This window comes from Magnolia sinica, chromosome 16 (assembly GCF_029962835.1).
Source record: "Magnolia sinica isolate HGM2019 chromosome 16, MsV1, whole genome shotgun sequence".
NCBI classification, from domain to species: Eukaryota; Viridiplantae; Streptophyta; class Magnoliopsida; order Magnoliales; family Magnoliaceae; genus Magnolia; species Magnolia sinica.
Genome location: NC_080588.1, coordinates 31325413 through 31397501, shown reverse-complemented (window position 1 = coordinate 31397501; position 72089 = coordinate 31325413). Strand labels below are relative to the sequence as shown.

The following is a 72089-nucleotide window of genomic DNA, read 5'->3' as shown; positions in this document are numbered from 1 at the left end:
TGGGGCCTACATGAGTGGCCCACCCCAAGCTTAGTACACCCCAATGTCGGTTCACACTTTACTGTTAGCCACACCATGCCCACGGCTACACGTCCAGCGTCCAGAGACGCTGGACGGTGTGGAATAACACAGGTACCATGGTGGGTCCCACATGCACATGGCCCACCATGCATATACATATTAATATAATATTAATATAATACTATTATAATATAAATATAATGTGTTATATATACTATATAGACAGTGGATCTCTCCTAAAATGCGGTGGCCCACACCGTCTGATGGATGGAGTACATTTAACACATTTCGGTGGGGCCCACAACATTCTAGGGGAAGGATAAGGGGGGAGAGAGAGAGAGAGAGAGAGAGAGAGAGAGAGAGAACAAGGGAGACGGTGATGGAGAGGAGGGACCCCGCCACTATGGGCCCTCCATTGATACAACACATACATCAAAATGGGTCCCATTAACAAGTGGGCCCTCAAATCATGAAATCAACGGTAGAAACTCAAAGATCACCTACCTCTAGGCCTTCTCCTTGCTCCCTTAAGCTCCTAAGCTCCTTGCCTTCAACTTTGATGGAGGTTGATGGGGTTTTGATGGTGGGGATGAGAGATGAGAGGGTGGGCCACACTTGGCTTGGGAGAGAATATTTGGACGTATGGAATTTTTGGGGTTGCTTGGGAGATTTGAGAAATGAGAGAGAGAGAGAGTGAGGTGATGGGAGTGATATGGATGGGATGATGTAAGGAAGGGGATGGGAGGGTATGGTTTAGTTTGACATATTTGTAAAAGAGGTATGGGTGAGTTTGAAAATTGTAAAAGGGAATGGTGAGGTGGAGAGAGAGAGTGGACTTTTGAAAAGGTAGGGATGGGTTGTTGTACTTGGGGTATAGATTGTACTTGACATTGATTGATGGGACATATAGTAGAGATTCCCTCGATATTCGCAATAGGTGACATTTTCTTCAAATTGAACGCAGGTCCATATCTTCTAACCTGGGTATCGGTTCGGTGCGCAAGTCGTGGCATTAGAACCGTGACGACGACGCGGTCTCTAAGGTTCAAGTTTCGAATCGGGCTAACCTTGGTATGCAAGACTCGGCTTAGGATCGTGCACAAACGTCGGATACAGGTCGAGGACTACAGGAATTCAACTGGAAGGACCGCGGAAGCCAACGGAATGGTACGGACTAGGACATGGGTCTTACAGGCGCTGTTGCGCTGTGGACGGACGGGTAGGGACCACGGGTCCCAGCCGTGGGCCCCACCATGATGTGTGCCAGCATCCACATCGTGCATTTGTTGGGTCCCCTTTAAGACAGTGGGCCCCCCAAAACTCAACCACATCGAAGCTCAGGTGGCCCACGTCATAGGAAACTGTGTGATGGAATGCCTCCCATTGAAACCGTCCTTGGGTCAGAGAAGTCTTGGATTAATATGAAATTTGTTTTTCCTTCTCATTCAGGTCGTGCGACCATATCAATAGTTGGATGACAAATCAACGTAATGGTGGGCCTCACGTGGGACCTAAGGATGTATGTGTTTTATTCTCACTGTCCACAGCAGTGGACAGTGGAACCCACCATGTATGTGTTTCGACAATGCCATCCAGGCAGTAGGCCCCACCCTTGATTTTTGTGTTCTCTCCACACCGTTCATCCATTCATCCATGGGACCCACACATGTAGTGGGGACCACTATGTTGTATGTGTACCACGTCTAGGCCGTCTGTCCAGGGCCTGGATGTTACCAGATTCAATATTTAATATATATATATATATATATATATATGATATATATATATATACACACACACACACTACCATTTCTTGGGCCCCAAGCGTGTAGTGGGACCCAACCCTGATGTATTGGTATATCCTCACCATCCATCAGGGACGACGGGATCAACCATGGTCTATGTATTTTATCAACTCCATCCATCATTGACGATGGGACCCACTAACGTGGGTGTATTACAGGCCCATGGGTTAAGGCCCATTGTGATGTATTAGGGCCCATGGGTTAAAGCCCATTATGATGTATTAGGGCCCATGGGTTGAGCCCATTGTGATGTATTAGGGCCCATGGGTTAAGGCCCATTGTGATGTATTAGGGCTCATGGGTTGAGGCCCATTGTGATGTATTTGGGGCCCATGGGTTGAGGCCCATTGTGATGTATTAGGGCCCGTGGGTTGAGGCCCATTATGATGTGTTTCTGGCTCATATGTTGTGGCCCATTGTGATATATTTTCAGCCCATGTGATGAGGCCCATCTTGATGTATTTATGGCCCGCATGGCTAGGCCTGATGTGGTGTATATGTGGCTTAATGGGAGGAATGTGCACCCGATGTAATGTGTGATTTCACTATAATGCAGGTAATGATGTTTATGGCGGGCCGTGCCTTGGGAGCAATGTTGGTTTGATGTCCACATTGTAAGAATAATGTTGGTTAAATGTCCGCATTATAACTCTCCCTAGGGCCCATTGATAGGCCCATACTTGTTATATGTAGGCCATCAAGGCCCATCTTCGCTGTAAGGATAGTTCATCACCATATAAAATGCTTAGTATAACTCCATGATTTATGCCCATACACATCATATGTATGCCTGATATGAGGAATGTTTGATCATAGCATACGCCATTAGGTAGACTATTTACGGGACTCCTTATGAGATGGAGTGCCCACATTATCGCATCGTACGTACAAGATTGCTACATGACTGGATAGAGTGACTCATGCATCTCGCATATATGTGAATTGATCATTATACGCCCTAGCGACATTAGGGTCGTGGCCTCCACAGGCACATCGTGGAGGGCTAAATGGGACATCGAAAATGGTTAGTTCTAGCATTGTCACTACGCCAAAATAGCAAAAAAAGGAAGGTTCAAAACTGTCTTAACTGACCAAAAAGGACGGTCATGGACCGTCACATGGGCCGTCAAATTTTGACGTGTCGTATTACTTAAAGGACGGTCGAAAATCGTCATTTTTATTGATAAAAAAGGACGGTCATGGACCGTCTCTTATGAGCTTTTAAAGGACAGCCATCAACCCTCCTTTAAAAGGACGGTCATGGACTGTCCTTAAAAAAGACTGTCATTAACCATCTCTGATGAGCCTTCAAAGGACGGCCATAGACCGTCCTTTAAAAGGACGACCATGGACCATCCTTAAAAAGGACTGTCATGGACCGTCTCTTATGAGCCTTTAAAGGACGGCCATGGACCGTCTTTAAAAAGGACTGTCGTGGACCGTCCCTTATGAGCCTTCAAAGAACATTTTCAAATTTGAGAGGGTCAATATACACCTGTTACAATATATTTCATCATATTCTTCCTGATATACACCTATTATATAATATATTTCATCATATTCACATTCACATCCATCTAAACCCAAACTACGTAAATCCAACATAAACTACATTCATCCAACCATAAACTACATCCATCCAAACACAAACAATCTTATCCACATTACATTCATCCATGCATAAATACATATAAGTTTAACATCATAAATATAAAAAAAGGAAAAAAATCAGCAACAATTTTCTTTTTGTGTCTTTCATCTAAAAAAAATTATTAAACCAACAAAACATTATAATTCAGAATTATGAAGAATTGCATAAACTTCTTCCAAAAAAGTGGGCACTTTTTTAAAATAAAACTGATCGTTAAAATAAAACTAATGCAAGCAAATAATGCAAAAACATGTTTCAATTCAAGTTAATAAAAACAACAACAAAAATTAAAGCTTTGTAAAAAGGGGCATGTGGTAAAAGGGATACATTCTTATTTGTTGCCATGTGATTGGGCTACAATTCAAGTTAATAGAAACAACAACAAAAATTAAAGCTTTGTAAAAAGGGGCATGTGTTAAAAGGGATACATTCTTGTTTCTTGCCATGTGATTGGGCTACATTATTACAGCAATCGGGTTCGGGTTCGGGATCGGGTTTAGGTTTGGGTTTTCAAGTTTAGGTGTAGGTTTAGGTTAGGGAGTTGAGATAAGCATTAGTTGTAGGTCTAGGTTTAGGGATTTGAAAATACATTTAGGTTTTAGGTTTAGGTTTAGGTTTTAGGTTTTAGGTTATAGGATTAGGTTTAGGTTTAGGTTTAGGTTTTAGGTTATAAGTTATAAGTTTAGGTTATAGGTTATAGGTTATAGGTTAAGGTTTAGGTTATAGGTTTTGGTTTAGTTTTAGGTAAGGTTATAGGTTTAGGTTAAGGTTTAGGTTTTAGTTATAGATTATAGTATATAGGTTATAGCTTTAGGGAATTGAGAATAGGTTTAGGTTAAGGTTTAGGTTTAGGAAATCGGGTCCGGGATCGGGATCGGGTTTAGGTTTAGGTTTTTAAATTAAGGTTTAAGTTTAGGTTAGGGAGTTGAGATTGGGATTAGGTGTAGGTTTAGGTTTAAGGATTTGAGAATACATTTCGGTTTTAGGTTTAGGTTTAGGTTTTAGGCTTAGGTTTAGGTTATAAGTGCAGGTAATAGGTTTAGGTTTAGGTTAGGTTATAGGTTAAGGTTTAGGGAATTGAGAATACGTTAAGGTTTAGGTTTTGGAAATCGGGTTCGGGTTCAGGATCGGGTTTAGGTTAGGGTTTTCAAGTTTAAGTTCAGGTTTAGGATAGGAGGTTGAGATTAGGATTAGGTGTAGGTTTAGGCTTAGGGATTTGAGAATACATTTAGGTTTTAGGTTTAGGTTTAGGTTATAGGTTATAGGTTTAGGTTAAGGTTTAGGTTTAGGTTATAAGCTATAGGTTTAGGGAATTGAGAATAGGTTAATGTTTAGGTTTAGAAAATCGGGTTCGGCTTCGAGATCGGGTTTAGGTTTAGGTTTTCAAGTTTAGGTTAAGGTTTAGGTTAAGGAGTTGAGATTAGGATTAGGTGTAGGTTTATGTTTAGGGATTTGAGAATACATTTAGGTTTTAGGTTTAGGTTTAGGTTATAGTTTATAGGTTTAGGTTCAGGTTTAGGTTTAGGTTATAGGTTATAGGTTTATATTTAGGATTAGGTTTAGGTTTAGGTTCAGGTTATAAGTTATAGGTTTAGGGAATGGAGAATAGGTTAAGGTTTAGGTTTACGAAATCGGGTTCGGGTTCGGGATCGGGTTTAGGTTTGGGTTTTCAAGTTTAGCTTTAGGTTTAGGTTAGGGAGTTGAATTAGGGTTAGGTGTCGGTTTAGGTTTAAGGATTTGAGAATACATTAGGTTTTAGGTTTAGGTTTAGGTTATAGGTTTTAGGTTTACATTTAGGTTTAGGTTTAGGTTTAGGTTATAAGCTATAGGTTTAGGGAATTGAGAATAGGTTAACGTTTAGGTTTAGGAAATCGGGTTAGGGTTTAGGTTTGGGTTTTTAAGTTTAGGTTTAGGTTTAGGTTAGGGAGTTGAGATTAAGATTAGGTGTAGGTTTAGGTTTAGGAATTTGAGAATACATTAAGGTTTTAGGTTTAGGTTTAGGTTATAGGGTATAGGTTTAGGTTTAGGTTTAGTTTAAGGTTTAGGTTTAGGTTATAAGCTATAGGTTTAGGGAATTGAGAATAGGTTAAGGTTTCAGTTTAGGAAATCGGGTTCGGGTTTGGGATCGGGTTTAGGTTTGGGTTTTCAAGTTTAGGTTTAGGTTTAGTTTAGGGAGTTAAGATTAGGATTAGGTGTAGGTTTAGGTTTAGGGATTTAAGAATACATTAGGTTTTAGGTTTATGTTTAGGTTATAGGGTGTAGTTTTAGGTTTAGGTTTAGGTTTAGGTTATAAGGTATAGGTTTAGGGAATTGAGAATAGGTTAAGGTTTAGGTTTAGCAAATCAGGTTCGGGTTCGAGATCGGGTTTAGGTTCGGGTTTTCAAGTTTAGGTTAGGGAGTTGAGATTAGGATTAGGTGTAGGTTTAGGTTTAAGGATTTGAGAATACATTTCAGTGTTAGGTTTATGTTTAGGTTTAAGGCTTAGGTTTTGGTTATAAGCTTAGGTTATAAGTGCAGGTTACAGGTTTAGGTTTAGGTTAGGTTATAGGTTAAGGTTTAGGGAATTGAGAATAGGTTAAGTTTTAGGTTTAGGGAATCGGGTTTGGGTTCGGGATCGGGTTTTGGTTTGGGTTTTCAAGTTTAGGTTTAGGTTTAGGTTTAGGTTAGGGAGCTGAGATTAGGATTAGGTGTAGGTTTAGGTTTAGGGATTTGAGAATACATTAGTTTTTAGGTTTAAGTTTAGATTATAGGTTATAGGTTTAGGTTTAGGTTTAGGTTATGGTTATAGGTTATAGGTTTAGGTTTAGGTTCAGGTTAAGGTATATGTTAGGTTATAAGCTATAAGTTTAGGGAATTGAGAATAGGTTAACGTTTAGGTTTAGGAAATTGGGGTCGGGTTTAGGTTTGGGTTTTCAAGTTTAGGTTTAGGTTTAGGTTAGAGAGTTGAGATTAGGATTAGGTATAGGTTTAGGTTTAGGGATTTGAGAATACATTAAGGTTTTAGGTTTAGGTTTAGGTTATAGGGTATAGGTTTAGGTTTATGTTTAGGTTAAGGTTTAGGTTTAGATTATAAGCTATAGGTTTAGGGAATTGAGAATAGGTTAAGGTTTCGGTTTAGGAAATCGGGTTCGGGTTTGGGATCGGGTTTAGGTTTGGGTTTTCAAGTTTAGGTTTAGGTTTAGTTTAGGGAGTTAAGATTAGGATTAGGTGTAAGTTTAGGTTTAGGGATTTGAGAATACATTAGGTTTTAGGTTTATGTTTAGGTTATAGGGTGTAGGTTTAGGTTTAGGTTTAGGTTTAAGTTTTAAGGTATAGGTTTAGGGAATTGAGATTAGGTTAAAGTTTAGGTTTAGGAAATCGGGTTTGGGTTAGTGATCGGGTTTAGGTTCGGTTTTCAAGTTTGGGTTTAAGTTTAGGTTAGGGAGTTGAGATTAGGATTAGGTGTAGGTTTAGGTTTAAGGATTTGAGAATACATTTTAGTTTTAGGTTTAGGTTTAGGTTATAGGCTTATGTTATAAGTGCAGGTTAGAGGTTTAGGTTTAGGTTAGGTTATAGATTAAGGTTTAAGGAATTGTGAATAGGTTAAGGTTTAGGTTTAGGAAATCGAGTTTGGGTTCGGGATCAGGTTTTGGTTTGAGTTTTCAAGTTTAGGTTTAGGTTTAGGTTAGGGAGTTGAGATTAGGATTAGGTGCAGGTTTAGGTTTAGGGATTTGAGAATACATTAGGTTTTAGGTTTAGGTTTGGGTTATAGGTTATAGGTTTAGGTTATGGTTATATGTTATAGGTTTAGGTTTGGGTTTAGGTTAAGGTATAGGTTTAGGTTTCGGTATAGGTTATAAGCTATAGGTTCAGGGAATTGAGAATAGGTTAAGGTTTAGGTTTAAGAAATCAGGTTTGGGTTTAGGATCGGGTTTTGGTTTGGGTTTTCAAGTTTAGGTTTAGGTTTAGGTTAGGGAGTTGAGATTAGCATTAGGTGTAGGTTTAGGTTTAGGGATTTGAGAATACATTAGTTTTTAGGTTTAGGTTTAGGTTATAGGTTATAAGTTTAGGTTTAAGTTTAGGCTACGGTTATAGGTTATAGGTTTAGGTTTAGGTTCAGGTTAAGGTATAGGTTGGGTTATAAGCTATAGGTTTAGGGAATTGAGAATAGGTTAAGGTTTAGGTTTAGGAAATCGGATTTGGGTTCGGGATTGGGTTTAGGTTTGGGTTTTCAAGTTTAGGTTTAGGTTTAGGTTAGGGATTTGAGATTAGGATTAGGTGTAGGTTTATGTTTAGGGATTTGAGAATACATTAAGGTTTTAGGTTTAGGTTTAGGTTATAGGGTATAGGTTTAGTTTTATGTTTAGGTTTAGGTTTAGGTTATAAGCTATAGGTTTAGGGAATTGAGAATAGGTTAAGGTTTCGGTTTAGGAAATCGTGTTCGGGTTTGAGATCGGGTTTAGGTTTGGGTTTTCAAGTTTAGGTTTTTGTTTAGTTTAGGGAGTTAAGATTAGGATTAGGTGTAGGTTTAGGTTTAGGGATTTGAGAATACATTAGGTTTTAGGATTATGTTTAGGTTATAGGGTGTAGGTTTTGGTTTAGGTTTAGGTTTAGGTTATATGGTATAGGTTTAGGGAATTGAGAATAGGTTAAGGTTAAGGTTTAGGAAATCGGGTTCGGGTTTTCAACTATAGGTTTAAGTTTAGGTTAGGGAGTTGAGATTAGGATTACGTGTAGGTTTAGGCTTAAGGATTTGAGAATACATTTCAGTTTTAGGTTTAGGTTTAGGTTTAGTTATAGGCTTATGTTATAAGTGCAGGTTACAGGTTTAGGTTTAGGTTAGGTTATAGGTTAAGGTTTTGGGAATTGAGAATAGGTTAAGGTTTTGGTTTATGAAATCGGGTTTGGGTTCCGGATCGGGTTTTGGTTTGGGTTTTCAAGTTAAGGTTTAGGTTTAGGTTAGGGAGTTGAGATTAGGATTAGGTGTAGGTTTAGGTTTAGGGATTTGAGAATACATTAGGTTTTAGGTTTAGGTTTAGGTTATAGGTTATAAGTTTAGGTTATGGTTATAGGTTATTGGTTTAGGTTTAGGTTTAGGTTAAGGTATAGGTTTAGGTTTCAGTAAAGGTTATAAGCTATAGGTTTAGGTAATTAAGAATAGGTTAAGGTTTAGGTTTAGAAAATCGGGTTCGGGTTCGGGATCAGGTTTACATTTGGGTTTTCAAGTTTAGGTTTAGGTTTAGGTTAGGGAGTTGAGATTAAGATTAGGTGTAGGTTTAGGTTTAGGGATTTGAGAATACATTAGGTTTTAGGTTTAGGTTTAGGTTGTAGGGTATAGGTTTAGATTTAGGTTACAAGGTATAGGTTTAGGGAATTAAGAATAGGTTATGGTTTAGGTTTAGAAAATCGGGTTCGGGTTCGAGATCGGGTTTAGGTTTGGGTTTTCAAGTTTAGGTTTAAGTTTAGGATAGGGAGTTGAGATTTGGATTGGTGTAGGTTTAGGTTTAAGGAATTGAGATTACATTCTGGTTTTAGGTTTAGGTTTAGGTTTTAGGCTTAGGTGTAGGTTATAAGTGCAGGTTTTAGGTTTAGGTTTAGGTTAGGTTATAGGTTAAGGTTTAGGGAATTGAGAATAGGTTAAGGTTTAGGTTTAGTTAATCGGGTTCGGGTTCGCGATCGGGTTTAGGTTTGGGTTTTGAAGTTTAGGTTTAGGTTTAGTTTAGGGAGTTAAGATTAGTCTTAGGTGTAGGTTTAGGTTTATGGATTTAAGAATACATTAGGTTTTAGGTTTATGTTTAGGTTATAGGGTATTGGTTTAGGTTTAGGTTTAGGTTTAGGTTATAAGGTATAGGTTTAGAGAATTGAGAATAGGTTAACGTTTAGGTCTAGGAAATTGGGTTTAGGTTCTAGATCGGGTCTAGGTTTGGGTTTTCAAGTTTAAGTTTAGATTTAGTTTAGGGAGTTAAGATTAGGATTAGGTGTAGGTTTAGGTTTAAGGATTGGAAATACATTTCAGTTTTAGGTTTAGGTTTAGGTTTTAGGCTTAGGTTTTAGGTTATAAGTGCAGGTTTTAGGTTTAGGTTTAGGTTAGGTTATAGGTTAAGGTTTAGGGAATTGAGAATAGGTTAAGGTTTAGGTTTAGCAAATCGGGTTCAAGTTCGGGATCGGGTTTATGTTTGGGTTTTCAAGTTTAGGTTTAGGTTTAGGTTAGGGAATTGAGATTAGGATTAGGTGTAGGTTTAGGTTTAGGGATTTGAGAATACATTAGGTTTTAGGTTTAGGTTTAGGTTATTGGTTATAGGTTTTGGTTTAGGTTTAGGGTTAGGTTTAGGTTATAAGCTATAGGTTTAGGGAATTGAGAATAGGTTAACGTTTAGGTTTAGGAAATCGGGGTCGGGTTCGCGATCAGTTTAGGTTTGGGTTTTCAAGTTTAAGTTTAGGTTTAGGTTTAGGTTAGGGAGTTGAGATTGGGATTACGTGTAGGTTTAGATTTAGGGATTTGAGAATACATTAGGTTTTAGGTTTTGGTTTAGGTTATAGGTTTTAGGTTTAGGTTTAGGTTTAGGTTAAGGTTTAGGTTTAGGTTATAAGCTATAGGTTTATGGAATTGAGAATAGGTTATGGTTTTGGTTTAGAAAATCAGGTTCGGGTTCGGGATCGGGTTTAGGTTTGGGTTTTCAAGTTTAGGTTTAGGTTTAGGTTAGGGAGTTGAGATTAGGATTAGGTGTAGGTTTAGGTTTAGGGATTTGAGAATACATTAGGTTTTAGGTTTAGGTTTAGGTTATATGGTATAGGTTTAGGTTTGGTTTAGGTTAAGGTTTTGGTTTATGTTATAAGCTATAGGTTTAGGGAATTGATAATAGGTTAAGGTTTAGGTTAAGGAAATCGGGTTCGGGTTTGGGATCGGGTTTAGGTTTAGGTTTTCAAGTTTCGGTTTTGGTTTAGGTTAGGGAGTTGAGATTAGGATAAGGTGTAGGTTTTTGTATAGGGATTTGAGAATACATTAGGTTTTAGGTTTTGTTTTAGGTTATAGGGTTTAGGTTTAGGTTTAGGTTTAAGGTATAAGTTTTGGAAATTGAGATTAGGTTAAGGTTTAGGTTTAGGAATCGGGTTTGGGTTCGGGTTCTGGTTCGACACCAGGTTTAGGTTTGGGTTTTTAAGTTTAGGTTTAAGTTTAGGTTAGGGAGTTGAGATTAGGATTAGGTGTAGGTTTAGGTTTAAGGATTTGAGAATACATTTAGGTTTTTGGTTTAGGTTTAGGTTTTAGGCTTAGGTTTAGGTTATAGGTTTAGGTTATAAGTGCAAGTTATAGGTTTAGGTTTAGGTTAGGTTATATGTTAAGGTTTAGGAAATTGAGTATAGGTCAAGGTTTATGTTTAGGAAATCGCGTTCGGGTTCGAGATAGGGTTTAGGTTTGGGTTTTCACATTTAGGTTTAGGTTTAGGTTAGGGAGTTGAGATTAGGATTAGGTGTAGGTTTAGGTTTAGGGATTTGGGAATACATTAGGATTTAGGTTTAGGGTTAGGTTATAGGTTATAGGTTTAGGTTTAGGTTTAGGTTAAGGTTATTGGTTATAGGTTTAGGTTAAGGTATAGGTTTAGGTTTCGGTTTAGGTTATAAGCTATTGGTTTAGGGAATTGAGAATAGGTTAAGGTTTATGTTTAGGAAATTGGGTTCGGGTTCGGGATCGGGTTTAGGTTTGGGTTTTCAAGTTTAAGTTTAGGTTTAGGTTTGGGAGTTGAGATTAGGATCAAGTGTAGGTTTAGGTTTAGGGATTTGAGAATACATTTAGGTTTTAGGTTTTGGTTTAGGTTATAGGGTATAGGTTTAGTTTTAGGTTTAGGTTAAGGTTTAGGTTTAGGTTATAAGCTATAGGTTTAGGGAATTGAGAATAGGTTAAGGTTTAGGTTTAGGAAATCGGGTTCGGGTTCGGGATCGGGTTTAGGTTTGGGTTTTCAAATTTAGGTCCAGGTTTAGGTTAGGGAGTTAAGATTAGGATTAGGTGTAGATTTAGGTTTAGGGATTTGAAAATACATTAGGTTTTAGGTTTATGTTATGGTTATAGGGTATAGGTTTAGGTTTAGGTTTAGGTTTAGGTTATAAGTTATAGGTTTAGGGAATTGAGAATAGGTTAAGGTTTAGGTTTAGGAAATCGGGTTCGGGTTCGAGATTGGGTTTAGGTTTGGGTTTTCAAGTTTATATTTATGTTTAGGTTAGGGAGTTGAGATTAGGATTAGGTGTAGGTTTAGGTTTAAGGATTTGAGAATACATTTCGGTTTTAGGTTTAGGTTTTGGTTTTAGGCTTAGGTTTTGGTTATCGGCTTAGGTTATAAGTGCAGGTTATAGGTTTATGTTTAGGTTAGGTTATAGGTTAAGGTTTGGGGAATTAAGAATAGTTTATGGTTTAGGTTTAGGTAATCGGGTTTGGGTTCGGTATCGGGTTTTGTTTTGGGTTTTCGAGTTTAGGTTTAGGTTTAGGTAAGGGAGTTGAGATTAGGATTAGGTGTAGGTTTAGGTTTAGGGATTTGAGAATACATTAGGTTTTAGGTTTTGGTTTAGGTTATAGGTTATCGGTTTAGGTTTAGGTTTAGGTTAATGTTATAGGTTATAGGTTTAGGTTTAGGTTTAGGCTAAGGTATAGGTTTATGTTTCGGTATAGGTTATAAGCTATAGTTTTAGGAAATTGAGAATAGGTTAAGGTTTAGGTTTAGGAAATTGGGTTCGGGTTCGAGATTGGGTTTAGGTTTGAGTTTTCAAGTTTTGGTTTAAGTTTAGGTTTGGGTGTTAAGATTAGGATTAGGTGTAAGTTTAGATTTAGGGATTTGAGATTAGATTTTGGTTTTAAGTTTAGGTTTAGGTTATAGGGTATAGGTTTAGGCTAAGGTTTAGGTTTAGGTTATATGCTATAGGTTTAGGGAATTGAGAATAGGTTAAGATTTAGGTTTAGGAAATCGGGTTCGGGTTAGGGATCGGGTTTAGGTTTGGGTTTTCTAGTTTAGGTTTAGGTTTAGGTTTGGGAGTTGAGATTAAGATTAGGTGTAGGTTTCGGTTTAGGGATTTGTGAATACATTAGGTTTTAGGTTTAGGTTTAGGTTATAGGGTATAGGTTTAGTTTCAGGTTTAGGTTTAGGTTTAGGGAATTGAGTATAGGTTAAGGTTTAGGTTTAGGAAATCGGGTTCGGGTTCGGTATCGGGTTTATGTATCGGGTTTAGGTTTGGGTTTTCTAGTTTAGGTTTAGGTTTAGGTTTGGGAGATGAGATTAGGATTAGGTGTAGGTTTAGGTTTAGGGATTTGTGAATACATTAGGTTTTAGGTTTAGGTTTAGGTTATAGGGTATAGGTTTAGTTTCAGGTTTAGGTTTAGGTTATAAGGTCTGGATTTAGGGAATTGAGTATAGGTTAAGGTTTTGGTTTAGGAAATTGGGTTCGGGTTCGGATTAGGTGTAGGTTTAGGTATATGGATTTGAGAATACATTTCCGTTTTAGGTTTAGGTTTAGGTTTTAGGGTTAGGTTTTGGTTATTGGCTTAGGTTATAAGTGCAGGTTATAGGTTTATGTTTAGGTTAGGTTATAGGTTAAGGTTTGGGGAATTAAGAATAGTTTATGGTTTAGGTTTAGGTAATCGGGTTTGGGTTCGGTATCGGGTTTTGTTTTGGGTTTTCGAGTTTAGGTTTAGGTTTAGGTAAGGGAGTTGAGATTAGGATTAGGTGTAGGTTTAGGTTTAGGGATTTGAGAATACATTAGGTTTTAGGTTTTGGTTTAGGTTATAGGTTATCGGTTTAGGTTTAGGTTTAGGTTAATGTTATAGGTTATAGGTTTAGGTTTAGGTTTAGGCTAAGGTATAGGTTTATGTTTCGGTATAGGTTATAAGCTATAGTTTTAGGAAATTGAGAATAGGTTAAGGTTTAGGTTTAGGAAATTGGGTTCGGGTTCGAGATTGGGTTTAGGTTTGAGTTTTCAAGTTTTGGTTTAAGTTTAGGTTAGGGAGTTTAGATTAGGTTTATGTGTAGGTTTAGATTTAGGGATTTGAGATTAGATTTTGGTTTTAAGTTTAGGTTTAGGTTATAGGGTATAGGTTTAGGCTAAGGTTTAGGTTTAGGTTATATGCTATAGGTTTAGGGAATTGAGAATAGGTTAAGGTTTAGGTTTAGGAAATCGGGTTCGGGTTAGGGATCGGGTTTAGGTTTGGGTTTTCTAGTTTAGGTTTAGGTTTAGGTTTGGGAGTTGAGATTAGGATTAGGTGTAGGTTTAGGTTTAGGGATTTGTGAATACATTAGGTTTTAGGTTTAGGTTTAGGTTATAGGGTATAGGTTTAGTTTCAGGTTTAGGTTTAGGTTTAGGGAATTGAGTATAGGTTAAGGTCTAGGTTTAGGAAATCGGGTTCGGGTTCGGTATCGGGTTTATGTATCGGGTTTAGGTTTGGGTTTTCTAGTTTAGGTTTAGGTTTTTTTTTTTTTTTTTTTTTTTTTTTTTTTTTTTTTTTTTTTTTTTTTTTTTTTTTTTTCCCCCCAGTTATAGGTTTATGTTTAGGTTAGGTTATAGGTTAAGGTTTGGGGAATTAAGAATAGTTTATGGTTTAGGTTTATGTAATCGGGTTTGGGTTCGGTATTGGGTTTTGTTTTGGGTTTTCGAGTTTAGGTTTTGGTTTAGGTAAGGGAGTTGAGATTAGGATTAGGTGTAGGTTTAGGTTTAGGGATTTGAGAATACATTAGGTTTTAGGTTTTGGTTTAGGTTATAGGTTATCGGTTTAGGTTTAGGTTTAGGTTAATGTTATAGGTTATAGGTTTAGGTTTAGGTTTAGGCTAAGGTATAGGTTTATGTTTCGGTATAGGTTATAAGCTATAGTTTTAGGAAATTGAGAATAGGTTAAGGTTTAGGTTTAGGAAATTGGGTTCGGGTTCGAGATTGGGTTTAGGTTTGAGTTTTCAAGTTTTGGTTTAAGTTTAGGTTAGGGAGTTAAGATTAGGATTAGGTGTAGGTTTAGATTTAGGGATTTGAGATTAGATTTTGGTTTTAAGTTTAGGTTTAGGTTATAGGGTATAGGTTTAGGCTAAGGTTTAGGTTTAGGTTATATGCTATAGGTTTAGGGAATTGAGAATAGGTTAAGGTTTAGGTTTAGGAAATCGGGTTCGGGTTAGGGATCGGGTTTAGGTTTGGGTTTTCTAGTTTAGGTTTAGGTTTAGGTTTGGGAGTTGAGATTAGGATTAGGTGTAGGTTTAGGTTTAGGGATTTGTGAATTCATTAGGTTTTAGGTTTAGGTTTAGGTTATAGGGTATAGGTTTAGTTTCAGGTTTAGGTTTAGGTTTAGGGAATTGAGTATAGGTTAAGGTTTAGGTTTAGGAAATCGGGTTCGGGTTCGGTATCGGGTTTAGGTATCGGGTTTAGGTTTGGGTTTTCTAGTTTAGGTTTAGGTTTAGGTTTGGGAGTTGAGATTAGGATTAGGTGTAGGTTTAGGTTTAGGGATTTGTGAATACATTAGGTTTTAGGTTTAGGTTTAGGTTATAGGGTATAGGTTTAGTTTCAGGTTTAGGTTTAGGTTATAAGGTCTGGATTTAGGGAATTGAGTATAGGTTAAGGTTTTGGTTTAGGAAATTGGGTTCGGGTTCGGTATCGAGTTTAGGTTTGGGTTTTCAAGTTTATGCTTAAGTTTAGGTTAGGGAGTTGAGATTAGGATTAGGTGTAGGTTTAGGTTTAAGGATTTGAGAATACATTTCCGTTTTAGGTTTAGGTTTAGGTTTTAGGGTTAGGTTTTGGTTATCGGCTTAGGTTTTAAGTGCAGGTTATAGGTTTATGTTTAGGTTAGGTTATAGGTTAAGGTTTAGGAAATTGAGAATAGGTTATGGTTTAGGTTTAAGAAATTGGGTTTGGGTTCAGTATCGGGTTTTGGTTTGGGTTTTCAAGTTTAGGTTTAGGTTTAGCTTAGGGAGTTGAGATTAGGATTAGGTGTAGGTTTAGGTTTAGGGATTTGAGAATACATTAGGTTATAGGTTTAGGTTTTGTTTATAGGTTATAGGTTTAGGTTTAGGTTTAGGTTAAGGTTAGAGGTTATAGGTTTAGGTTTTGGTTTAGGTTAAGGTATAGGTTTATGTTTCGGTATAGGTTATAAGCTATAGGTTTAGGGAATTGAGAATAGGTTAAGGTTTAGGTTTAGGAAATCGAGTTCGGGTTCGAGATCGGGTTTAGGTTTGGGGTTTCAAGTTTTGGTTTAGGTTTAGGTTAGGTAGTTGAGATTAGGATTAGGTGTAGGTTTAGGTTTAGGGATTGGAGAATACATTTAGGTTTTAGGTTTTGGTTTAGGTTATAGGGTATAGGTTTAGGTTTAGGTTTAGGTTAAGGTTTAGGTTTAAGTTATAAGCTACAGGTTTAGGGAATTCAAAATAGGTTAAGGTTTAGGTTTTAGACATTGGGTTCGGTTTCGGAATCGGGTTTAGGTTTGGGTTTTCAAGTTTAGGTTTAGGTTTAGGTTAGGGAGTTGAGATTAGGATTCGGTGTTGGTTTAGGTTTAGGGATTTGAGAATACATTAGGTTTTTGGTTTAGGTTTAGGTTATAGGGTATAGGTTTAGTTTTAGGTTTAGGTTTAGGTTATAAGGTATAGGTTTAGGGAATTGAGAATAGGTTAAGGTTTAGGTTTAGGAATTCGGGTTCGGGTTCAAGATCGGGTTTAGGTTTGGGTTTTCAAGTTTAGGTTTAAGCTTAGGTTAGGGAGTTGAGATTAGGATTAGGTGTAGGTTTAGGTTTAAGGATTTGTGAATACATTTTGGTTTTAGGTTTAGGTTTAGGTTTTAGGCTTAGGTTTAGGTTATAGGTTTAGCTTATAAGTGCAGGTTATAGGTTTATGTTTAAGTTAGGTTATACGTTAAGGTTTAGGGAATTGAGAATAGGTTAAGGTTTAGGTTTAGGAAATCGGGTTCGGGTTCGGGTTCGGGATCGGGTTCAGGTTTGGGTTTTCAAGTTTTGGTTTGGGTTTAGGTTAGGGAGTTGAGATTAGGATTAGGTGTAGGTTTAGGTTTAGGGATTTGAGAATACATTAGGTTTTAGGTTTAGGTTTAGTTTATTGGTTATAGGTTTAGGTTTAGGTTTAGGTTATAAGCTATAGGTTTAAGGAATTGAGAATAGGTTAAGGTTTATGTTTAGGAAGTCGGGTTCGGGTTCGAGATCGGGTTTAGGTTTAGGTTTTGAAGTTTAAGTTTAGGTTTAGGTTTAGGTTAGGGAGTTGGGATTGGGATTAGGAGTAGGTTTAGGTTTAGGGATTTGAGAATACATTAGGTTTTAGGTTTAGGTTTAGGTTATAGGTTATCGGTTTAGGTTTAGGTTTAGGTTAAGGTTTAGGTTTAGGTTATAAGCTTTAGGTTTAGGGAATTGAGAATAGGTTAAGGTTTAGGTTTAGGAAATCTGGTTCGGGTTCGGGTTCGGGATCGGGTTTAGGTTTGGGTTTTCAAGTTTAGGTTTAAGTTTAGGAGTTGAGATTAGGATTAGGTGTAGGTTTAGGTTTAGGGATTTGAGAATACATTAGGTTTTGGGTTTAGGTTTAGGTTATAGGGTATATGTTTAGGTTTAGGTTTAGGTTTAGGCTATAAGCAATAGGTTTAGGGAATTGAGAATAGGTTAAGGTTTAGGTTTAGGAAATCGGGTTCGGGTTCGAGATCGGGTTTAGGTTTGGGTTTTCAAGTTTAGGTTTAAGTTTAGGTTAGGGAGTTGAGATTAGGATTAGGTGTAGGTTTAGGTTTAAGGATTTGAGAATACATTTTGATTTTAGGTTTAGGTTTTAGTCTTAGGTTTAGGTTATAGGTTTCAGTTATAAGTGTAGGTTATAGGTTTAGGTTTAGGTTAGGTTATAGGTTAAGGTTTAGGGAATTGAGAATAGGTTAAGGTTTAGGTTTAGGAAATCGGGTTCAGGTTCAGGTTCGGGTTCAGGTTTAGGTTTAGGTTTTCAAGTTTTGGTTTGGGTTAAGGAGTTGAGATTAGGATTAGGTGTAGGTTTAGGTTTAGGGATTTGAGAATACATTAAGGTTTTAGGTTTAGGTTTAGTTTATTGGTTATAGGTTTTGGTTTAGGTTTAGGTTATAAGCTATAGGTTTAAGGAATTGAGAATAGGTTAAGGTTTATGTTTAGGAAGTCGGGTTCGGGTTCGAGATCGGGTTTAGGTTTAGGTTTTGAAGTTTAAGTTTAGGTTTAGGTTTAGGTTAGGGAGTTGGGATTGGGATTAGGAGTAGGTTTAGGTTTAGGGATTTGAGAATACATTAGGTTTTAGGTTTAGGTTTAGGTTATAGGTTATCGGTTTAGGTTTAGGTTTAGGTTAAGGTTTAGGTTTAGGTTATAAGCTTTAGGTTTAGGGAATTGAGAATAGATTAAGGTTTCGGTTTAGGAAATCGGGTTCGGGTTCGGGATTAGGTTTAAGTTTGGGTTTTCAAGTTTAGGTTTAGGTTTATCTTAGGGTGTTGAGATTTGGATTAGGTGTAGGTTTAGGTTTAGGGATTTGAGAATACATTAGGTTTTAGGTTTAGGTTTAGGTTATAGGGTATAGGTTTAGGTTTAGGTGTAGGTTAAGGTTTAGGTTTAGGTTATAAGCTATAGGTTTAGGGAATTGAGAATATGTTAATGTTTAGGTTTAGGAAATCAGGTTTGGGTTCGGGATCGGGTTTAGGTTTGGGTTTTCAAGTTTAGGTTATGGAGTTGAGATTAGGATTTGGTGTAGGTTTAGTTTTAGGGATTTGAGAAAAATTAGGTTTTAGGTTTAGGTTTAGGTTATAGGGTTTAGGTTATAGGGTTTAGGTTATAGGGTTTAGGTTTAGGTTTAGGTTTTGGTTTAGGTTATAAGGTATAGGTTTAGGGAATTGAGATTAGGTTAAGGTTTAGGTTTAGGAAATTGTGTTCGGGTTCGAGATCAGGTTTAGGTTTGGGTTTTTTAGTTTAGGTTTTAGTTTAGGTTTGGGAGTTGAGATTGGGATTAGGTGTAGGTTTAGGTTTAGGGATTTGAGAATACATTAGGTTTTAGGTTTAGGTTTAGGTTACAGGTTATAGGTTTAGGTTAAGGTTTAGGTTTAGGTTATAAGCTTTAGGTTTAGGGAATTGAGAATATGTTAAAGTTTCGGTTTAGGAAATCGGGTTCGGGTTTGGGATTGGGTTTAGGTTTGGGTTTTCAAGTTTAGGTTTCGGTTTAGGTTCGGGGGTTGCGATTAGGATTAGGTGTAGGTTTAGGTTTGGGAATTTGATAATACATCAGGTTTTAGGTTTAGGTTTAGGTTATAGGGTATAGGTTTAGGTTTAGGTGTAGGTTAAGGTTTAGGTTTAGGTTATAAGCTATAGGTTTAGGGAATTGAGAATAAGTTAAGGTTTAGGTTTAAGAAATCGGGTTTGGGTTCGGTATCGGGTTTAGGTTTGGGTTTTCAAGTTTAGGGTATGGAGTTGAGATTAGGATTAGGTGTAGGTTTAAGTTTAGGGATTTGAGAATACATTAGGTTTTAGGTTTAGGTTTAGGTTTAGGTTTAGGTTATAAGGTATCGGTTTAGGGAATTGAGATTAGGTTAAGGTTTCGGTTTAGGAAATTGGGTTCGGGTTCGAGATCGGGTTTAGGTTTGAGTTTTTAAGTTTAGGTTTAATTTTAGGTTAGGGAGTTGAGATTAGGATTAGGTGTAGGTTTAGGTTTAAGGATTTGAGAATACATGTCAGTTTTAGGTTTAGGTTTAGGTTTTAGGCTTATGTTTATGTTATAGGTTTAGGTTATAAGTGCAGGTTATAGGTTTAGGTTTAGGTTTAGGTTAGGTTATAGGTTAAGGTTTAGGGAATTGGGAATAGGTTATGGTTTAGGTTTTGGAAGTCGTATTCGGGTTCTGGATCGGGTTTAGGTTTGGGTTTTCAAGTTTAGGTTTAGGTTTAGGTTAGGGAGTTGAGATTAGGATTTGGTGTAGGTTTAGGTTTAGGTTATAAGATCTAGGTTTAGGGAATTGAGAATAGGTTTAGGTTTTGGTATAGGAAATCAGGTTCGGGTTCGAGAACGGGTTTAGGTTTGGGTTTTCAAGTTTAGGTTTAAGTTTAGGTTAGGGAGTTGAGATTAGGATTAGGTGTAGGTTTAGGTTTAAGGATTTGAGAATACATTTCAGTTTTAGGTTTAGGTTTAGGTTTTAGGCTTAGGTTTAGGTTATAGGTTTTGGTTATAAGTGCAGGTTATAGGTTTATGTTTAGGTTAGGTTATAGGTTAAGGTTTAGGGAATTGATAATAGGTTAAGGTTTAGGTTTAGGAAATCGGGTTCGGGTTCGGGATCCGATTTAGGTTTGGGGTTTCAAGTTTTGGTTTAGGTTTAGGTTAGGGAGTTGACATTAGGATTACGTGTAGGTTTAGGTTTAGGGATTTGAGAATACATTAGGTTTTAGGTTTAGGTTTAGTTTATTGGTTATAGGTTTAGGTTTAGGTTTAGGTTTTGGTTTAGGTTTAGGTTATAAGCTATAGGTTTAAGGAATTGAGAATAGGTTAAGGTTTAGGTTTAGGAAGTCGGGTTCGAGTTCGAGATCGGGTTTAGGTTTGGGTTTTCAAGTTTAAGTTTAGGTTTAGGTTTAGGTTAGTGAGTTGAGATTGGGATTAGGTGTAGGTTTAGGTTTAGGGATTTGAGAATACATTAGGTTTTAGGTTTAGGTTAGGTTATAGGTTATAGGTTTAGGTTTAGGTTTAGGTTAAGGTTTAGGTTTAGGTTATAAGCTATAGGTTTAGGGAATTGAGAATAGGTTAAGGTTTTAGTTTAGGAAATCGGGTTTGGGTTCGGGATCGGGTTTAGGTTTGGGTTTTCAAGTTTAGGTTATGGAGTTGAGATTAGGATTAGGTGTAGGTTTAGGTTTAGGGATTTGTGAATACATTAGGTTTTAGGTTTAGGTTTAGGTTATGGGGTTTAGGTTTAGGTTTAGGTTTAGGTTATCAGGTATAGGTTTAGGGAATTGCGATTATGTTAAGGTTTAAGTCTAGGAAATTGGGTTCGGGTTCGAGATCCGGTTTAGGTTTGGGTTTTTAAGTTTAGGTTTAAGTTTAGGTTAGGGAGTTGAGATTAGGATTAGGTGTTGGTTTAGGTTTAAGGATTTGAGAATACATTTCGGTTTTAGGTTTAGGTTTAGGTTTTAGGCTTAGGTTTAGGTTATAGGTTTTGGTTATAAGTGTAGGTTATAGGTTTAGGTTTAGGTTAGGTTATAGATTAAGGTTTACGGAATTGAGAATAGGTTAAGGTTTAGGTTTGGGAAATCGGGTTCGGGTTCGGGATCGGGTTTAGGTTTGAGTTTTCAAGTTTAGGTTTAGGTTTAGGTTAGGGAGTTGAGATTAGGATTAGGTGTAGGTTTAGGTTTAGGGATTTGAGAATACATTAGGTTTTAGGTTTAGGTTTAGGTTATAGGTTTAGGTTTAGGTTTAGGTTTAGGTTAAGGTTATAGGTTATAGGTTTAGGTTTTGGTATAGGTTTAGGTTTCGGTTTAGATTATAAGTTATAGGTTTTGCGAATTGAGAATAGGTTAAGGTTTAGGTTTAGGAAATCGGGTTCGGGTTCAGGATCGGGTTTAGGTTTGAGTTTTCAAGTTTAGGTTTAGGTTTAGGTTAAGGAGTTGAGATTAGGATTAGGTGTAGGTTTAATTTTAGGGATTTGAGAATACATTTAGGTTTTAGGTTTAGGTTTAGGTTTTAGGTTATAGGTTAACGTTTAGGTTTTATGTTTAGGTTAAGGTTAGGTTTTGTACAGTACACGTACATCAAGAAAACATTTACTAAATAAAAAAAATTCCAATTTATCAGTGAGGTCCAATTTATTAGTCAGATACATCTAGCTAGACCAAATACTGCTTCTTTTTTCTAGATTAAAACAGGGTAGATAGTTGATGATCTTTTCATATATAACCAATGTGACGTATGGAGAGATGGACTTATAATTATGCCATGTGCCTCACTCAGACATCTCCTAACAAATTTTCTTTCTAATACAACAAAAAAGCTCATCACTTGTCCATCCTCTGTTCATGAAACAAAATGAAGGTTCTTCTTGAAACAATGATGGGTTTCAAAATCAATTTGAAAACACTATATATAGCATGTTTTGCATAAATGATAAAAGCCATATATATAAGATCTTGATGTCACCAAAGAATATATGAAAATCAATTTGAAGGCACTATGGATAAGTGCATTTTGCTGATAAGTATGATAAAATGGTGTGAAATACCTACAGAGACTGTCCAGACATCACACGAACATATCATGACAATTTTACATTCAAATAAACCATTCCATTCATCCATCATATAGATGGATCTAGCAACTATATCTAGTAATGAAGGCTTGCACATTCAGTTCCAAGTAATCATATACAACAAATATATAGGAGACCATAGGTACCTGCATATAACATAGTGGTAAGAGTAATGGAAAAGAAGTAAAACTAGTAAGTAGCAATCCCATGAAATAGGACACCCTTCTACAACCTAAAAACTCACTTTCTTTTATAAGAAAGTGTGTGTGAGATACAGAGATAAGATATACCCTAGAGAGCGAGAGAGAGGTTTACCATGACAACTGCTATAAACATCTCCCTTAAATTGCACTTCCTGAACCAACGGACATTCACACACCCTTCCACGGAATGTATCCTGAAGAAACAAAGAAACTATCAGCATACATGGAAACATCTCAACTTGTATGCTAGGCTAATTATACCCAATAATACCTTGCAACCAGTAATGTTGGTAGCCTCGTCTTCCCAGCAACCACCATTATAGTTTAAACACTTGTTTTTCTGAATTTTATGAACTGACACCATTCATTTGAAAATTTAGCTGAAAATAAAATATAAAAATAATAGAAAATGAGATGTAAAAATTTGATCTAAGGCATGGGTTTGTACATTTAATGATTCTACATGTATTCCAACCATCCACACTCAAAAGAAGAAGAAAATTTTGGTAAGCTTCTTTCAAACTTAAAATCTTGGTAAGCTTCTTTTGAGAACTATTTATCTGAAACTCTAGAAAAGAACTTCCCAAAAGAATTTTAGAAAACTCTACCAAGAACTATTTATCTGGATCTATGAAAGAACCAAAAAAGAGAGATCATGACCATCTAGTTCCCTAGAAAGCATGAAACAACTCACAATGCCATTCCCTTAAAACCATGAAAGAACTAAACTAACCAACAAAAAAAAAAAGATTAAAGAACCACTCTAGCACAGGCAACCCCCTTTCTTTGAAGAAACTAATGACAGATTCAGTTTCAAAGATGGTAGCTCATGCTTAATGAATGAATATCATATTCCTTATGCAGCAATATCTACAAAAATCTTAGTGGAGTTGCTTGTTGTCACAAACCCTTGGCTGGGTAAAGCATGCTATATAAATCCATCCTTGTCATAACCTTCTTCTTGGTTTTTATACCCTTTTGCTGCTGGTATGAGTACCAGCTAATGTTAGCTACCCATACCAACAACTGTCAACTAATATTATTTCTAATCAAAGGATTCAAAGAGCCATGAAAAAGATTAAAGACATTAAGAAAAAGATGTTTTCAACTACTTTTATCAAGCCAGAGTGCCTCAATAGGGCCTTTCCTTTGCCTTTCAATACAGTGGAGATGGTTGAAATGAAAAAGAAAGAAAATAAATAAATAAAATCAAAACTCCAAACAATGAGATCTGAAAGGAAAACCGATCTAGGTGAACAACACTTGTCAAAGATCTAGGCCGTTCATCAAGAAGGGTGCATTGTAAAATAAAATACAGCAGCATACACTATGGATTCCAAAAAGAATATGTCAATGAAAAGCCATTCGATCAACATACTGTAATGGAAGAAAACTCCAGCATACCCAACTCATCAAAAAATTAAAAAGAAAAAGAAAAATAATGAAAAATAATGATGAACATGTGAATCAAGTGTTTAAGAGTGGAGGTCATTGAACCAACTCCTTTTCTACTCATTTGATTTTGTAATTTGGAGGACCCTAAAACTCTTTTGCATCAACTTGTCCTAGCCAAAAACCATAGCTATTATTCAAAATTGGCTTCTATAATGATAGAGGCTGGATGCTCTAGAAGGAATATCACCAAAAGGTGCTTTGAATAATCTAGTGGGCTATGTTGTCTAATGGAATTTGTAGTCATAAGAAGTGAAGACTTTGAAAAAGGCTGCCAGAAGTGATAGATGATAGATGGAGTAGGATCTAAAGGAAACTGAAAGTTTTCATAAAGAATCTGGTTCCCATGCATCATCTAACTCTCATATACTAATCTCCCATATAAGAATATACTCAGTTAATTAATACACATGCACCAACATTGATCATGGACTAGTTGCAAATGAAAGGTTAGCAAATATGAGAAGCATATGAGAAATAGCTGCATGTTGAACACATTGAATATGCAAATTTTAGCATGACAAATTTATCATGGTCGATAACTTCAAATCACCCACACAATCAAAAGCTTATCTTAAGACCATAGCAGCTAGTAAATTCCTTTAATCTCATGCTGTCAATAAATTTTAGTTTTTTAAAATCGCTGTTTAGATAAAATTACATGCTCTATTCCATTGTTATTCATTCATCATTTTCATTAAAAAAATTGAGACCCATATTTTGAACTGCAATTGTACATAACAATTAGAAGTTGAAAGAGACCCAAATATAACAATGATGATACTTTGAATTGAGTGGGCCCCCAAATAAATAGACCAGTCTCCACAAATTGCACAGATTAGATTATCCTACAGATCCAACCGGTGAGCTTTTCCCATGCTGTAATCCATTTAGAAGTCATCAGATAGGATAGATAAGACAACCCAATTGGTGATATCATCTACAAAGGCCCGACCATAGTAGAACCCATCCCACAAACGGTTCAGGTGCTAATGGTGTCCAATGCGAGTGTAGTGCAGCAGTCATGGAAATTCATGCCATGCAATCCAACCAGATTTTGTCTAATTTAAAATACCATAGTTCAAGTGAACTCGCAATCATTGATGCCGGCAAGGGCCATCAAGCGAACAACAACTTCTCGCTCCTCTGCATCCTAAAGGGCCCTCGCATATGCCTCATCACTATCAAATGCTGACGGGCTGATCTCCACACCCAATTCATCCTCACTCGGGGCTCGTCCATGCACATCGAATGCATCTTCACCATCATCAATGCTCCCAGCATCATTCCCATCATCATTTGGATCATCACCAACTTCATCTTCATAAACATAACTACCACTATCAGAACTTCCATAATCACTTCCATCACCGTCATTCATTCTAAGCATCATATACGTCCTTTCTTGGCCCATAAGCAACAAAACCCAATCAACAAAAAAGACAGAGAATGAAGAAGGAGCTGATTCAAGAAAACCCAAACCCTAAACAGAATAACGGATCGAACCTGTTCTTGAAGTGTACGAGCGAGGGCTGGATCGACATCCACTTGGCTGAGGCTAGTGAAGGGTGCGCGGGAAGGCTGTCGAGATGAGGGGATGGATTCGGGTTCTGGTTCGGACTCAGAGTTAGGGTTAGGGTTTTCTTCGTTGGGTTTGTTGCCATGGTTAGATTCTTTGGCATTCTCCATGTAGATAAGAAAAGAGAGAAGAGAACCTTAAAGCTTAGATCAGAGAAGAGATCGAAGGAGATGTGGGTTAGGGAATGGAGAGAGAGAGTGAGAGTGAGAGAGAGAGAGAGGGAGATATTTGGGATTTGGGATTTTTTGGGCGTGCGCTCAAAAAATTGAGCGTGCGCCCAAATTTAGGCCGTGATCAATTCGGGCTCTGTGGACCCTACCATGATGCGTGTTAAACATCTGCCATATCAGTTGGATGCACCATCCCCTGGTGGTCCCAGGGATTAAAAATCAAATCATTATATTACTTGTGTGAGCCATACCACATACAAAAGTTGAGAGGGGTTACCCTCCATTTAAACATTCATAATTATTTTTTGGGCCCACTGAGATGTGGTTCACAAATCTAGCCCATCCATTATGTGTGTGCCACTTGGATGAGGGATCATATCAAGTTTCAAATGCATCCAAATTTCAGGTGGGGCCCACCAAGTGCTTTTATATGTTTTAGGCATGTCTTCACATGATTTTGGATAGTATGGCCCACTGGAGTTCCGTATACGGCTGATTTTTGGGATATCCCATAATTTAAAGGGGACCCATCAAATGCACGGTGTTGATGTTTGACACATGTCATGGTGGGGCCCACATACCTTGACCTCATGGGGACAACATGGATTAAACATAAAGGTCAAGCTATGTGGGCCCCACCATAACATGTGTCAAACATCAACACTGTGCATTTGATGGGCCCCCTTTAAATTATGGGATATCCCAAAAATTAGTCGCATACGGAACTTAGGTGGGCCATACCAACTAAAATCATGTAAAGAAATGCCTAAAACATATAAAAGCACTTGGTGGGGTCCACCTGAAATTTTTATGCATTTGAAACTTGGTCTGACTCCTCATCCAAGTGGGACACACATAATGGATGGGCTAGATTTGTGAACCACATCTCGGTGGGCCTAACAAATGATTATGAATATTTTAATGGAGGGTAACCCCTCTTTTTGGGATCAAGCCATAAATTGATCAGTAAAAATGGATGAACGGATAGGATGAAACACATACATCATGGTGGGGCCCACAGAGCATCGACCACCAGCCACGGGGCCCACAGCGCATCATCCAACATGTTCATAATATCAAAAAAATATGAATGAAGGGAAAACACAAACATCAGCCTAAATGTGGGTCACACCACATAATATAATGGAGGGGTTTCCTTAGAACATTCATAATCATATATTGGGTTTGCCTAAATGTGATTCACATATCCAACCCACTCATTATGTGTGTCCCACTTGGATGAGGGGTCAAACCAATTTTCAACTTTATCCATGTCTGTATTAACTTGTAAACAGGTTGGATCTCAAATAAACATTGTGGCGAGCCCTAAGAAGGTTTCAATAGTGGGTGTCACTATCCCACTCTTTTCTATGGTGGGTCCACTTGAACTTTGGATTTGCCCCGTCAGTCAGATGCACCATTCCATGGTGGGCCATGACCTTAAAAATAATCATTTATTGGGCCCACTTAGATGTGGTTCATAGATCCAGCCCATTCATTATGTGTGTCCCACTTGGATGAAACACATACATCATGGTGGGACCCATAGAGCACTGACCAACATCCACCAAGTTTTGTGGGCCCCACTATGATGTATTTGTTATATCCACACCGTCCATCCATTTTGAGATATCATTTTACGTCATGAGCCAAAGAATGAGGCAGATAAAAATCTGTAGTGGACCCCACCACAGAAATCTTAGGTGCACCACACCACATGAAATCAATAGTAATTGGATATCCATCATTAAAATCCTCCTAAGGCTTATTGTACTATTTATTTGACATCCAATATGTTAATTAGGTCATACAGGGCCCGATGAAGGGAAAAAAATAAAAATCAGCTTGATCCAAAACTTTTATGGCCCCAAAATGGTATGACATCCAATATTGTACTGTTAATTTTTTTTAGATGTCTTCACATAGTTTTAAATGGTAATCAACACCTGAGTTTTGTATACGGATGATTTTTGAGACATCTTATAAGCTAAAAGGGAGACATCAAATGCACGGTGTTGATGTTCGACACACATCATGATGGGCCCATTTTACATGTCTGGTCCATTCACTTTATTTTACTGATCATTACCCTCAATTTGACTAGTTACTCGCCTCGATCATACTACATATGAGAAAGATATTGGGCAAACACAATTGATCAACAATTTAAGTGAATTTTGATTTAAACATCTGAAGTTATTTACTCTTCATGTCCGAACTGATTAGATTGTCCAAAAACAGTTAAAGGTTGTTCATAATATCAAAAATATATAAATGAATAGAAAACACAAACATCAGCTTGATCCAAAACTTCTATGGCCTCCAAGAAATTTTAAATGGTAGAGGTTCAATCACACTATTTCCTGTGGTGTGGTCCACTTGAGCTTTGGATATGCTTCCTTTTTGTTCTTTAGACCTCAAATTATCTGTTAACATGGATGAATGGAGTGGATAAAATAAATAAATAACGGTGAACCCCACAGAGTTTACTCTGGTAAAGGTAACGAGTAACTCACTTAAATGTAGTGGAGAAAGGTTTCCTTAAAACAGTCATAATCATATATTGGGCCTACCTAAATGTGATTCACATATCCAACCCACTCATTATGTGTGTCCCACTTGGATGAGGGGTCAGACCAAGTTTTAACCGCATCCAAAACTCATGTGGGCCCCACCAAGTGCTTTTATATTTTTTAGGATGTCTTCACATAGTTTTAAATGGTATGGCCCACTTGAGTTTCGTTTACCAATGATTTTTGAGATATCTCATAACCTAAAGGGGACACATCAAATCCACGGTGTTGATGTTCGACACACATCATGATGGGGCCCACAAAACTTACTAACATCAATTCTTAGGTTCTCATGAGGTCAGTAAGTTGGGTCACAATTTTAACTAGAATATTTGGCCCATTTTACATGTCTAGTCCATTCACTCTATTTTACTGATCAATACTCTCAATTTGACTAGTTTCTCTCCTCAATCATGCTACATATGAGAAAGATATTGGGCATACAAGATTGATCAACAATTTCAGTGAAATTTGATTTAAACGTCTGAAGTTATTTACTCTTCAATTTGAACTGATTAGATTGTCCAAAAATGATTAAAGGTTTAATTAGTGGATGTGCCTAATAATTTAGTAATTTTATTTTTCACAAATAAATTTAGCATTTTTTTGTCAAAATGTATATCTTTTTTTTTTTTACTCTTTTAACTAAATATCATTTTCATTATAAATAAATTTAACATTTTTTTTTACAAAATTTAGTTTTCTTTTTTAAAAAATATATTTTTTTTACAATTTGTCAAGTTTTTCACAATTTTGTTTAATTTTTTAAATTTTCTTTTTCAAAATATCATTTTTTTTAATCTCACTTTTGTTATCGAACTTTTCAATTTTTCTTGTCAAAATACAAAATTTAGTTTTCTTTTAAAAAAAAAAATATTTTTTTACAATTTGTCAATTTTTTCATAATTTTGTTTAATTTTTAAAATTTTCTTTTTCAAAATATCATTTTTTAAATCTCACTTTTGTTATATAACTTTTTAATTTTTCTTGTCAAAATACAAAATCTATTTTTCTTTTTAAAAAATATATATTTTTTGACAATTTATCAATTTTTTCACAATTTTGTTTAATTTTTTTAATTTTCTTTTTCAAAATACCATTTTTTTTATCAATTTCTTTTTTCAAAATTATCAACATTATTCGAAGTTCTTAATTTTTTTTTTCAAAATCTAGATTTTTATAAAATTACAGTTTTTTTTTTTTCAAAATTTAAAATTTTCTTAAATATTGTTAATTATTTTTCTAAGCTTCTCAACTAATTTTTTTTTTTGAAATTCATAATTTTTTTGAGCTTCTTAAATTTTGACCTGAGCATTAGAGACGGTCTTTGACAATCTCTAATAGAGACGGTCTTTGACAGGGCTATAAGACGGTTTAGGACCGTCTCTAATAGAGACGATCTTTGATAGTCTCTAATAGAGACAGTCCTTGACCATCTCCAATAGAGACGGTTTAGGACAGTCTCTAATAGAGACGGTCTTTGCCAGGGCTATAAGACGGCTAAGGACCGTCTCTAATAGAGACAGTCTTTGACAGTCTTAGATTACAAGTAAAAGACGGCCAATGACCGTCTTTAATAGAGACGGCCAATGACCGTCTCAGATGACCGCATATAAGATGGCTAAGGACCATCTCTAATAGAGATGATCTTTGACAGTCTCAGATTATAAGTAAAAGACAGCCAATGACCATCTCTAATAGAGACGACCAATGACCGTCTCAGATGACCGCATATAAGACGGTCAAGGACCGTCTCTAATGCGGACGACTAATGAGCGTCTCAGATGACCCATATAAGACAGTCAACGATCGTCTTAAATGATTTGCGGACGTTCAAATTTTTAAGACAATATTAAGGACGGTTAGGGGCCGTCTAAAATTTTAGAGACGGTTTACGACCGTCTCTAAAGCGTCTTTAAACCAAGCAATTTTAGAGACGGTCCAGAACCGTCTCTAAATCTGTCATTTTTTTTCCATTTTTCAAGTAGTGTGTGGGCACTTAGGATATCCTTGGGTGAAAATCCCAGAATCTCCGAGGCCAGGAGGTGCCCCAATCTTCTAGACTGAGTGGAACATGAGTGCTCGAGTGCCGAATACCAGAAGACCGCGTCTCCCACTGTGTCGTGGTCGATTAGGAGGGGGTGTGGCCTTATCCACTCGAGTGAGGGGGCTATAAGCTAGGCTGAGTATGACCAGCTCGTAAATGGGTCCGCTATCGATGAGCCGAGTATGTATTGGCAGACTGCTGGCTAGGCGGATAGTGAGGTCTCTTCCACTCGCTGGGCTGTGCAACTAGGCAGGAGGCAGTTAGTGTCGAGTGTAATAGACCCCGGTGATTTTCTCAGAGAGTAACCATACTGATATGTGGACTTATTGAGCAGTAATTGCATATCCATTCATTCATTCACTTACTATCCACTCGGGTTGGTGGTGCGTAACTATTTGTTACGTGTACCTTCGCATGGCCAGGATTTCGGTTGGGCGCGCGACTAACCTGAGGTCAGGAGTTTACCACATTGAGTCAAACTATCTAAATTTAGGTATGAGATTGGTTTGGATAGAAGTCCCTTGTGGTGGACCCTGTAGCCTGCGATACTACGTACTATCATCCCAACTTCACATTTCAGTTCGCACCGCATATTACATTACATCCGCAATACTTAGCATTTTGGGTTACTATATTTTTTCACTTATATGGCCTAGATGAGGTTGATGGTATTTGTAGCTCATCAGGATTTGCATATTGCATTGTATCCTTAGCATCTGTTATTGTCTTATTATGTTTTGCATCGCATAGCCTTGGTATGTGTAACGTCTCGAAAAAATCCGTACAAGGACCCGAGTACCACCTCAGGCAGAAATTACCCAGGACCAAAACCTTTAGAAATTATGTTAATGTTAGTAAGTGCTAAACTAAAGTGCTTGTGAAATTAGCACTAATCACTTTAAATATGATCTGCAAGACCCAAAACGTGCAGAATCATTGACGCTACGTTACCTTGAAATCTAGAATCCATTCCTAAATCCGGTTGCTCTCGGGAGCACACCGAAACTCCGTATCGGACCTAGACCGCACGTCGAAAGTCCGATTACCCCAAAACTATACGGATGTGACCGCATTACTGGACTTGACAACCCCCTTGGAAATCAAGTCCTAATTGTGTCTAGAAATGCACAACTTGAGCCTGGAGCAAAGTGTGTGAGAAACGTGAAAATATTTAGAAATAAAATCTGAATTTAAGTAATCTGAGTCATGTTGCTTGCGGGTCAAATATAAGGATTCAGACTGTCAGAATCTGACCCAAATACACCCTCGGATCAGGAGAAATGTCCCACACATGTCGGTGTACTTGTGACCTTGATCGAGTGACTATGACCGTTGAACTGAAACTGGTCCGCCACGGCTGATATGTAAATTTGATCGGAACGAAAACTCAACCTGACCTAGAGTCATGGTCAGGGAGTTTAAGTCCGACCGCACGTGGAAAGGGGGCCACCAGAAGTGCTCCGTTGGACTGGAACAGTCCGTATTTGGATATAACCTAAGTATACCTTGGCCCTGGGGCCATTTCCATCAATCCTGGACCTATATAAGGAACTTAAACCCTCTCCCTCTCACCTCATACGAATTTGAAAACCCTAGGGGAGAGAGGAGAGAAAAGAGAAGGGAAAAGAGAGAAAGTGAGAGTGAGAGTTGGAGATTCTTCCTGGGATTCAATCCCGCTATTCCACGCACTCAACCACCATCCTGTATCGCTATACAGGCGATTCCAATTCCGTTCTTAGGTAAGAAAACCTAACCCTAATCTGCTTTAGGGTTTCAGATAGTGTAAGTTATGAAATAGCTAACCTAATTTATGTTATAAGTTACCAATCCGCCATTGACAAAGACTAAGTGTCTAAAACAAATCCGTTACGCATTTACCGGCGTAAGGTCCGGACTATAAACGTATAGGTTATGGTTTTCAAGGCTTTCAATGTTGGTTAATGGTTTATTACTGATGTGGGTGCTATTTCACATGCCAAATGCTTTGTTTGTTTCGCATTTCAGATATATATGAACTATATTGACTATAGTGTATTCTAGGTATTTGTTGAAATGATTGAATGCGTGTAGAATTGGGATTTGTGTTTGCCATGATTATCTGTCATGGATAGGGGATAATTGCATTTGTAACAACTCCTTGGCGAAAGGATCCGTCCAAATACATGTTATGACCGATGTACGTCATGTGTGTTGAAGGGTGTAGTTTAAGTGTTTGTTGAAATGACTGAATGAATATGAACTCTTGATTTGTGCCTACCGTGGCTATGGGATGTATGTGCATGATGATGGGGTATGTGACAACTCCTTGTTGGAAAGATTTGTCCAAGTATATGTTAAAAATCAACATATGTCATGCATGTCGATAAGTGTAGTATAAGTGTTTGATAAATTGTTTGTATGAGTAAGTAATTGGTGAATTGTATTGTATCTGGGCGTTGAGATAAGGTTCTCAACTACCTTAACTATGTGCATAAATCCATCTATGTACCTTATATTATAGTGTCTGATTACTTATGAAATACATATGTGTGAATTCATGTTTATATTATATTTCGTAAAATGCTTAAATGGTTGTAGGATTTGAATTACTTATTGCTTGATTATCTCACATGAACTCCCCTTGGTACTAAGTGTGGTTGGGACTATGAAATAGTCCAGGCAATCGGTAACAGGTTCTGATTTGGTGGCTAAGGTTGTTTTCGCCCCACAGGACGTGTTCGATAAGTCCGAGCCGTACTTCAGTTGTCGACAGTGGTTAGGCCACACGGAGTGCTCGTGCACTTCATGTCGATCGATTCGATGTGCACTCGTACTAGTCGAGCTCGTCAAGTAACCCGATTGACCCAATATATGTTCACCATATTTGGATGCTACTACTTGAATCTAAGGTACCAAACTCACCAGTGAAACCCCTTTAACCTTGGTACCTCGATCCGCTAAGACTCATGAGCTGGGCATGGTGGTATGGGACACCGTGGTTGAGCTGTCGGCCTACACTGGGGTGACGAGCCTCCCTGTAGTGACCAGTGAGCAACTCAGACTCGTGAGCTGAATACGGTGGTATGAGACATTGTATTCGAGCTGTCAGCCTATACTGATAAGGTGACGAGCCCTTTGTAGTGACCTTAAGCGTACGCTAAGACTACGTAGAGGTGACGAGCCCTTACGTAGCAACAAGAGTACACTAGGCCTGCACTGATAAGGTGACGAGCCCTTTGCAGTGACCTAGAACCGTAACATCGTATGAGATTTACTAGGATTGACGACCCTAGAATGGATCATCGTTTGAGAATTGATACAAGGGAGGTACCTTAGCTTCCCAATCCTGCTGTATGAAAAGGACTAATAAGAACTTGGTAATCATATTCATGCACCACATTGCATGTGCCATTTGGCGATGTGTAGAGAGCACGAGGAAGTGACTGACATGCACGACCGTTAGATGAAGATCGCAGAGGGAGTGCAGGCGAGGGCATGCAACATTTATTCATACCATTCCTGCATTAATCAGGGTATCTAGGGATGTTCGATTGTATTGCTTTTTATCATTACTGCTTGGCAGAATTGATAACATGTTAACCTTTACTTTATTGTTCCACTGAGTTAATCACTCACTCCCACGTTACAGGACGGTGTTTTAAACACTAACCAGACCCTATTGCAGGTTCAGATGATGGTGTAGGCTGCGAGGCGGAGCCGGACTTCGAGGATGATGAGGAGGCATTCTCATATATGCAGTATTCAGGCGGGTTCTCGTAGACCGTTCTAAATCGACGGGGCTTCAGGGTTATACTTGTAGTGGACTATTATATTTTTTTTCATTTTGTAATTTAAAACAATACATGTAATTATTGACCTAGCAATGCATACATATTTCGGGGACCTATACTGAGTTATAATGCTATACATATTTGAGTAAGTCTTCTGCTTGCGTATTACAACTGTCCCTGAATTTTATATTGCTGATTTGGCTTAATCTTATTCATGTTTTATGCACTAATATAGACAACATTTAATCATTATTAAATATGTTGCATAAGTGATGCGTTGGAACTCGGGAGTTGGACTTCTACTCGACCCCTGATTTTTAGGGCATTACAAGTTGGTATCAAAGTATGATTTAGATTAAACCGGACCTAGGTTAAGGTCACATGATGTATGCTGACGCATTTAGACCTAGGTGGGTGCGAGAAAAATGTAGAAACAAGCTTAGGTTGCCCAGTTTCGCCAATTGGTGAAATTTACTGAAAATGATCGTTGAGATCAGGTCTGTACACATCTGTGATCGATTGAGTCGACCTCGGACCACTTCTAGAACGTCAATCGATGGGTTTAGACCATGATTTACCTAATCCCAGCCTTCCACAATCGAGAAAACATGAAGTTACACCAGAAATTACTTGAAATGACCCGAGGTGACTCAAAACAGAGCGGGGCCAAATCGGTGCAATTCAGGGGACCCACAATGGATCCTGTACACCATCGGCACCCCGGGAGGGGGGTGGCCGCCGCCCTACCATGGCGGCACCGCGTCGAGTCTAGAGGACTGCCGCGCCTACCGCGGCGGACCGCAGTCGGGTTCGGCCGGGCCTGTCGGGCCGCTGCAGGCTGGCGTCGGGCCGACCCCTAAATTCATATGGGGCCCACCAAAACACATGGGGACCCCTATTTCTTTTCCTTTTTCCCTCTTTGCCTTCCTCACACCCTTCCAAGCTCTCCTTTTCCTTCAAAAGCTATTGTTTCTCTCTCAAATCTTCCTTCCATCCACCCATTTCATTATTTTCCTTCAACACATACACCCCTCTACTGTTTCCCATCAAAACCCTCTCCTATCTCTCTCTTTTCCTTCGATTTGAGTGCACAAATCCCTCATTTGTGTCTCACATATCTTCAAGTTCAACAACCCATCCTTTTTCCACTTATCATTCCACTCCAATGGCTCTATTCGAGTTTGTTACAGCCATCTTCTCCATTTCCACCTTCCTTTCTCTCATGAGAAGGAAGCGATCTCCTACGGATGAAGCCGGGCCTAGTTGCCCAACCTGTCCAAAGAGGAGAGCAGGCGTAGAGGCAAGCACAAGCGCCGCCTGTGAGCACAAGTCGAAGCGGGACCTAGATCCCCAAACCCCGATCGAGAGAGCGCTACCGATAGGCTTCAAATACAGTCAGTTTGGTGGCCGTAGGGTTGTACTTGAAGTTCATGTAGATGAGAGGTTGTTTGGGCTACACCCGATTATGGACTGCTTGGTGGACGTTGAGTGGGGTCCCATGTTTGAAGGTAAGTCTTCCACATGTGAGAATACGGTTCGTGCTTTCTACGCCCATATCCGAGACCCATCACTAGAGCCTTTCTAGTTCACTGTTCAAGTAGGGAAGCGGGAGCACACAGTTAATGTGGAGCTGGTAGCCCGGATTATGGGGATTCCACGTGGTGAGGTACACGCCAACGAGAATTTTTTTAAGAGTGCGCAAGAAAGAGATAGCCGAACGCGATACCTCTGTGGCTGATTGGCTCCCTAAATGCGAGGAAATTGCCTCCCATCGACAAGACTGACAGATGACTTCCGTTTGCTTCACCACATTTTCACGTATAATGTGTATCCATGGTGGGGCAACCGCACTGAATGCACTCGGTTGATGGTAAACTTCTTGTACAGGGTTGGACATGGGGACAAGTTGTGCTTGCCCACGTTCGCCCTTCTTCAGATAATTCAGACCGTACGCTCTGTCAGGAATGACGTCTCACTTCCGTTCGGCTAGCTGATATGTAAGATTGCTCGAGAGGTCGGCTATAGACTTAACGTGGATGCTATTACGCCGTTCTGGTACATAAACGACGCTACGCTTAACAACATGGAAATCGGCCCTCGAAAATGCTAAGCCTGACTCGACAAGTATGGGGAGGAGTCCGATAGTGAGGGGGAGGAAAGTATTGATTTAGAAGAAGAAAACGAGGGAGGAAGGGGTAAAGAGATAGAGGAGGAACAGGAAGAAGAAGAGGAGGCTCAGGACACAGAGGAGAGCTCCCCTCCTACGGCACCGGGGCATGACACTGATCGGGTTGCTAGGGAAGAACGTTTAGCTCAACTTGAGGAGGGCCAGGCTGCCCTGCGACAGGAGATCATCGATGTCCGGGGCCTCATGAAGCACAAGTTCAAGAAGGTGACCCGCACCTTGAAAGTTATCATGTGTTGCCTGTAGGATAAGGGCGCCCCTCCTCCGTCGCCAGATTCGGATGTCTAGTCATCCATGTCGTCGCCCTAGTTTATTTTGTTGTTGTCTTAAAATGTGTGTGTTTTGATGTTGACAAGCTTAGTAGTAGTGTAGGTGAAAAGTATGTTGTGCTGATTGACTTGTTTTAACGTTTGCAGCTTTACTTGTAATAGCTCATATGCATTTCCTGTCATGATTCATGTAATGTGTATTTCATGTATTGTGACAATTTTGGTAACTGAAATGCATGAAGTTTCTTTAAGCTGTGTGTAAATGCTGTGTGGTTGTGTTTGTGGGCATGCTGAATCTGACCTGGGTTGCACCCTATGTTGTATATAGGGAATGCCACCTAAGGTTACACGGAGTACCGCACGGCTTACTCTTGGCGATTCATTTGATGGGGCACCTCCCCTAAGCGATAGCCATACGGACCCCAGTTGGGGCCCGTCTCCCTCTGACACCATGCCGGACTCTCAGCCGACCACTGGCCCCACCAATGGGCCTACACCTGCTGTACCACCAGTTCCAGAGCAGAACCGTGCGTCCTCCTCGACGCCATCTATGCCTCAGTCGGCTCCCCCTACTGATAGGTTGGAGCAGATGATGTTGTTGATACAGCAGCAGCAGGTTCAACAACAGCAGCAGCAGGCACAACAGTAGTAGCAACAGGCACAGCAGCAGCAGAAGTTTTTGGCCACCATGGTGAAGATTTTTGCCCAGAGCATGGGTGTGGCTTCGCCTACTCCATTTACACCCACTGATGGGAATGCAGGTGCTAACGACCACCTTAAGCGATTCCAACGCTTACGGCCCCCTACCTTTGCGGGTACTCACAAACCCGAGGAGGCCGAGTATTGGCATGACCCCATCTCTAAGATGCTAAAGCCACTGCACTACACAGAGCCCGAGCAGGTGGAGTTGGTCACCTTCATGTTCGAGAAGGAGGCCAGCTAATGGTGGGATAGTGTCATCTGTACTGTTGTGGTCGGACACATATGGACATGGGCAGATTTTGAGACCCGCTTCCACGAGAAATACTATCCCATCACCTATCTCCATGAGAAGGAGAGTGAGTTCCTTCACCTCCGACAGGGAGGGATGACAGTGGCTGAGTATGAGAACAGGTTCACTGTGTTGGGCAGGTACACCCCGTTGATTTTGGCAGATGAGGCGATGCGTATGCGACATTTTTCTGAGGGCTTGCGACCAGATATTCGGTCGAAGATGTGCTGTACTAGCATACCTAGCTATTCTAAGCTAGTGAGCATGTCCATGAGGGCTGAGCAGGACGGGGACAGGCAGTCCCGTATGCGAGCATTGATGGCTCCTAGGCCGCGATCAGAGATTTCGAGCAGACCATTCCTCAGAAAAAGGCCGCAGGCAGACTCACCACCGAGGCTGATGGCTCCACCTGCCCCTGTGAGGTGACCTGATGTGTGGTGTGCCTGCTACAAGAGGCCAGGCCGCACGGAGGTGACTTGCTTCACTAGGATGAGGGATAGTAGCTTCTCACCGCCCCAGAGGATCAATCGCCAGCTTACCCAGATTATATCACGACCACCTCTACGCTTGGTACCAGGTCATCCATCCTTTCGGCCACCTGTACCTCGATTTAGGCCGCCTCAGCGACTTATGGCTCCTCAGCCCAACCGGTCTCAGCAGACGCGCGTCCATGCATTTACAACGGAAGCGCCTGATTCTACAGATACCGTACCTTTGGCCTTCGGGCTCACCGCCCACATTGAAGGCACCCCTATATTTCTGTTAGTGGATACGGGATTCACTATATCCGTGATATCATGTTCTGCAGTCTGGCGCTTAAGGCTGAAGATGACTCCAATGGTTGGGCTGCGAGTTATTGCAGCACCAGTGACTTTTATAGATGCCACAAAAATGTGTGAGGGTTACTTGATAGATTTAGGGAGCAGGATGATATGCATTGACCTAATTGTCACTACAATATACCATTTCGATGTCATCCTTGGTATGGATTAGCTGACTGAAGTGAGGGTCGAGATTGACTGCGAGACCCGACTAGTGACAGCTCACGGGCCTGAGGGCACGCCCTTTACGTTTCCCGTGCAGGTCAGTTGACCTTTTCGAGTTCTTTGTTATGCTTCCTTACTGAAGAATGTTAACAGCCCGGTACTTGAAAGCACACTAGTGATTCAAGAGTTTGAGGATGTGTTCAGTAAGATACCTGGACTACCTCCTCGGCGCAAGATCAACTTCATGATAGACCTTGTGCCTGATGCGACACCAATATCTCTTCCGACTTATCACATGGCTCCATGTGAGATCGAGGAATTGAGGAAATAGATCAACGATCTATTAGATGCTAGCTTCATACGGCCGAGTGTGTCTCCTTGGGGAGCACCCATGTTATTTGTGAAGAAGAAGGACGGTTCACTGCGATTGTGTACTGATTATCGCAGGTTGAACCAAGTGACAGTGAAGAACAAGTATCCCTTGCCCAGGATAGATGATCTGTTCGATCAGTTGAAAGGGGCGCAGTATTTTTCAAAGATCGATCTACAGTCAGGGTATCATCAGTTGCGCGTCAGGGATGAGGACGTGCAGAAGACGGCTTTCAGGACCAGTTTTGGGCACTATGAGTTTCTCGTGATGTCGTTCGGCCTTACGAATGCTCCGGCTGTGTTCATAGACTTGATGAATAGGGTATTTCGGCCGTTCCTTTACCGATTCGCCATTGTGTTTATTGATGACATCCTGATATACTCTAAGAGTCGGGAAGCTCACGAGGAACACCTGCGAGTAGTCTTGGATACTCTGAGGAAGAACCAGTTATTCGCATAGTACAAGAAGTGTGACTTCTGGAAAGAAGAAGTCAAGTTCCTGGGACATGTGGTGGCCAAGAAAGGGATAGTTGTGGACCTTGCTAAGGTAGCCGCAGTTCAGGACTGGGAACAGCCCGGTTCAGTTACCGAGATAAGGAGTTTTCTTAGTCTAGCAGATTACTATCAACGATTCGTTTGGGATTTCTCAAAGATAGCCAGACCTTTGTTTCAGTTGTCACAGAAAGATCTGAAGTTCGCCTGGAATGAAAAGGCAGAAGTAGCTTTTCAGGAGCTGAAGGACAGGTTGATGTCCGCCCCTGTGCTAGTATTGCCAGAGCAAGGGGTCAAGTATGTTATATATACAGACGTGTCTCGTGTCGGTTTGGGTTGTGTCCTTATGCAAAAGGACAAGGTGATTGCATATGCCTCGAGACAGTTATGGAAACACGAGGAGAATTACCTGACACACGACCTGGAGTTGGCAGCCGTCATCTTCGCACTGAAGCTCTGGAGACATTACCTCTACAGAGAGGAGTTCGAGATCTTTTACAACCACAAGAGCCTCAGATACATATTCACTCAGCGGGACCTGAATATGAGGCAGCGGCGATGGATGGAGACACTGAAGGACTTCAAGTTCGAAGTCTCTTACTATCCTGGCAAGGCCAACCTTGTGGTAGACGCACTGAGCCGCAAGAAGGCATTGGCATTTGCGGCTCCGTTAATGGTAGCAGAGTGGGACATGGTAGAATTTGTGCGAGACTTTGAGCAGAAACTCACGATGGAAGTGTCGTATGAGGGCATCACATATATTCGAGTACAGCCCCTCATTGATGACAGGATCATCGCGGCTCAGGCAGACGATAAAATATTGGCGAAGATGAGAGGGCAGGTTAGTGAAAATGAGGCTTCAGAGTGGAGCGTTGTTACGGACGGGGGCTTACGTTACCGTGGCCGCCTATGCGTCCCGAACCTCCCTGACTTGAGCAAAGAAGTTCTTAAGGCCGCTCACGATTCTCGAATGGCTATGCATCCAGGCAGTATGAAGATGTATCGTGACATGAAGAGGTCATACTGGTGGGACAATATGAAGGCTCACATAGCAGATTACGTGTCCCGTTGTCTCACATACCAGCAGGTTAAGGCAGAACATCGCCGACCTCCTGGTTTGCTTCAGCCCATGCCCATAGCTGAATGGAAGTGGGACTTCATCTCTATGGATTTCATCTCGGGGCTACCGAAGACGAGGAAGGGTTATGACTCTATTTGGGTGATCGTGGACCGGTTGACGAAGTTGGCTCATTTCCTCCCTATCAAAGTTTCGAACTCTGCAAACGAGTTGGCTAGGTTGTACATCAAGGAGATTGTACGTCTATATGGAGTTTTCTTGGAGATCGTGTTGGACCGAGACACGCGATTTACATCTATCTTCTGGACTCGTATCCAGGAAGCGATGGGTGTGAAGTTGAAGTTCAGTACCGCATTCCACCCATAGACTGACGGGCAGACAGAATGGGTGAATCAGATTCTGGAGGATATGTTGCGAGCCTGTGTGCTGGATTTCAAGGACAGTTGGGATGACTGTCTTCCTTTTGCAGAGTTCGCCTATAACAACAGCTTCTAGGGCAAGTATTGGCATGGCTCCTTACGAGGCATTGTATGGGCGTCCGTGTAGGGCACCGTATTGCTGGGCAAAGATTAGCGAGAAGAGCTTGATTGGCCCAGAGTTAGTTTAGGTGAGTTCAGAGAAAGTCGACATTATCAGGCGCCGACTTCTAACAGTGTAGAGCAGACAGAAGAGCTACACCGATACAAGGCGGCGACCACTAGAGTTTGAGGTCGGAGACCATGTGTTCCTCAAAGTTTTCCCTATGAAGGGAGTCCTTCAGTTTGGCAAGAAAGGAAAGCTTACGCCTCGATTCATTGGCCCATTATAGATACTTGATTGAGTGGGGGCGGTAGCGTACCGCCTTGCTTTGCCCACACCACTTGCGGGTGTGCATAATGTATTTCATGTATCTATGCTGAAGAAATACGTTTCCGATCCTTCCCACATTTTCAAATGGGAGCAGGTATAGTTGAGCAAGGATGCGACATATATACTGCAACCGACGCGTATCCTAAACAAGAAGGAGCAGGTGTTGCGTAGCAAAGTTATTCCACTTGTGAAAGTACTGTGGACACATCACACGGAAGAAGAGGCTACTTGGGAAACAGAAACCGGGGTTCGAAAGAACTACCCTCAGATTCTCAAGGAGTACGAAAAGGTACTAATTTTGAGGATGAAATTTTTCTTTAAGGGAGGTAGATTGTAACGTCTCAAAAAAATCCGTACAAGGACCCGAGTACCACCTCAGGCAGAAATTACCTAGGACCAAAACCTTTAGAAATTAGGTTAATGTTAGTAAGTGCTAAACTAGATTGCTTGTGAAATTAGTACTAATCACTTTAAATATGATCTGCAAGACCCAAAATGTGCAAAATCATTGACGCTACGTTACCCTGAAATCTAGAATCCATCCTTAAACCCGGTTGCTCTCGGGAGCACACCGAAACTCTGTATCGGACATGGACCGCACGTCGAAAGTCTGAATAGCCCGAAACTTTATGGATATGATTGCATTACTGGACTTGACAATCCCCTCGGAAATCAAGTCCTAATTGTGTCTAGAAATGCATAACTTGAGCCTGGAGCAAAGTGTGTGAGAAACATGAAAATATTTAGAAATAAAATCTGAATTTAAGTAATCTGAGTCGTGTTGCTTGCGGGGAAAATATAAGGATTCATACCATCAGAATCTGACCCAAATACACCCTCGGATCAGGAGAAATGTCCCACACATGTCGATGTACTTGTGACCCTGATCGAGTGACCGTGACCGTTGAACTGAAATTGGTCCGCCATGGCTGATCTGTAAATCTGATCGGAACGAAAACTCAGCCTGACCTAGATCCATGGTCAGGGAGCTTAAGTCCAACTGCACGTGGAAAGGGGGCCACCAAAAGTGCTTCGTTGGACTGGAACAGTCCGTATTTGGATATAACCTAAGTATACCTTGGCCCTGGGGCCATTTCCATCAATCCTGGGCCTATATAAGGACCTTAAACCCTCTCTCTCTTACCCCATACGAATTTGAGAAACCCTAGGGGAGAGAGGAGAGAAAAGAGAAGGGAAAAGAGAGAAAGTGAGAGTGAGAGTTGGAGATTCTTCCTGGGATTCGATCCCGCTATTCCACGCACTCAACCACCACCCCTATATCACTATACATGTGATTCCGATTCCGTTCTTAGGTAAGAAAACCTACCCCTAATCTGTTTTAGGGTTTCAGATAGTGTAAGTTATGAAATAGCTAACCTAATTTATGCTATAGGTTGCCAATCCGCCGTTGACAAAGACTGAGTGTCTAAAATGAATCCGTTACGCGTTTACCGGTGTAAAGTGTAGACTATAAACATATAGGTTATGGTTTTCAAGGCTTTCAATGTCGGTTAATGGTTTATTACTAATGTGGGTGCTATTTCACATGCTAAATGCTTCGTTTGTTTCACATTTCAGATATATATGAACTATATTGACTATAGTGTATTCTATGTATTTGTTGAAATGATTGAATGCGTGTAGAATTGGGATTCGTGTTTGCCATGATTATCTGTCATGGATAGGGGATAATTGCATTTGTAACAACTCCTTGGCGAAAGGATCCGTCCAAATACATATGAACTCTTGATTTGTGCCTACCGTGGCTATGGGATGTATGTGCATGATGATGGGGTATGTGACAACTCCTTGTTGGAAAGATTTGTCCAAGTATATGTTAAAAATCAACATATGTCATGCATGTCGATAGGTGTAGTATAAGTGTTTGATAAATTGTTTGTATGAGTAAGTAATTAGTGAATTATATTGTATATGGGCATTGAGATAAGGTTCTCAACTACCTTAACTATGTGCATAAATCCCTCTATGTACCTTATATTATATTGTCTGATTACTTATGAAATACATATGTGTGAATTCATGTTTATATTGTATTTCATAAAATGTTTAAATGGTTGTAGGATTTGAATTACTTATAGCTTGATTATCTCACATGAACTCTTGTTGGTACTAAGTGTGGTTGGGACTATGAAATAGTCCAGGCAATCGGTAACAGGTTCTGATTTGGTGGCTAAGGTTGTTTTTGCTCCACAGGACGTGTTCGATGAGTCCGAGCTGTACTTTAGTTGTCAACAGTGGTTAGGCCACACAGAGTGCTCATGCACTTCATGTCGATTAATTCGATGTGCACTCTACTAGTCGAGCTCGTCAAGTAACCCGATTAACCCGATATATGTTCACCATGTTTGGATGCTGCTACTTGAATTTAAGGTACCAAACTCACGAGTAAAACCCTTTTAACCTTGGTACCTCGATCCGCTAAACTCATGAGCCGAGCATGGTGGTATGGGACACCGTGGTTAAGCTGTCGGCCTACGCTAGGGTGACGAGCCTCCCCGTAGTGACCAGTGAGCAACCCAGACTCGTAAGCCGAATACGGTGGTATGAGACACTGTATTTGAGCTGTCGGCCTACACTGATAAGGTGACGAGCCCTTTGTAGTGACCTCGAGCATAAGCTAAGACTGCGTAGAGGCAACGAGCCCTTACGTAGCAACAAGAGTATACTAGGCCTACACTGATAAGGTGACGAGCCCTTTGCAGTGACCTAGAACCGTAACATCGTATGAGATTTACTAGGATTGACGACCTTAGAATGGATCATCGTTTGAAAATTGATACAAGGGACGTACCTTAGCTTCCCAATCCTGCTGTATGAAAAGGACTAATAAGAACTTGGTAATCATATTCATGCACCACATTGCATGTGCCGTTTGGCGATGTGTAGAGAGCATGAGGAAGTGACTGACATGCGTGACCGTTAGATGAAGATCGCTGAGGGAGTAGAGGCGAGGGCATGCACATTTATTCATACCATTCCTGCATTAATCAGAGTATCTAGGGATGTTTGATTGCATTGCTTTATCATTACTACTTGACTGAATTGATAACATGTTAACCTTTGCTTTATTGTTCCACTGAGTTGATTACTCACTCCCACGTTACGAGACGATGTTTTAAACACTAAACAGACCCTGTTGTAGGTTCAGATGATGGTGTAGCTTGCGAGGTGGAGCCAGACTTTGAGGACGATGAGGAGGCATTCTCATATATGCAGTATTCAGGCGGGTTCTCATAGACCGTTCTGAATCGACGGGGCTTCAGGGTTATACTTGTAGTGGACTATTACATTTTTTATCATTTTGTAATTTGAAATAATACATGTAATTATTGACCTGGCAATGCATTCATATTTCGGGGACCTATACTGAGTTATAACGTTATACATATTTGAGTAAGTCTTCCGCTTGCGTATTACAACTGTCCCTAGATTTTGTATTGCTGTTTGGCTTAATCTTATTCATGTTTTATGCACTAATATAGACAACATTTAATCATCATTAAATATGTTACATAAGTGATGCATTGGAACTCGGGAGTTGGACTTCTACTCGACCCCTGATTTTCAGGGCGTTACAGTATGACTGATAGCACTCATGGACTTACTAGTATATTTCTGCTTACTTTGAAATCGTATGATTCATGATCTTGTCAGTATTTCTGCTTATTCCGATGATATATGATTTATGGGCTTTATGGTATACTTGGCACTTATCTTGTACACACACTTTCACCACCCTCTAAGCTTTTGTAAGCTTATGCATGATAGATGCGTGCAGGTGGAATTAGGTTGCAGCAACGTTGAGCTTAGAGCGTGCAGCTGTCCTTTGGAGCTTTGATTTTGATATATGTATTTTCCTTTCAGCATTATATCTAAATGATTATATTAGTGGATATGTGATGATGATGTTGCCTTTATGATTTGGGTATACTTGTGGTTATGCTTCTTATGAGACAAATGTATGTTGGAAAATCCTCCTTATAGGATCCCAGGATCGAAACCTGGCGTATGTACGCTGGGGGCTGAGAATGGGGTACTACGGAGGCTGTTGGCACCGGGTTCGGCGATCGGAATTCCTGTGAATCCGATTTTCAGGTTTAGGGCGTGACACATCATAGTGGGCCCCACGGAGCCCTTAAGAGGACCGTCCATGGCCTACGCCCAAAATTAGGTGCGCGCTCAAAACGGAGCCGCGCCTAAATGTCACCCCCATTTCTTTCTCTCTCTCTCTCCATACCCTAACCCATTTTCTCATCTTCCTCCCTCTCTCTCTCTCCATTCCTCAATCCCCCCTCTCTCTCTCTGTTCCCACCGTCAGCACTCTCCCTCTCCCTCTCCCTTTCCCTCTCCCTCTCTCGAGCTCACTCGCCCTCGCCGTCTCCCTCTCCCTCTCTCAAGCTCCCACACCCTCACACCTCCTTTAACAACACTGACTCTTTAGTTGCGTTGCCTCTACCGACTCTCCCTCTCCCTCTCTCGAGCTACTAGGTAATTCTTTTCATTGATATATTTGGAGGAGGATGCTGAGTTGTTTTTCTAGTTTTGGGATTATTAAATACAATATATTGAACTGATTCAGTTTGTGAATTCTTTTGTTCCTCCTATTTTGTGGTAGATTGCAGGCATCATTTGTGTTTTTATTGAGTAGAAATTTCTTTAAAGATTCAAATTTATATTGTTGTTGAGGTAGTTTTGTCTGAGAAGAGTTTGTGATACTCAGTTCCTATTATGCTGAAATTTGATTTGTTATCATGTAGTTTTAAGATTGTTGGATACATTGTTTTCAATGGGTCTTTTTTTTTTTAATTTCTTGATCTTTTTTTTTCCTGTAATTGTAGTTGTTATAGAGATTGAAGGATTTAGTTCAGTTGTTATTGACGTAGATATGCTTTTTATGGTGACGATGGTTATAAAGATTTATTGTGATTATAGATGCTCAGTCATGTGGTGTTATTTGTTTTACACATCTTACTTGCTTCGTGTTTTGAGTTAGTCTTCAACGGCTAATGATGTTTTATGGCATTTGAAAGGATATTTGATACGTTCTTATGTCTTCATTTGGTTTTGAGGTTGATCTTTATGTTCTAAATGCATTGGTTCATGCATATTCTTGCTGTAGTGGGGGAATCAAGCTTGCTCATGAGGTGTTCGATGGAATGCCGAAGTTGGATGTAGATTGGGGGAGTCAGGCCTGGTGATATTATTGCATGAGCAGGCCTCTCTGTCAGGAGCTCCCCTATGTATTCTATTAAGTCTCAAAGAAGGGCAATGATTTCTCAGTGACATATGGTATGATTGGGGAAAGACTGGTATGCACACCGTGCTTTAGACAAAATCTTTTGGAACATGAAATTTTTAGACTTTGTTTGCGCACTGCTTTAGAGGGTATCAGGGATCTCCCAGAGTTATGGGGTATTGGGTGGGTGGTTTGTAAAGGCAAGGTGCTAGCTATTGATCATCTCAGGCATAGGGGTTGGCAAAGACAACATGCTAATTATTGATTTTCTCAGGCATAGGGAGATGTCTATGTCTATAATTAACAAAATTTCCTTGTGTTTGAGGAATGGGGAATCTGTTGATCACCTACTTTTGCATTGTATTTTCCAGGATTCTTGGATTTTTCATATGGCTTGTTTAATGCCACATTCCATTCCTGAGTTGTTCCAAGAGTGGAAGTGAGGCAAAAGGGGAAAAACTTAAAAGCCTTAATTAAGGATCTCTTTGAGCAGTTTTATTGTAAATTTAGAAAAAGTGGTACCACATAATTTTTAATAACAAGGCATAATCGCCAACCCCAATTAATTGGGATTAGGCTCAGATGATGATGTCATAATTGCTAGTTGTGTTGTCAAGCCAAAAGTTAAAAATGTTAGGTGGTTGAAATGTATTTGGGGGATTAGAGTGGGTAGTTAAGTGTCTCGGGGCTGGTTGGTGGTTATTCTCCGTGGAACGATTTCTCATTGTTCGATTTATTTTTTCAATTTTCTGCCTTATCTGAATTCTGTAGGTGAAAATTGACTTAAGCATGAGATATTTTTAGATTTGAAGTCCTTTGCATAGTTGATCCTGCATTTGCTGTAATGATATTACTATTATTGCATGGATATGTTAAGCTATGACTAATTGACTACTGGATACTTACAAAAACTTGTGTATAATTGGATAAGGGAACTCCAGAGTACCGAGTTTTGAACTCTTGAATTTAGAACTAACCAGTAGTTGGTAATGTTAGAAAATTAAAGATTTTTTCTTCTACCCTCAATTTGTAAGATTTTTTTCCTGCTGGTTTGTGTAGTTCCTAAGAGAAGAGCTATCAAAAATAGATGAAAGTTGGACAATTGCATGTTCTGATTCCTTGCCTCACATTGTCCATATTTTGACATCGAAGGATTGTAAAGGTGAAGCCCAATTTTTAAAGAAGCAAAGTGATATTATCGAGGATGTTGTGGATGAAGTTGTGCACGCATATCATGGTGGTTTCAACAAAGCAATTCAAAATTATTGCAATCCAACTCAACAAAGCCTGGTGTGTAAACCACCCTTGAACCCTTGAAATGAATTGCAAAATTACTCAAATGAAGTAGAAATAACATTGTGATTTCCTTTATTAACACTTACATTCAGGATATGTGCTTCAAATTGCAGTTACATTATGTGCTCCAAGTAGAAGAAGTATTTGTGTATGATGTTGTAAAAACTACTGAAGAAACTCCAATGGATGTACGAACACAAGTCATTGAAAAGGCGAATCACCTTAATATAAAAGCAACTCTAATGGATGTATAGACATATGTCATTGAATTTTTGAATCAGCTCAATATAAAGGTATTATCAAACAATTTTTACTCCAATGGTTGTAGGAGATCTTATCAGCATTTATTTAAGAAAGTTGTGAAACCAAAGGTTTATTCCTTTTAGTTTAGAGGAGTTATATGATACTCAGGCTGTGCATGACACTTGATATGCAGGCACTTAGAAATTATAGATGTGGCATATATTAACTCAAATAAAACTGTTAGATTGTGCAGTCCACTGTATCCAAGTCAAAATCCCAAGACCATATTGGTTGAACGCTTCTAACCTTTGATTCTTGGATACTTGTTTGTGGAGATAGCTAGGACCATTGGATATGTTTCATTTTATCTTGATACTTGATTTTTTTTTGCATATGATTTTATTTTTTTTAACAATACACCCATGTTTCCCTTCTATCCTTTCTTTTTATCTCGGTACTTGATTCATTGCATTTCTTTTGCTCGATTCACATGGATATATTTTAAGCTTGTTATTATCCCTCATTATCATGATCTAAGACTTATCTGTTTTTTCCCCTTATCTAATTTAATTCCAACAATGTAGTTCTTATCATTACTCTCATTAGCAGCAGCTTGTGCTACAGCTAGTGTCATCAATGTCCTCCCCGACATTAGTGGGTCCTACTGCCCACCAAAGTTCTGCAGCAGGTATCAACTCTCTGCTATGATTGATTTCTTGTCTTGGTTTCTTACCACCACTTCGTCGCTTTTCAATATGTGGCTGCTTGCTTCTTGGTGATTCTCATTCAACTTGGGCTATTGTTGTCTTGTTGGTGATATCTGAGACTGTTCATGATGTGGTTATGTCTATATATTATTGATATGATTGTGGAAGGTGGAAGTGAGTTGTCAATAAAAATCAGATTCTTCCTATTGATGAGTAAAAAGATGAAAGAAATATGAAATTCTATAATGTATTTGCAAAAAAGTCTGTACATCCATTGTGCAAAGAACTCTTTCATTTCTATAAGAATCCAAACAAAATGAAAAAAATAGTATCCTAGTTAGGATGGGAAGAAAAGAATTTTCCCAAAATAGGATTGCTGCTAGATTCATATGCTAGAGGTATTTAATATATTTCAGGTTGATCTTCGGAAGAATGAGGTAGGCTTTAATGAATCTTTCAATTACAAAGAGGTGTCAGACTTAGATGCAACCTTGAAAAGGCCAGTTTTTGAAATTCATATGCAATGTGTTTTTAAAATTTATTAACATCATTAGAAAAAGGTAACAATGTCTTTTTTGCCATTTTCAAAATTTATGATCATCACCAGATTTTAATGTCAATGAGGTTCGCATTGCCATTATCTTTAAATCCCCACCTGGGCATCAAGTTTCCAACTAATGTTGCTTGTGGATCCATTTTAGTGGACCACATTTCTAACTTTTGGCTTTCTTGTTCCTCAGATTTTGGTGTCTCTCAATTTGGCTGAGGAAATCAAAGCTCTAAAACTCAGTGCTAAGAGTGCGTGAGACTTTGAGATGTGATTTTTAAACTTTTCATATTGAAATTCATGTGGCCAAAATCATCACTATTGATTGTAACAATTTGAAGCTTTCAGCTTCCAACATGATTTTTAAACTTCTCAATTCTGCTCTAAACTTCTCAAAATCATCTCTTTCTTATGGCAATGGAGCTTTGGATCCTATGGATACGTCTCCTTGTTCTACTAACCACTTAGATGGCATACATGATGACAACACTTACACAATTCCTAAGATTTGCAAATCAACAAAAACTTGGAAGGAAGAAGGGCATCACCAGAAGCCATAAAGATGTTGAAAGAAAATGGTTTTAGTAGGTAAATATACAAAAGGATGTATTAAATGGCTAAGTGCTAGCAAGTTGTTAATATTCCATGGTGATACTAAGATTCAAACTTTTGTGTTAGTTTGTTTTCTGTAGGGATTTATCCGGTTACTTGCTATATGGAGTTATTCCGTTCTCGACATCTAGGCTCAAACAGCTTACTATATGGAGATATTCTGGTAACTTGCTATGTAGGACCTTGAAATGAAGCCCACCTTTGTTCCTAAGTCTGTCAAGGCTATTGCCATGTTATTCTTGGCAATCTCAAAATTTAGAGACACTGTCAAACACCTGACACAACAGAACATCCATCACTAAAGATAAACATCAATCAAAATGCATTAAGAGTCATGTACTATCTATGACTATAAATATGAGAGCAGATAACCAGTGGACTGCCTCTCGTAGCACGCAATAGCTGATTCTTCCCTCACATAGCCTTTTTAGATTAATCCAGTCTCTGTGACTTAGGTCTGTTTGAAATGCCTTTATTTTTCAAGAATATATTGAGCAAGCCTCTATGACTCAGGTCTATTTGGAATGCCTCTATTTTTCAAGTAGATTTTTTTTATTTGATGTATGACTAAATTATATTTCAAAAAAGAAGAAAAGATAATACATCGACATTTTCTCAGCAATCAAATACACCTAAAACAGGCACAAAGACCACAGACAATGCTTAAGCTACCATGAACAGCTGAGAGCCTTTGCTATTATCCAAGACCACTAATGCCTCCTGAAGCTTTTATCATTGGGAAGAAAGGAATGCCAAATGTTTTCGCAAAGAGAGCAAGCCGGCGGAAATCATTTCCCAAAGGGTGAGATTTTTATATGCAGGCTGATGTATTTTTAGCCCCACAAATCAATGTTGCCACTACAAGGTTCAATATTGAAATGGTAAAGTTTTTAACTATTTATTTTATCTTTGTTTTTTCCTGTTCTTCATAAATAATTTGATGTTTTAGCCACCAGTCATTACCATCTAGTTTTGTCACTATTTGTACATATGTCATCTCATGAGTCTTACTTTTTGTAATTTTCTTACCCATGTAGTGATTATCAGAAGCAGTGGGTCATCATTGAAAGATTACCCTTGTAGTGAGTCCAATCAAGGTATGGATAATACATGGTTTTAGTTCATGGTAAATGGTACCTTTTATTGTGGATCACCCCTGGACCAAAGACCTGGTACCTTTTGTTGTTGTAAGTTCCTAATTAGTTTGTTTCTGTATTACGTTGGAGCTATCTGAATGTTGAGTGGGGGTCCCTGGAAGGTAAGAACTGCTGTTATGATCATGATAAAGCTGTCCATTTCCTATGGACAACAATATGGTTGGCCTGGCCATTTGGACAGGCCCGTGTTTATGTATTATCTCGAAATTGATGAAGTAGATCCGGATGTGCGTCGGATCTATACGGATGTTGAGTGGGGGTCCCTGGAAGGTGGGAACTGCTGATATTTATTTTTTCCCTTCATCACTGTCTGTGTGATCTTGTGAACAGGTTGGATGATAAATAAACATTACCTATAACATATAACCTTCACCTAAACCTAAACCTAAACCTAAACCTATAACCTATAACCTAAACCTATAACCTATAACCTAAACTTAAACCCAAACCTATAACCTATAACCTACACCTAAACCTAAACCTATAACCTAAACCTATAACCTATAACCTAAACCTAAACCTAAGCCTAAACCTATAACCTATAACCTAAACTTAAACCTAAACCTAAACCTAAACCTATTCTCAAATCCCTAAACCTAAACCTAAACCTAAACCCAAACCTAAAACTTGTAACCTATAACCTAAACCTATAACCTACACCTAAACCTAAACCTATAACCTAAATCTATAACCAATAACCTAAACCTAAACCTAAACCTATAACCTATAACCTAAACATATAACCTAAACCTAAACCTAAACCTATAACCTATAACCTAAACCTAAACCTATTCTCAAATCTCTAAACCTAAACCTAAACCTATAATCTATAACCTAAGCCTAAACCTAAACCTAAACCTAAACCTAAACCCGAACCCGAACCTGAATTCCTAAACCTATAACCTAAGCCTAAACCCAAACCTAAACCCAAACCTATAACCTATAACTTATAACCTACCTATAACCTACACCTAAACCTAAACCTATAACCTTAACCTATAACCTAAATCTAAACCTAAACCTAAACCTAAACCCATTCTCAAATCCCTAAACCCTAAACCTAAACCCGAACCCGAACTCGAACCCGAATTCCTAAACCTATAACATATAACCTAAACCTAAACCTAAACTTAAACCTAAACCTAAACCCAAACCTATAACCTATAACCTATAACCTACCTATAACCTACACCTAAACTTAAACCTATAAACTTAACCTAAACCTAAACCTGTAAATTTTAACACTTCTTAAATGTAGGGGACCGTAATAGAAGGTGTAATTTGAATTCCCTAAACGTCTCTTTGGTTAGAAATAACATTTCACATGAATTTCAGCAATTAGAACTAATTAGAGATGAAGCTGGTATAGTTTCTGTTTGAACTGGTGAATATCTTATTCAAGTGTCATTTAATGTTTATTAAGCCACTGAAATTCGATTGTTGAATGTTGCTGTATTGCTTTGTGTTTGTTTCAATTCCATTCTTTTTATTTGAATTTCTGTTGTGATTTTGATTTTGATTCTGATTGTGATTGTTCTGGTGATGTTCTTAGTTACCGTGTATATGGAATGATCAATGCAATGAATTGTACATGTGGGTACCACCATTTGGCAATCCTACTGACCTGTTCATGTGGCGGGCCATGTTGTCGATGGGAAATGCGATAAAAGTTTTGCCCATTAGATTATTCTAATTGTTTGATTGGGCCACATTTGATGTGAACTATAGGTTGCCGCATGTGGGGAAATTTGGGCATGGCCCATCTCATAATGTGGCCCACCATTTCAACCATTGGCTTAATGAATGGTGGCCACACTCATAAGAATACTGGATTTAACAAAAATGATGTCATTACTTCCTAATATCATCTATACTGATTGAGGGGTTTGTACATTAATTTGCTTTTGTGTTGTTTTTGTTCTTTTGATCTTTGAATTTTGTTATCTATTTCCTAAATTGGGTTCCTTTTTTTTGTCGTATTCTTCTCAAAACTTTTAGTTTATTATTTTTGTAGAATACAATTGCTTGGAGATTTAGTTTCATTACTCCTCTCACTATATTTTGATTTCTTCCTATATAATGTTACACAAACCAATACTCCATCAAACCACATTACTCATGTTGGATTTTGCCATAGTTTAGAAGATTAGCAGGTACATTTTTTATTTCTTCCTATATAAGTGTTTTTTTTTAATCTTTCTTTCTTTTGAGATGTGAACAAAGGCATGCTTGTTTGATTGTGTCTAAAAATGCTGTTTTGTACAGGCTGACAAGCTAAAGAAGTCACTGGAGGATGAAATTCATTTTCTCAAGGGAAGGGTTTCAGATCTTGAAAGTGATCTTGTGTCAAAGTCCACAGAAGTTACAACTGCAGTTTCAGGGAAAGAAAAAGCTCTATCTTCTGCATTTGCTAAAATTGATTGTCTGAAGGAAGAAAATTCTATAAAAATGAGAGCATTATCGCATTATATGGAGGGTGTTTACTGTGTTGGAGTGTATTTGTTTTTTGCACATGAGGGCACGCCTTAGTTGTAATTCTTATGATAGGTTGAGCAAAGTGAAGTATTGTTTATTTAGAAATGTGAATGTGGGATGCATTGTATGATTTGATTGTTATTTGTAATAAATGCATCGTTTTTTCCTGATTGCATTTTATGTACTATTCCTATTAGCATTAAGCCTAGATCAGTTATCAATCACAGCAGGTTCTTACAATGGAAACAGGCATTATTATTACAATTTTTTAAAACATAGCTACAAATTTTGGTCATAACTATTGTTCTAAAACCGTAGCTATTTCTAACTACAGCATATTGTTACGGATTTTATTCCACTTTTAGCTACTGATATTATCCGTAGCCATAGGTACATTTCGCTATAGAAATTATAGCTACTGCTTTTTTCCATAGCTAGTGATATCTACTGCTACGGATCTAATCTGTAGCCGTAGGTATATTTCGCTACAGAAAGTATAGCTACAGCCTTTATCCGTAGCCAGTGATATCTATTGCTACGGATTTAATCTGTAGGTGTAGCTACATTTCGCTATAGAAATTATAGCTACGGCTTTTGTTTATAGCTACTGATATCTATTGCTACGAATATTATCCATAGTGATTGGTTTTTTAACCTTTAGCTACCCCACCAATAGCGACGAACGTGCTACAGACTAGATCCGTAGCAAAAGGTCTTTAGCTATGATTTTTGGCCGTAGCTTTTGCCCATTTTTCTTGTAGTGCTCCTTCCTTCGCCTTCGAGTGGTACTACCTTCACCAGTTGTCGATCCGTATGCGGTATCTTCAACTTGTGCCCATGTCAGCTCCTCTCCAACAAATACCGGGTCTTCCATCTCTACGAGCCATTTGTTATCTGCATCCAACTCATCTAAGAAGATAAGGTAAAAAAAACTGAGCTTTTCTTTCCTACTTTGGAATCGTTCTCACCAGATTATATTGAACGAAAACCAAGTCGTTGAGCTTTTTTTTACTTAAGGCGATTCCTTTTCTAGGTAAGAATCTGCAAGAAAGAAAGCACATTTGGCATTAGCTATTTAGGTAATTAATTTAGCTTAGGCCACTAAAAAATTAAAGTTTATAAACAAACAAATGACAATTACTAAATAGTGTAAACTTACCGCCCCGAACATGCTCCAGTTACGCTCGCAACCACTGGCAGAACACGTGAGTCCAAGAATCTTCATAGATAGCTTCTTTAGAGCTGGATCCTTCCTGTTCGGGTCCACTCCACAGGTAGCCCACCAGTCAGCTGAGAAAACCAATTTAAGTAGGTTAGAGTCTTAGAGATACTTTATAGAAAAACTATTTATAAGAGTTCAACATGCAATTGACACTTGACAGTACACTAACATTCATAGAAGTACAGTACTTACTGGGTAATATCATTGTTTGATGTCTTATTACGATATCTCTTGAGAATATCCCTTCGCTTTTTGTGTAGAAGTCCAGCAAAGTTGAGATCTTGTCTTGTTCTCCTCTATCTGGAATCATTCTTTCTAAGACATCAATAAATCCCACCATATGCATAGTTAGTGCTTCTGCTGGAACAATAGAAGTGAATAAACAGGCTGGGTTAAGGATGTAAGCAGCCGAATACAATGGGGATGACATTTGGCTGCCCCATTTTTTATCTATAATATCTAAAATTAGCTTGTAATCACAATCTCTATAGTTAAAATGGTCCATGATCTTATTTTTTGCCTCTCCATCGCATCATATATGTAACTCATTGCGGGCTTCTCATCCCCGTCCACCAATCGCAACACAGTGACTAAGTGCTCGGATGATTTTACCACCTTTACCACTTGAGTCCAAAAACTTTGAGAAAGAATTGTTTGTTGAACCCATTTCCCTTCAGCCTTCTTTGACCAAGGCCCACTTGTAAAATCAATCGCAACATAGTTTTTAGGCATGTCTCCCTCATTTCATGATATGAAGAAGGTTTAAGCCTAAGTGCAAATTGACCTATAGCCTCACCCATTACTTTGAAGCTTCTCGATTTAACGGCGTTGAAAGCAATACCGGTTTGGTAAAACCACTTAGCAATATATTGAATTGTGGTTTTCCTATCCTTTTTGTTTATACCGATTTTCTAAAGTTATTTGAGCCGGCCCTTTCCCTCTACCCCTTTGGTTGATCACATACTCGGGGTGTGGTCTACACCATCTATCCATGGGCCCCTGCCCTCGGGCTCTTTTTGATGGTTATACTTATGGTCTAGACCAGCCTGTCAAAGTAGGGGGAGTGGGACTAGCTTCATATACATTAACTACATTTATATCTTCATATGCATCTTGTTCCAGATATTCCTCCTAACGTAGGGCACTATCGCATTTCTTTCTTAATTATTTTTCCATATACTTCATGATCTCCCTTCGAATTTCTAGATTAATTTTGTTGTATGCTTTTGCATTTGACCTCGGTAAATGTGCAAGGTGTTGCTTGTGCCTTACAATGCCACCGGAACTCACATACTATGTGAGTCTTTTCGGTAGTACTACAGTAGTGTCCATACTTCCAACCTGGGTCATTCGACTTGGGTTTCAAAGAGGAATATTGGGAAGAAGATATTATGATGGTGGATGGTGGTGTGTGTATTATTGATTGCCACTTGCTATTAGCCTAGTACTAAAAAGTAACTACTAACTAGAAACTAGAAAGTAAACTACAAATAAAAAGTAAACTAAAGTAAAGTAAGAGACTAAGAACTAAGAAGTAAGATCTAAGAGAGTAAGTAAGAGTAAAGAGACTAAAGAGATGGGACTTGGGGGGAGGGGAGAGAGAGAGAGAAAGAGAGAGAGAGAGAGAGAGAGAGAGAGAGAGAGAGAGAGAGAGAGTTACACTGACACACACACTTACACACTTTACACTACTAGTAGTAGTAGTCTAGTAGAGGGGGAGAGAGAGAGTTGAGTTACACACTTACACTTGTAGAAAGGGAGAAGAAGAGGGAAAAGAAAATGAGAAAAAGCGAGAGTTGAGTTACACTTGTAGAAAGAGAAGGAGAGAGAGAGAGAGGGAGAGAGAGAGAGAGAGAGAGAGAGAGAGATTTACATACAAATAAAATTAAAATTACAAATCTAAAAGAGGTTTCAACTTCCAACTTTCAACTTCTAAATTCTTGTCTAAGTTGTCTTCTCTTCACCTTTGCCCCTTAACTTGAGTATTGATCTTAAATTCTTGTTGTAACTTGTACTTGTAAGTTGTAAGTTGTAACTTGTAACTTGTAAGTTGTAACAACTAACAAAGTAACAAATCAATTAACAAACAAAGTAAAAATAAAAAAATAAAAATGATAGAAGTTGTTAGAAACTTAGAAGTTAGAACTTAAAAAACTTAAAACTTGGATATTATGAAATATAAAACTCTAAATGAAAATAAGATAGAAAGAGAGATAGAAAGAGAGAGTGATATTATGTATGTTCCCTTGATTGAACTAGAAAGTAGAAACTAGAAAGAGAGTTCAATCAATTCAGTGGATGGAGATTAGAGAGGAGCCTTGACTCTTAAATCTTCTTGAGTCTTGAATATGGATGTATCATGTATCTTGATTCTTGATTCTTATACCCTTCCTTGATTCTTGATTCTTAAAAGTTGAAAGAAAAGAAATATGGATGGAGAGGAGTGGATGTAGATTGTAGAGTGCTTAGAAGTTAGAATTAGAAATATGTAAGAGAGGATGTAAGAGAACAAAATAGAGAATAGAGAGAGAGAGAGAGTTTGAGCTTCTTTTGCATGTGGGAATGGTTAGAATACAAATTTATAGAGAAAAATATGGATTAAAAAAATGGTCAAAAAACGGTAGAAAATATGACCATTGGCCATTATGTGATCGCATATGCTGGCACATGTGGCATATGCGATCGCATATGTGTAGTGTTCGCATATGCCACTACCGCATATGCGATCTCCTCTACAATATGCGCATATGCGATCGCATATGTGAATGTGTGATCACACATGACAACACTGGTTTTTGCCTATGTGCTTGGGCTTATGGGCTGCCCACTAGGTCCAACATAATGCATGAATTCGGTGGTCATTGTTCTTGGGCCATAGTTTGCCTTTTTGGGCCCATGATGTTGTGTGAGGGTTTTGGGCCATTTTCTTGGGGCCCATTATGTGATATGATATATATGTATTGTTGCCCATTTTATTTTAAGGTAGTACTTGGCCTTGGGCCTTGCTTTAGGTAGAATCTTTGTTGGGCCACCTTCTAGAGGACAATGGTGGTTAAATGTCCCCATTGTGGACCCCTCTAGGCCCATTTGTTAGGCTCATTCTCATCTATTGGTTGTTGAATGTCCACCTTAGACCCTTTGTTAGGCCCATTCTTATCATTTTAGGCCCATAGTATTGCTCTCTTAGTCTTTGTAGGCTACCCCAAATTGTTGGGCCTCCACTAGTAGTTGTTCTCTTTCTATTCCATGTAAAATTGTCTAAGTTCCTAGATCCTACCTTGTTGAGAGGAGAGTATAATTCACCGCATGATATACTTAGTTGTTTTTTATGAGTCATCCCCATGCATACTTAGATCCGATCTTATTATGAGGAGAGTACAACATCATCGCATGCCATACTTAGTTATCTTCATGACCCATTCCCATGTGCATCATATGTGTGCTTGGTTGAGATGTGATTGGTCATGGTTTATGCCATTAGGCAGGCGGTTATGGGACTCCCTGAGTGATGGAGTAGCCCCTCTTGAGCGCGCTATATGCGTAGGACTGATGCATGGTTGATTTGTGTGATTCATGCATCTGGGATTGCATAACACGGTTGATATTCGCCCTAGCTTCATCAGGGTTGTAGCCCCCACAGGCATATCGTGGATGGCCAGATTTGGACATTGGAAATATTAGTTCGAGCATTGTAGGCATGTAGGATGCCCTTGGGTAAAAGTCCCAGAACCGTCATGGTACTAGGAGATGCTCCAACATCGAGACCAAGTGAAAAACATGAGCATCGGTGCCTTTACCATTAGGCCGCGTCTCCCACTATATCATGGTCGGTTGGAAAGGGGTGTGGCCTTATCCACCCAAGTGAGGGGGCATTTAAGCTAGGCTGAGTTTGACCAGCTCATAAATGGGTCCGCTACCGTTGAGCCTTGTTGGTGATTGTCTATCCACAGGTAGGTAGTGAGGTCTCTTATGCTCGCTGGGCTACGCGACTAGGTAGGCAGCAGTTTTTGTGGAGTGTACTTGACCCCGATGATTTCCCAGTGAAATGACCCAAAACATTTTGTGCTAAGACCCGAGTACTACCTCTATTTTCCTTAGAAGCTATTTGTGGGTTAATTAACGTTAAACTTGATTGCTTGTGAAATTAGCATCAATCACTTTAAATTTGATCTGCAGGACTCAAAACCTATAGAATCGTTAGCGCTATGTTACTCTGAAATCTGGGATTCAACGCTAAATCCAGTTGCTCTTGGGAATTTTTAAAAGCTTTGGATCGGACCTGGACCACGCGTCGAAAGTCCGATAGCGATGATCTTAGACAGTTATGGTCACCTTGTTGGGCTTGACCATCACCTCAGAAATCAAGTCCAGATGATGTCCTGGGTCGATTTGATTGAGTCCGGAGTGAAGAGTGTGAGAATGGTGAGAAATTAAATATGATTTTATGAAATCTGAGTCGTGTCGCTTGCGCGACAATTTTAAGCAATCTGACTATTGGATTCTGACCCAATTTCACCCTCGGATCAGGGAAGATGGCCCAGGCATGTCATAATGCTTGTGGACCAGATCGAGTTTCGGTGACCGTTGAATTGAGTGTGGTCCGCCACGGCTGATCTGTAAATCCAATCGGTACGAAAACTTAGCCTGACCTAGATCCATGGTCAGTGAGTTTAAGTCCGACCGCACGTAGAGAAAGGACCACCAGAAGTGCTCCGTTGGATCGAGAGAGGCCTGATTTGGTTATAACCTAAGTATACCTTAGCCTTGGGGCTATTTTCATCAATATTAGGCCTATATAAAGACCTTAAAACCCTCACTCTCTTTTCCATACGAATTTCCTAACCCTAGCTAAGAAAGAGAGAGAAAAAGAGAGAGAAAGTGAGAGAGAAGTTGGTGAATCCTCTTGAGATTCTTTCCTGTTACACTACATCCTTAAACCATCACTTTTGAATCGTTATTCTGGCGATTCTAAGTTCCTTCTTGGGTAAGTTAATCTAACCCTAATCTGCTCTAGAGCTTAGAATAGTCTGTGTTGTTGTAGCTCATTTCTATTCTTGCCTTAGGTGATCTAGTCGTCGTTGACGAAGACATATCGTCTGAATCAGTTCGGTGCGCTTTTTCTGGTTTAAGGTGCAGACTCTATTCGTATAGGTTATGGTTTTCAAAGCTTTCAATGTCAGATAATGGTTTATTATTGTTATGGATACAATTTCACATGCCAAATGCTATGTTTATTTTGCGTTCCTGATATATATGTGATATATTAAGATTTGTGTATTCTATGTAAATGTAGGAAGTATCATATACGTATAAAATATGACCATGTGTTTGCCATGATTATTTGTCGTGTACTTGTGCTAGTTGTATGTGTGTCAACTCCTTGGCAAAAGGAATTGTCCAAATGCGTGTATTCCAACATACGTCATGTATGTTGAATTATGTAGTCTAAGTGTTTGTAGAAATGTCTGAATGGTTTAAAGTGTATCATATTATCCTATTTGCGGGCGTTGAGAAGCGATTCTCAACTCTTCTATTGGTGTGTATGATTTCCTACATGCGAGTCATATTCTTTGTTATTTAACTTCAAGTATTACTTATGTTTAACTTCATGTTAAGTTGATATTCTTCAAATGCTCACATACTACATGATTTGAACTATTGTTCCATTACTGTTCTAAATTGTATATGCATATTTGTTATAATGAAATGTGTTTAGGACTATGAAATAGTCCAGAAAATCGGTAATCGGCCTTGAGTTCGTGGCCGAGGTTGTTTTCGCCACGTAGGACGTGTTTGACGAAACCGAGTCATATTAGAGTTGTCGGCAGTGGTTTGGCCACACGGAGTGTTTGCGCACTCTATGTCGTTCAACCCAACGTGCGCTCATGCTAGTCGAGTTCATCAAGTAACCCGATTGTCTGATGTATGTTCACCATGTATGGACGCTATTGTTTGAATCTAGGGTACCAAACTTACCGATGAAATCCCGTTAACCGTTGTACCTTGATCCACTAAGACTTATGCGCCGGACATGGTGGTATGGGACACCGTGGTCGAGCTGTTGGCCTATGCTGGGATGACGAGCCTCCCCGTAGTGACTAGTGAGCACACCAGACTCGTGAGCCGATTATGGTGGTATGGGACACTATATTCGTGTTGTCGGCCTACATTGATTGGTGACGAGCCCTTTGTAGTGACCTCGAGCATACCTGGATACTGCATTAAGGCGACAAGCCTTAGAGTAGTAACGAAGGTATGATAGTCGTGCATTGATTGGTGACGAGCCCTTTGCAGCGACCTAAAACTATATGATCGTATGAGATGGTCTAGGACTGACGACCCTAGAATGGATCACTATGTAGAAATTGATATGAGGAAGGTACCTTAGCTTCCCAATCCTGCTATATGAAAAGGACTAATAACAACTTGTAATCATGTTCATGTACCGCATTTGCATGTGTGTGGAAGTCGTTGGCACTGCGGGAGGATGTCATGCGTAACGTTAGATGAAGACGCCGAGGGAGTAAGGCGAGGGCACGCATCATTTATGCATACATCCTTGCACTAACAAGAGTAATTAGGACATGTTTGATTGTTCTGCTTTATCATTACTACTTGATTGAATTGATAACATGTTAACCTTTGCTTTATTGTTCCACTGAGTTGATCACTCACGCCCACGTTTTGGGGCTGTGTTTAAACACTAACCATACCCTGCCTTAGATGCAGATGTTGATGCGACCCCTAAGGCAGAGCAGGAGTTCAAGGATGATGAGGCCGCATTTTCTTTTATGCAGTTCTTAGGCGGGTTCTTGTGAGCCATGTCCTGATGTGCGGGGATTCTGGGTTTTCTTTTGGAATAGATAATGTCATTTTGATGCTTATAATTTGAATATAAACACTTGTAAGTATGACTTGGCATGTGTACGTATTTCAGGGACTTGCACATGTACACTTATATTTCTTTAAGTCTTCCGCTTGCGTCCTTCACTTATCCCTGAATTATGTTTGCAGTTTGGCTTAATCTATTCCATGTTTTATGTACTCATACAGACAACATACATCCATCATTAAATATGTTGCATAAGTGATGTTTTGAAACTCGGGAGCTGAGTTATGCTTGACCCCCGAATTTCAGGGCGTTACACCCAGAGAGGAACTATACTGATATGTGGACTTGATATGACGATTGACATGATTTCATTGCACATTACATATAACACTTGGCTATATAGGCCTACATTGCTTAGGCTTGGGATGGCTGATGGTATTTTGCATTGAGTTGCATAACCTTTGTTTAGCAAATGGTATTCCTGCCTTACATTTGCATAAACTTGTTACAGCTGTTGGTATTCATGATCTTACCGCACATTCCACATACTCTAATCTTGCATTCGTGGTACCTGTCCTACACACATTTACACTGCCGTCTAAGCTTTCTATAAGCTTATGCACGATTTATGCGTGCAGGTGATTCTAGGCAGTGAGTAGGAACAGAAGTAGGAGTTGCCACGGATCTTTTGGAGTTTTACTTTATAGCCTTTGTATCTTTCTCTTTCAAACCTTATATTGTAAAAAGTTTTAATTCTTAGTGGATTTTATAATGGTGTTCCTGTGGTTATTATTTGTGGTTATGATGTTATGATCTTGGGTATGCTCATTATGAATTAGAATTATGTTATAGAAATCCTCCTTATAGGATCCCAGGATCGGAACTTGGTGAACGGGCGCCAGGAGCCGAGAATGGGGCGCTACAGAGGCTGTCGTTGCCGGATTTGGCGATCAAGAATTTTGTGAGCACGATTTCCGAGTTTGGGGTGCGACATCTATGATTTGAAAGAAACAAAAAGCTTGATAAATACAATACCCACTTGCAGATTGTAGTAAATGAAACATATGGAGAAGATAACAAAAAAGAACTTAGAATTACTTAAAGATGGAAAAAAAAGTAGATGTTTGCTAGCTCCCATGTACATCTTTACATGCAGATGAGGATGCGGAACATATGAAATTCAGTTGGCCCCACTATAGATAACCTGGCCCAAAAACCAGGCCGGTTATCTAAAGTGTGAAATAGGATGATCCAAAACAATCAAAATCTGGGAAGATAAATTAGTAAAAGAGTAACTGCAAGTCTTTACTAGTGCTGGAACTGGCAGTCCCTAACAATTGATGAATAAATGCCCTTTCAGTTTTTTTCAGCTGAATAAATGCCCTTTCAGTTTTCTCAGCTGAACAAAAGAGTAACTGCAAGTACTTAATAGTATTTGTGTTTTCAGAAATCTAGTTTGCTAACTGCCAAAGGGTTACATGCCAAAACAAGGTACTGCATTAGCATTAGTTGCATGAAACAAGGTACTACAGCAAGGAACAAATAGAAATTGGGTTACATGCCAAATTCCTGAAGTAATGTTAAGGGGACACAAAGAAAGACTTCGATGCATAAATCATATCTACCCATCCACTAGGTACATTTATTGACATTAGCCCTTGGGACCAAAAATCAACCCAAACCAAACCTTAGGTAGTGAAAACTAATGGACGGAGAATGATATCATATACACATTTATAAAATAAGCCCATTTATAAAATCATAAAATAATATATATATATATATATATATATATATATTTAAAATCCATTTGCAGAATCAACATGGAACACCACAAGAATCCCAAACCCATTTGCTGAATCAACACAAAAAACTACAAAATGCTGCAAAAGAATCAAAACCAGTTTAAAAACATACAAAATCTAAATAATTACCATAACCATCAACATGACCAGATCTGGGTTAGGTGGAAGGAATCAAATACCCATAACAGAATAACTACAAAGTGAATCAAGAATCAAAAGCATCATAAAAGATAGCACTAAACAAAACCCAACTAAGAATATCAACAAAACACATAAAAAATAAAAGCCAATTACAGATTTAAGACGACACTATAAGAATCCAAAAGATTCTTTCTTTCTTTCTTTTTCTTCATCTTTTTTTTTTTTTTTTTGAAAAGTAACATAGAAAATTTATTAAAACAAGCAAAAGATACAACCATAGAGAAGCACACAACAAAGAGAAGGATCATGAGGGGCCACCCCTCAACCTCATTGTACCTAGAATTTACAATGCATTTACCAAGTCCCATGAAAGATCTACCCTATCATCACCCATAAAGAGGTTCAGTGCCAACGCCCAAGAAATGACTCTCCATTGGCCCTAAGAAAAACAGTGTCTTTTTTATCAGATCTATTATTAAAAGTCCTAAGATTTTGTTCCTTTCAAATTGACAACACAACGGCCCACATGGTGGGCCTCCAAGGAAGTTTCCTTCTCTTACCAATTGAGAGTCACAAGAACCAACTCATATTGCTGAATCAAACTCATAATGAATGAGGAGATACTCCAGACTATTTATGAACAAAAAATATACACAATAGAATCAAAATTCACCAAGGAGAATCCATGCCAAATGTGGCAAAACCAAAACCCATCAAGTCAATCAAGTTATAACGAGGTGGAATTAATCAAATACAATATGCAGGAACAACGGCACGAAAACTTCGAAAACCAAAACCTTTATCCAGAATCAACAAAAACAAAAAATCAAGTGAATTGAATTGTAGCAAATATTTAGTTTAATCAAGAAGAAATGAGAAAAATTAATGATGTTTTCTAGTATTCATAAGGGGAAAGAAGCCCTCAACTTGTAGTCATGTTTCATTTGAGTCCAACTTGAGAGGAACAGGACTGCAATTTGGAGCTCAACCCTCGATAGGAAGGCTAACTACAATCTATTTTTCTCCACTTTATTACACAACAGAATTGCAATCTAATTTAAAATTGCATCCAAACGCAGCCTGAAGAACCAGAAACAACGTGTACTGCATAATCTTCACAAAATGCTTAAAATCAAAACCTACAACACGCAGAATCTATAAGCAACACTGCAACCATTTAAAAATAATCTCATGTAAAATCTTGCCTAATGCTCTCAAAATCATAACACCCATGCAAAATCCCATACGAACCCCGGCAAGAGCCAATGATCTCACATCCACAATCTTCAAAAAATGCTTACAATCAAAATCCATATGCAGAATCAACACAAAAACACTCCAATTACAATACAGAATCAACACAAAAACACTCCACATTTACAGTTCCTGCTCATGGGCTTGTGCAGGCCCTTCTTTACCTGCAAACCATTTATAAAATCAGTAATTTCACTTACAGATGTAAATAAAGAAAAAGAAGATTAAAGTTTGAATGAGTTTCTCTGATAATCAAGATCTTCGGTCCAGAATTGGAGAAGATTCACAAAAGATAAAGAAATCAATAAAAATAAAAGGAGAAATCACTCACCTTTCCAAGTCTGTTGAGATGGCGAGAGAGAGAAAATGCTAGGGCTTTGAAAATGGGATGATTGAGAGAGAGAGAGAGGGAAGGAGGGAGAGGGTTTTAGGGTCAAAGAGGGAGAGTCGGTTTTGGGCATAGAGAGAGAGAGAGAAGGGCGTATAATGATTTGGGCGTGTGGCTCTGTTTTGAGCGCGCACCCAATTATTTTAGGCGTGGATTGGGTACCTACATGGGGCCCACAATGATGTATATGGTTTATCCATTTCATCCATTCATTTTTATAAAAACATTTAGGGAATGATCCCAAAAATGAGGTATATTGAAGGCCTAAGTGGACCACACCATAGGAATCACATGTGATTTAATCTTTACTATTTCCTACCATGTGGTCCACTTGAGCCTTATATATACCTCATCTTTTGGGATGATAGCATAAAATTATATTTCAAAATAGATGGTCGACGGATTAGATAAAACGCATATATTATGGTGGAACTCAAAAAGTCCCTTATAGGACTGTCAATTTCTAGTGGTGTAAGAACTTTTTTGCTATGGATTTTATCCGTAGTAATTAAGCTACGGTTTATATCTGTAGCTAAAAACTTACATAGTTTGTATCCTTTACTCATTTTTTGGTGTGTGTGTATATATATATATAAAGTCATTTTGATCCAATCAATTCTTGGGGTCCGATAAAGAAAAAAAATATGTAAGTGACCTAGCACGACAAAGCACTCTCTAAGGGCATGGACTGTCTAATTTTTCAGTAAGAATCTCGACGATAATGTCTCTATTAGATTCTCTGATCGAAATACAGGAAAACCCCATTCAATTCTCGATGAAAATGGAGTTTTGCGAATTATCCCCAGAACTGGAAGATCATTTCGAGATCTTCGAGCATATTCGAGGGTTCGATGTGACTATTATCACTTCGGCCAATGTTACGGGGAAATTTGATCCAACAAGTCAAGCTGATTACAGGGCTCAAAGATTAGAGGGAAGACCTTGGGAGGCCATGAAGGTTCAGTGTGGCCAAGTCCGTTACCGGCGAATCATGACTCCAAGCTATGATCCTTGTTTAATAATTTGCGTTAGCGAAACAGCCGAGCTATGCATTCATCCGAGTCCGAGGCAAATTATTTGACTAACTCTGAATACTAGTACTCGGCTTCAGGTCTGGACCGGATGAGGCCACTATAAGAAATTGGCCTTTTACCAACGAAGTTATTTCCGACGAAATCAATTTTGTCGGTAAACATGAATTTCCCCGACAAAATATGATTTCGTCGGCAAAAGATTCCTGCCACGAACGAATATGTTCCCACCACCATTTACAACGACGGCCTGGAAACTTTTCCCGACGAAATTATTTATCGTTGGTGAAAACTCTTTTCCTGATGATTAATTCGTCGGTAAATGTTATTTTTCCCGATGAACCAAATAGTTCGTCAGCAAAAGATCGGAGAGGCTATTTTTCTGACGTTATACAATATCGTCGGTAAATGAACTTTTTACCAACAAAAACAATCATCGATAAAGGACGTTTTACCAACAAAATACATACATTGTCGGCAAAAATCGACATTTTGAATTTTTTTTATTTTAAAAAATAAAATTTAATAAAAAAAATTTAACATTTTGACAATAAAAATTTAGAATTTGTATTTTTTTTAATATTTGATGATAAATATGATATTTTGTTAAAAGTTTTGAAAGAAAAATTAAGAGTAAAAAAATAAACATTTTGAAAGAATGTGATTTTTAAATGGAAATTGAGATTTATCTGTAAAAAAAATAACATTTTTTACTAAATTATTAGGCACATCTACTAATTGAACCTTTAACCATTTTTTAACAATTCTAATCAGTTTAAATTGAAGAGTAAATAACTTCAGATGTTTAAATCAATTTTCACTCAAATTGTTGGTCAATCTTGTATGCCTAATATCTTTATCATATGTAGCCTGATCGGGTGAGTAACTAGTCAAATTGAGGGTATTGATCAGTAAAGTAGAGTGAATGGACCAGATCACATGTAAAATAGGTGAAATATTTTGGTCAAAATTGTGACCCAACTTATTGACCTTGTGAGAACCTGAGAATTGATGTTAGTAAGTTTTGTGGGCCCCATCATGATATGTGTCGAACATCAACACCGTGCATTTGATGTGTCCCCTTTTGGGTTATGAGATATCTCAAAACTCATCCGTATACAAAACTCAGGTGGGCCATACCATCTAAAACTATGTGAAGACATCCTAAAAATATAAAAGCACTTGGTGGGGCCCACATGAGTTTTGGATGTGGCTGAAACTTTGTCTAACCCCTCATTCAAGTGGGACACAGATAATGAGTGGGTTGAATATGTGAATCACATCTAGGCAAGCACAACATATGATTATGGATGTTTTAAGGAAACCCATCTCCACTACATTTAGGTGAGTTACTCATTACCCTTAGCATACTAAGAAATTCTGTGGGGTCCACCGTTATTTATTTATTTTATCCACTTCGTTCATCCATGTTAATAGATAATTTGAGGTCTAAAGAATAAAAGGAAGCATATCCAAAGCTCAAGTGGACCACACCACAGGAAATAATGTGATTGAACCTCTACCATTGAAAATTTCTTAGAGGCCATAGAAGTTTTAGATTAAGCTGATATTTGTGCTTTCTCTTCATCATATCTTTTTGATATTATGAACAACCATTAACTGTTTTTTGACAATCTGATTAGTCCAGATTGAAGAGTAAATAACTTTAGATGTTTAAATCAAAATTCACTCAAATTATTGATCAATCTTGTATGCCCAATATCTTTCTCATATGTAGCATGATTGGGGCGAGTAACTAGTCAAATTGAGGGTAATGATCAGTAAAATAAAGTGAATGGACTAGACATGTAAAATGGGCCAAATATTCTGGTCAAAATTGTGACCCAACTTATTGACCCCTTAAGAACCTAAGAATTAATGTTAGTAAGTTTTGTAGGGCCCATCATGATGTGTGTCGAACATCAACACTGTGCATTTGATGTGTCCCCTTTAGGTTATGAGATATCTCAAAAATCATCCATATACGAAACTTAGGTCGGCCATACCATCTAAAACTATATGAAGACATACTAAAATATATAAAAGCACTTGGTGTGGCCCACATAAGTTTTGGATGCGGCTGAAACTTGGTCTAACCCCTCATCCAAGTGGGACACACATAATGAATGGGCTGGATATGTGAATCATATCTAGGTGAGCCCAATATATGATTATGAATGAGATAAGTCCAAGGCTTAAATACTGGAGCACAAGTGGGGATTGAACTTCCCACCATAAAAAACTTTTTAGGAGTTAGAGAAGTTTTAGATCAAGCTGATATTTGTGTTTTCACTTCATCCACGTCTACATGACATTATTAATAGGTTGGATGGTAAAAAAACATCACGGTGTCCCTTGGAAGGTTTCAATGGTGGGTGTCATTATCACCGTAGCTTCCTTTGGTGTGGTCCACAGGAGCTGTGAACCTGCTTCATTTTTAGGAGCATACCTTAAAATGATCTGAGAAAAGTGATGAACGAAGTGGATAAAATAGTTACATTATGGTGGGCCCCACAGAGCCCTACCCGGACAAATTGATTTCTGACGAACTTATTTCTGACAAAATTGATTTCGTCGGTAAATATTACTTTTACCGACGAAATAATATTTAGTTGGAAAATGATTCCCGACCATACCAAACATATTCTCGCCGAGAGGCTATTTTTACCGACGTTATACAATATCGTCAGTAAAGGAGATTTTTATCGACGAAAAAAATCGTCGATAAAGGCAAACAAAATGAACAGTGGACATATTATTTCACTTTATGTGGTTGATCATAGATGTTGATTTGTAATTTTTATTTTTGGTGTAGCTAATAAGTATATTTAAAAACATATGTACGGAGTGGATGGGGCTGATAGAGCACGGGTGGGCCCAAATATTTTTACAGCCTTTTACCAATGAATGGTGACAATTATTACCGATGAAAATTTTCGTCGGCAATAAGGTTATGTTTTAAGCCGAAACGACTCCAGCGCCCATCCATCTCTCTCAGTCGCTCTCTCTCTCTCTCTCTCTCTCTCTCTCACTCACTGTCGCTCTCTCTCTCTCTCTCATTCTCTCTCTTTCTCTCGCTCTCTCTCTCTCTCTCACTCGCTGTCTCTCTCTCTCTCTATCACTCTCTCTCTTTCTCTCGCTCTCTCTCTCTCTCTCCACCCACGCTCTTATTGCTAAAGCCTAACCCACGCATGCCTTTTCTCTCTCTCTCTCTCTCAATCTCTCTCAATCTCAATGACGATTTAGGGATTTGGGTATTTTAGGGTGGATTGTCCAAAATTGGAATTTGGGGATTTTTTGGTGGATTTGTCAATGCACATGGTAGGGCCCACCATTACGTATCTGTTTCATCCATGCCATCCATCCATTTTTTTCCGATCATTTTATGTTGCGAGACCGAAAAAAGAGATAGATCTAAATCTCAAGTGGACCCATCACAGAAAATTGTGTTAGTTGAACGACCACGATTAAATAATTCTCAGGGGCTACAAAAGCTTTAGATCAAGATAATATTTATTTTTTCCCCTTCATCCTGGTCAGTTTGACCTAATTAATAGGTTGGATGTCAAATAAAAATTGCAGTGGGCCCTAGGAGGTTTTTAATGGTGGACATTCAATTACTACTGTTTTCCTGTGGTGTGGTCTACTTGAGATTTATATCTCGAAAAAATGGATAAACAATGTGGATATAATAAATACATCATCTCAAGGCCCATGTAACTTTGATCTCCTTTGAATTGTTGGTACAACTCAGAGCTTAATGAGCGTCAATGCTCGCATTCGCACAACATGTACCACACCAGCTATATCACTGGTGTGTGGTACACCAGCCAATCTGATTCCTCAATTTAGAAGGTTGAACAGGACAACAAGTGTGATTGAGGAGGTCCAATTCCATAAATATTGTATGCCACCATTGAAACATTCATGAGCCAAAAAAAGCTTTAGCTTACGTTAATATTTTTGTTCTTTCTATTCATCTTAGTGAAAATAACCAAACAATCGGTTAGGTCACTTTATGAATGTTTTAGATTGCATATAAACATAGCCGTGAAACTTTAAAAAAAAAGTTTAAATAATAGCCAATCCCTTTCCATTGTTTCTAGTTACATAGCCACTTAGTTTCAAATTTGATTGATTTTTAGCCACATGTCTTAATATGAACCGCCAGAACATATGAAAGCTATTTTCTCCCTAGGGTCCACATTGATTGTAAAGATGTGAACCGTTGAAAGCTATTTTCTCCCTAGGGTCCACATTGATGTTTAATTGTCATCCAACCTATTCATAAGGTCACATAGTCATGGATAAAAGGGCAAACAAAAATACCAGTTTGATCCAAAACTTCTAGGGCCTCAAAAAGCTTTCAATGGTAGGAGCTCAATTCCCATTATTTCCTATGGTGTGGTCCACTTGAGCCTTAGATCTACCTCAATTTTTGGCTCATGCCTTAAAATGAGTTGACTAAAGGGATGAATGGGTGGATAATAAATTATATCATGGCTGGCCCCACAAAAGTAACGCGTGTTAGTATCGGGTAACGTGAGGTGCTATAAATGAAGGCAGCCATCAACATCACCTCAAAAATGTAGTAGTAAATACAAGGGCAAATAATTATTACTCATTTACGGTGAACTACCATTGTCATTGAAAAATCAAACAGCCTTTTAAGGTAGGCCGCCTAACAAACGGCCCAGATTCTGCATGCATCTGCAACTACAAAGCATGTGTGGGCTTAGCAAACCTCAGCCAAAGCTTATTCTCTAGCCTAGCTTATTCTCTAGCCTAAAATTTCCACAGCAAGGTTCTTCATGTCTAAGCATTATGAATTTTTTATTTTTTTTTACAATACTCTGTAGTTCTGTTGTGTTTTTATATAGCTGCTAGCCTGCTACTAAAACTTTAGTAGGCTTCTTTCACACACACACACACACAAAACAAAAACTTCAGTAGGCTTCTAATCATATCAATTATCTTTTTTGCATATGAGCCACACTCTTGATTAGTAATCATAGTTGGGCAACCGGATTGTTAGTCTAGTCTTTGTTATTGATTAGTTTGATTGAGCTAGTATTGTGTTAGAGTATAGGATAAATATGTAGAGCTGTTTATTCCTATCATTCCCAATGAAATACACACTGGATCCCTGTAGCGGTACAACTTAGTGATGCTTTCACTTTATTTTGAGATTTCAAGAAACTATTATACTTTGCAGATTGTGGGAGTTGTATTTGATCTTTTCTCATTATTTCAAGAAACTATTATACTTTCACTTAGTGATGCTTAATATGTATTATATTTTTTTTCTTAAATTATTATTGTGACTTGTTAGTTTATAGTTGTGACTTGTGATTGTGATTTGTAAGTTAGATAATTAGTTACTCGTTTAAGGATTTCTATGTGGCCATACATAGATACGGTGTGTTTTTAGTGGCATAGAAATCACTCAAATTGTCCCATTTTGGATAGTTCAAGGTTAAATGGATAGTATGCTTTCATATAATCTATTTAAATGTTCATGCCTGATCTGCGGTCCATCTCCTCATTTCTCTCTGGATATGTTTCTTCCGTTTCGTATCCAATGCTAAATATCTTTACATTGTTTTAGATATTTGGCATCAGAATGTAACGTAAGATCAACTTATCTGGAGAGGCATGGGGAGATGCCACCGGATTTTCGGCGTGAACGTTTAAATGAGAATATGAAAGTATTACAATCTATCCAACCTTGGATGGGTAACTAATTTAGGATTTAATTGAGCGGTGGTCCCTAGAAGGTGAGAACCGCTGTTATGACTATGACGAAGCTGTCCATTTCCTATGGACAACAATATGGGTCATCTAAACATTTGAACAGGCCCGTGTTTATGTATTAGCTTGAAATTGATGAAATAGACCTGGATGTGCATGGAGCTATCTGGATGTTGAGTGGGAGTCCCTAGAAGGTGAGAACCACTATTATGACCATGATGAAGCTGTCCATTTCCTATGGACAGTAATATGGGTGACTTGGCCATTTGAATAGACCCGTGTTTATGTATTAGCTTGAAATTGATGGAGCAGACCCAGATGTGCGTCAGAGCTATCCGAATGTTGAGTGGGGGTCCCTAGAAGGTGGGAACTGCTGATATTTTTTTTTCCTTCATCATTGTCTGTGTGATCTTGTGAACAGGTTATTCCCAAACCTAAACCTATAACCTATAACCTAAACCTAAACCTAAACCTAAACTTAGTTCACTTAACTTAAACCTACACCTAAAACCAAACCTATAACCTAAACCTATAACCTAAACCAATAACCTAAACCTAAACTTATAACCTATAACCTAAACCTAAACCTATAACCTATAACCTAAACGTAAACCTAAACCTAAACCTAAACTTAATTCACTTAACTTTAACCTACACCTAAATCCAAACCTATAACCCTAACCTGA

General features: G+C 38.7%; 1 long non-coding RNA gene and 1 pseudogene across 2 annotated transcripts; one reads left to right on the top strand and one right to left on the bottom strand.

The window, feature by feature from the left end:
• Positions 1 to 24205: 24205 nt before the first annotated feature.
• LOC131228756 (E3 ubiquitin ligase BIG BROTHER-related-like) lies at positions 24206 to 25016 on the bottom strand (annotated as a pseudogene).
• Positions 25017 to 47046: 22030 nt separating this feature from the next.
• Positions 47047 to 48867, top strand: LOC131229202 (uncharacterized). 2 transcript variants are annotated; one of them, XR_009163210.1, is made up of 3 exons: positions 47047 to 47232; positions 47331 to 47531; positions 48066 to 48867. It is a non-coding gene; the product is annotated as an uncharacterized LOC131229202 (long non-coding RNA). The 2 variants fall into 2 exon arrangements; XR_009163209.1 differs by having other exon boundaries at positions 47352 to 47531; positions 48066 to 48865.
• Positions 48868 to 72089: the final 23222 nt, after the last annotated feature.